At 35.3% G+C, this 72,089-nt stretch overlaps 3 protein-coding genes and 2 long non-coding RNA genes across 6 annotated transcripts; 4 read left to right on the top strand and 1 right to left on the bottom strand.

The window, feature by feature from the left end:
- The first annotated feature begins 17,686 nt into the window (after positions 1-17,686).
- On the top strand, positions 17,687-20,830 carry LOC112275700 (uncharacterized). The gene is made up of 2 exons (XR_016500355.1): positions 17,687-19,497; positions 19,660-20,830. It is a non-coding gene; the product is annotated as an uncharacterized LOC112275700 (long non-coding RNA).
- A 2,246-nt stretch (positions 20,831-23,076) lies between these two features.
- Positions 23,077-25,113, top strand: LOC112275525 (uncharacterized). Its single transcript, XM_024505947.3, has 2 exons — positions 23,077-24,425; positions 24,600-25,113. The coding sequence occupies exons 1-2, from the start codon at positions 24,105-24,107 to the stop codon at positions 24,798-24,800; spliced, it is 522 nt and encodes a 173-aa protein (XP_024361715.1). The 5' UTR covers positions 23,077-24,104; the 3' UTR covers positions 24,801-25,113.
- Positions 25,114-29,967: 4,854 nt separating this feature from the next.
- LOC112275651 (arginine-specific demethylase JMJ22) lies at positions 29,968-33,322 on the bottom strand. Of its 2 annotated transcripts, none has more exons than XM_024506195.3 (5): positions 33,017-33,322; positions 32,480-32,647; positions 31,739-32,235; positions 30,777-31,558; positions 29,968-30,528 (listed from the first exon to the last, which is right to left on the bottom strand). In XM_024506195.3, the coding sequence occupies exons 1-5, from the start codon at positions 33,072-33,074 to the stop codon at positions 30,282-30,284; spliced, it is 1,752 nt and encodes a 583-aa protein (XP_024361963.1). In that variant the 5' UTR covers positions 33,075-33,322; the 3' UTR covers positions 29,968-30,281. The 2 variants fall into 2 exon arrangements, with proteins under 2 accessions (XP_024361963.1, XP_090102517.1); XM_090246391.1 differs by having other exon boundaries at positions 31,739-32,256; positions 33,017-33,219.
- Positions 33,323-33,449: 127 nt separating this feature from the next.
- LOC141044815 (uncharacterized) lies at positions 33,450-36,652 on the top strand. Its single transcript, XR_012216548.2, has 5 exons — positions 33,450-33,975; positions 34,331-34,611; positions 34,848-34,950; positions 35,223-35,375; positions 35,502-36,652. It is a non-coding gene; the product is annotated as an uncharacterized LOC141044815 (long non-coding RNA).
- A 428-nt stretch (positions 36,653-37,080) lies between these two features.
- LOC112275650 (uncharacterized) lies at positions 37,081-41,070 on the top strand. The gene is made up of 5 exons (XM_024506193.3): positions 37,081-38,690; positions 39,083-39,210; positions 39,360-39,585; positions 39,771-39,898; positions 40,039-41,070. The coding sequence occupies exons 1-5, from the start codon at positions 37,433-37,435 to the stop codon at positions 40,837-40,839; spliced, it is 2,541 nt and encodes an 846-aa protein (XP_024361961.1). The 5' UTR covers positions 37,081-37,432; the 3' UTR covers positions 40,840-41,070.
- Positions 41,071-72,089: the final 31,019 nt, after the last annotated feature.

The raw sequence follows: 72,089 nt of genomic DNA on the forward strand, positions 1-72,089 counted from the left end.
TTTAAGACTTACATGTCTTAGAATACTTCTATGCAAGCAAAAATATTTATTATATAGAGAAATTATTTTATATAAATAATAAATTTTAAATTTATTGTTTTGATGATGTATTTTGAAATTTTATATATTTTTATTGTAAAAATTATTTTATAAAAAATATTAAATTTTTTCGTAGCTTTTATTGTAAATTTTTAATATATATATAGAAGAACTTTGACATGGATTGAAAATGCTTAGATAAAAAATTCTTTAAATTATTAAGTTATAATTATTAGATAAATTATTTTACAAAACTAATTTAATGATTAATTTTATTTAAAAAATAAATATTAAAAATGGCATTGATACATTATCTTAATAATTATATTTGAAACTAACCAATTTATTCTTTTACAAAAACTATTAATTTTTTTTTTGTAGTTTTATGTTTAATTTAATAATACCTAATATACCTATATATATAAATAAAATATTGTAACAAAAAAATTATTAAAAAAATATATATTCTATGTTAATTTATGTTGTACTCATATTACATTTAAATTTTAATAATACTTATTTTTTTATAATATTTTTAGATGAAATAGAAAAAAGATTAAAATATATACATGTATTTTATTTAAGGATTTTTTTGTCATTGTTCATACTATACTAAGAACCTTTAGGTTTTTAATTTTAATATTGTTGTCACTTAATATTAATTTATATATTTTTTAAAAATATATTTTTATATTATTGTTATTTATTTATGATTAAATAATAATTTTTATTTTTTAATTTTTTTTAATATTATTTAGATCAAAACCCCAATATAAACTTATAAATTAGAAGTTTTTGATTACATATAATATCTAAAAATATTTAGAACTTACATGCTAAAACAAATAATAATAATAATGTATTCATTAAGATGCGCTATTTCTTATTATATAGATGCTAGAGCTTTATATTTAAATCTTATATAGCTTACTTAAAGTACTTCATCTAGCATACAGTTTAAAAATACTAATAAAAATATTCAATTTAGATATGTGTTGTTACTATATTTATTTAAAAAAAAAAAAAAAATTAATAAATTTCAAAAAATTACATAATTTTATAAAATTAAAATTCACCTTCAACACAGAAATTTGGAAATTTTTATAATTATTCTATTAAATAAATCTTTATCTTTTGTAAAATAAAGACAAATTTTAAAAATTGTGAGTATACATATTGACTTTGTTTTCTTCATTTAAATACAAATCTTGAGAAATTTTTAATATACATGACAAAGATGATGATTAATAAGTTTTGAAAAGAATTAGATAATAATGGAAAAGAAAAATAGAAGAATTTTATAATAGCCACAAAATATGAAATACAACTAACTTGTAATAAAAAAAAGTGGAAAAAATATCCTAAATAAATAATCAATTGAAAGAAACTAATTGAATATCACAACCAAATTGGTAAAGACAATCTTCATTTTTTTTTTGTTCTTATAATTATAACTAGAATTCTACCTTAATCACATTATTTAATTCTAAAAACATAAAAAAGATCAAGTCATGTATCACAAAAGAATATATTTGATATAAGATAAAAGAAGATAAAAGTATATTTAGAAGACTCAAGAATAATTTATTTCATAATTTTTAATTTTAAAATAATTATTGCATTAAATAAAAAAGATCTTAGTTTGGAATTTATATTTGAATTTTTTAGATTGTAAAATACTTTTAAGAGATTTATTTTAGCCATAAAAAAATTGAAGAGAAATTTGAATAGCCATATAGGCCAATAAAATTGATATGAGGATCTAATCTTTAGTAAAGAAGACTTTATAATATTCTATGAAAAAGATATCATTTATCTAGTATATTTTTACTTCTTTCTAGTTATTTCTAATTTTTTTTGAAGAATATCGATTTCTAAAAAAAACTATTTTATATTAAAAATAAATAAATTTGATGTAATATTTTTTACTAAATATATTTATTATTTAGTAAAGAAATTGGTTTTTTAATCTATAATAAAGCTTAAATTATTTTATTATAGATATTAAAACCAAAGCTTTGATTGATATTTTAAAGAAAACTATATCTGTAAAATTATGTTAATAAGGATAATTTTAATAAAATTTATTTTAATAAGAATGTTATTTCAACAACCTAAACATCCTTAAAAATACAAGAAGTCTTCTTTGCTTAAAGAAATACATCGATTCTTATATTTACCAAAGTTTTATGTATTTTAATATATATATATATATATATATATATATATATATATATATCTATATATTAATCTATAAAAGAAATAGAATTATCTATAAGTTTATAAAAGACTTTTTATATTTTAAAATATACTTATAATTATAGTTTGTTCCATATCTATATATATATATATATATATATATATCACAATCTATCAAAGGATATAAATCTTGAAGAGAATTAAATTTCAATATATTCTTGAGGCACTCAAAAAGACTAGAAAAATCACTAAAAGTTGATATAATATTAAACTAGAATGATTATTACCAAAGACTAGAAGACTATGAAGACTTGAAACATAACAATGGACCAAAAAGGCATTGACAAGAATGAAGAAGGCTTTACTCTTGCTTCTATATATACTCTTTACTAGGAGCTATGTAGTGATGTCTTTAAGGACCTCCAAAATATGTTGACTTTGTAAGATACATATATTAACTTGTAAGATAAGTTTTTTATATTTCTGTGACATAATTAGCTTGTTTTGTAAGCTATCAATACGTATCTAACTTGTTGATCAATTTTTTAACTCATCAATCAATTATAAACACATGTAAAATCAAAACAACATCTATGAAGCTTCTAAAAAGCTTTTCTAAAAACTATTATGAAATCAATTTATTTTTATTTATTTCTATTTAATCATATAAATAAATATTAGAGTAAATATATATGCTTCTGATATTATTTCTCCTTCTACGGACAAGTTCTATGAGGAGCAGTCATTATATGTTGAAAAAATCTAAGATGCGGCAAATTATGTTTGCCACATACTATAATCTTTGTTTTCTTTGAAGATGGTTGATAGGTCTTTTCAGCCATTAATAATGTCTTATATCAAAGCAAAAATACTACTCTATTATTTGATTATTATTCAGCCTTTTATAATTCATTTCAAATAAAACATTTGAAATACCATCAAGAGTCGTTTCTACTTCTAATAAAATCACCAAACATCGAGAATCTCTTCCAAAGTCATGATACCAAATATGTTACATCTCACTATCTTTCCTCAATTTAATTTCTTTTAAAGCAAAGATCTGCTATTCTTTATCTTAGTTTTGATAAATTTTATTGATGAAAAGCATCAATCTTTTTTATTGCATTTGCATGATTTTTTGTTGGTTCTCATGTATATTTATTAATATCATATCTCTACCAATGAATAAAATATTCTAATCTATTTTAATGTTTTCTTGAATTTAAAACTTCTTCTATCTCAAATTCTTGATTATTATCTACTTTTATAAGAGAAGGTGGCATTTGTCTTATTCTTTAGATATTCACTGTCTTATATGGCTTAAGAAGAGATACGTGGAATACAATATGGATCTTCATAGACTTTAGTAGATGTAATTAATAAACAAGAAGATTGACTTATTCACAAATAAGAAAAGGTCAAAGCCTACGATACTCCAACTTATTACAAAAATGACTAATTTTGATATTATGACAAAGTAGCCATATCTTATCATCTTTATTGAATTGTGGTTGTTCCTTGCAATAGGAATCTGTATTGATGTTTTTTTGTTTTTGAGCTTCTTTTAATTTTCCTTTCATTGTTGCATGTAGCTCTGACAAATAATTTGCCATAATTTTTGCTGCACGATTATTAACTTTTAAAAAATAAAATATAAAGTCATGAATGATAACCATAATTGATAAAAAAAAATTGTTTATTGAATAGAAAAATATATCAAATTATTGTATATAAACTCTGCTAATGGTAAAAGAGTTGTCCAATCAACTTGATGATAATTGATAGTAAACCTCAAATATTACTCCAAAAATTGATTCATCTATTTTATCTATCCATCAATTTGAAGATAAAAATTCAAAGAAAGCTTCATAACTACCTTCAAAATCTTAAAAAGGATTCTTCAAAATCTTGAGACAAACTAGGTCCTTCTTTTTAATATAATATCTTTGAATAATCCATGATATCAATAAATATTGTTAAAAATAAACTTAGCTATTTTTTCACTTATGATACACTTTGTACATGGTACAAAAAATTCCATCTTGGTAAATCAATCTACTATCATAAATATAAAATTATGCAAACTTGAGACTAAAAGACTTGTGATGAAATCCATAGAAATGAAAGATCATAATTGTTCTAGAATTGATAATAGCTAAAAAAGTCCATAAATTTGATGATAAGGAATTTTTGATCTTGAACAAATATCACATGGTTTTATAAAGTCTTTAATTGCCTTTCAGATTTGAGGCCACCAAAAATTTCTTAATATTAATCCCAAAGTCTTATTGTATCCAAAATTTTTAACTACTAGAAATCACACTTTTCCTTCTAAAATATATAATCATTCTTCAAAATAGAGTAGATTATTCTTAAACTTGAACTCGAAAGTATGATGAGATTTAGAAGAATTGTTCTTGATATCATGAACAAGTGAATCAAAGGACATACTTGATTGAATTTCCTTATTAAAGGTTGAATTAACAATCAATGTTGTTTTTATTGCTCAAAGATGAAAATGCTCCAAATTTGAGAAAATCATTCTTTGTTGATCAAAAACTACATCTCTTTCTTTTGGTATAAGATAAAAATGTTGTTGTATTATAACACGACTATATGGTGAAAGATAAAAATGTTTTCGTATTGTAACACGACTATATGGTGAAAGATAATAATATGGATCTTATTATAGAAGAGCCAAGTTAAAAGAAAAAAGTAGAAAAATATGGATAAAAGATAGGAAGGTAGTAAAACTATTAATAGTAATGCTGCCCTTTTAGAAAAAATAGCTTCTACTTACTTTATAAGGCCAAAAATAAGGCAAAATAAGATAGATTGAAAAAATAAATGATATAGACATCTTTAAGAAGAAGTTAAGAGTAAATTCTAGAAAACATTACCTAGAAAAACTAGATATTGATACCCAAGGAGGGCCAGTTATCAACTTGGGTGGAAATCAGACCCTGAGACACAAAACCGAGTACCTACGACAACTTAGGGACTCTTTTGCAAATCGAAGAGTAGTGTTAGAGAGAAAACTTAATAGGATTTTAATGAGCATTGGTTTTGGGTGATTTGGATCTATATTGACTTTGTAAGAGCTTTGCAAAGTCAAGGTTTGTTTTGGATGACTTGGATTTTGTGAAATAAAATAGGGTTTATATTTTGGGTGATTTCAAGATTTTTGTAATAGATCTATGGGTGAAATTTTGTAAGTGAATGGTTATAGTTGTGTTCAATATGTGTTGTGAATTTGAACTCGATCTCATAGATGAATTGAAGGTTATTGAGGTTTAAATGAGTTAAGATCTCAGAAAGTAGAACTTTAGATCCAATAAGGATTTTTAAGATTTCTTGCAATCTACTAGTTGAATTAGAATGAAATTTGTGTGAGAGGATATAAGACTTATTTTTCTATATGTATGAGAATTTTGAGATCAATCTAACAATGAAAAGGAGAGATATCAGCTTTGGAAGATTGGCATTAAGATTGGAGAAGGAGGCGAGTCAATACTTGAGCACATTTTTGAGATTATTGTCTATTTGGTAATTTCGAACCTTTTCAAAAAAATTGTACTTTTTTTTAACTTAGTTTTTAAGAAAAGTGCAAAATTTGAGTTAAGATTAATGGTTCAATCTTTAGTTATTGAGGTTTAATTCTATTGCTGAAATTACTAAGGTTCGGTTAGGATTTGATTTAGGATTAGGGTTTGATTAGGGTTTGGCACATCTTTGACTATTCTTAAAATCTTCTAATCTATGATAGTTAGAATCTTCTTAAGATCTCTTGTCAAATTATCATTTGAAATAATGTATCCTAAGAATTCAACTTGAATAGTGTGAAATACATATGTTTTTTTTTATCTTGGCATATAATCCTACATCTCTTAGTTTTTGTAACATACAACAAATATAAAATTCATACTCTTTTATATTCTTAAAATAAATTAAAATATTATCTAAATAACAGATGATAAAATCATCAAGAAACTCACAAAAAATATTATTTATTATATTTTAAAAAATAATTAATACATTCATGAGTCCAAAAGGTATGAAATTATATTCAAAATATCCATACCTGGTTGAAAATATAGTTTTTCATTCATCTCTTTATTTAATGGATACTAGATTATATGCTCCTTATAGATCTATTTTTGTATAGATCTTTACTTGATTCAATTGATGAAGAAGTCATGAAATCAAAAGTAGAAGATAGTTAGTCTTAATAGTGATCTTATTGAATTCTTGATAATCCATACACATTTAAAAATATCCATCTTTTTTCTTCACAAATAAGATAGAGGCTTTTATTGAAAATTTAAAATAAAACATAAAATTCTTAGCCAAATTTTCTTCAATGTATTCTTTACGTACAGCCAACTTATTCTATGATAGGCTATAGATTGGTCCAAATGGTGGTTAAGCTCTTTCTTGAAGATTGATGGAATTATTATAAGGATAATACTTTGAAAGTATATCTGCATTTTTCTTTTTGAAGAAGTTTTGATAATCTTGGTATTGGCTTAAAATGCCACTTCAAATCTTTTTTTCCATCAACAATAGATGTGGCATATATAACAAAAATTGATTCTTTTTTTGCAACATGCATGAAAATTCTCGCACCTATTAATAAAGATTTGGATATATTGATCTTATGGATTTTTATTTGCCTAGCTGAATCTTAGGCTAAACTATGGAAAGAATCAAAATTGTGAGAAATCCATTCTATTTGAGGATTATATCTTTTTAATCTTAATAATCCTAAAATAATTGGATTAAAAAGAGATCTAATCACATTGAATATTACTAAACTATTATAACCACTAGTTGCTACTTTTGCAAGAATAATTTTATGTATAACATGTCTAAAAGATAATAAATGACTATCTATTATTTCTACAAATTTGATTTTCTTAACTAAAGATATATCTTATATTTTGACAAAGTTTTTTTCTATAAAATAGGATGAGGCTCTTGAATCTAATAAGAATAAGACTTTGTAAGTTTTTAGTCCTAAATAAATTTCTATTGTAAAATAAGGTAAAAGATTTTAGAAAAAAATAAGATTTTTACTAGAAGTTGCATAAGATTCTAGTTGCAAGGTCTCTATTGTAGCTATAAAGACTTGTTTTCTAATACATTGTTGTCTTTGGAAATCATACTCCTCATTTTGTGATTTCATTACTTTTGTTGATAATATTGATTAATGTGCTTGGATTCTTCTCAATATAAACATAGATCTTTTTCATGATGACAAGTCTTTTCTTGCTCAGTAAGAAGTTTAAAATGTACCATATCAATTTGTATTAATTTCAACCTTGATGAATAAGTTTTTAAAAACTTAGGAGTTTCCATCATTACTTGACTTATTTATTTCTAGCCAAATCTTTATTCTTCACACCTTTTAAATAACTAATTTTTGCATGTAATGGCTTAAGTAATAAATTATTTTAAATTTTTTGTTTTAGGCATTTACAATAACAAATCTTTGAAGTTGTTCTTCAATCCATATCAAAATTGATTGATAAAGGCTTTGTCATTCCAATCTATATTACAAGTGAGGTTTTAGAATTTAGCAACAAATATGGTGGTTAATTGTGATCCTTGTTATAAAAATAAAAACTTGGTATTTTTTACTCTATCTTGATCACTTTTTCTAAATTTGGCTATAAATATTTTTAGGAATAAATTCAAATCATAAAGAATTCATGAATCTTTTTCTATTGAAGGTGCAAATCAAAAGAAAGTACTTCTAGATAGAAGTGTATCTATGAATCCAACTAGAGTAAATCCATCAAGGTATTAGAAGAAATGCAACCTTAAATAGAACTTGACTTGTTACAAAAATTCTTGAAATTTTGATCTTGATCCATCAAACTTCTGAGGCATACTAATCCTTGTCTCCCTTATACTTATAGAAGCAAAACTTCCTGGATATGATTATGAGATTGATTTACTTGCTTCTTTCAATTGTACACTTTTTGATGCATACTTTGAACTTCTTGCATATGCATAGGATTAGTGTTTCTTTGGTTGACACTGGTGATGCATGAAATTTATATCCTAAGAGTGTTGACAAGTTTATAAAGATCTATAATAGTTGCAAAAATATTCTCACTTCTGTCAAATATAACATTTATAATTTTTTCTCATATTTCAAAGAACCTAAAAAATATATAAGTCAAATTATAAGAGGGTAATTTGCAACCTCTAATGTCAAATTAAAATTTCCAAAAAAAAAATAATGTGCTTTTTTTATTAAAAAAAAAAATCAACATCAGAAAGCTAAATAATTTAATTAAAGGTGAAAAATCCGTAACCTTCAAAACACAACAATAGAAGTAGGATAATCCACTCACTTCTAAAATAAGATAAGAATAATGAGTTAGGACTCTTCTCAAATTGCCAAGGATATAAATATCAAAAAACTAAAATGTCAATAATTTATTGCACCACTCAAAAAGATTAAAAAAAAATCACTTACACATGATATAATATTAAACTAAAATGACTATTGTCGCGGACAAAAAAACTAAAAAGTTTTGAAACAAGACTAAAGACTAAAAAAGCATTGAAAAGAATAAAGAAAGCTTCACTCTTGCTTCTATATATAATTTTTATTAGGAAATATGTGGCAATATCCTCAAGGACTTTCAAAATCCATTGTCTTAACAAGACACATATCTTAACTTGTAAGACGAGTTTTTTGTAACATGGTATAAATATGATAATTATATGGATAATTAGAAGCATGGAAGTTTCTAGATTTAGGTTAGTGGACCAGATAGAACCCACTGCAGAACATTCTAAAAAAGATTTAGAGCGGTTATTTGGATGGAGTCCACCATAGAACCTTACAAGAAAAGAGGTGATTATCTAGGTGGAGCCTACCATAGAACTTTCTAAAAAGAATTTAAAGAAGCTAACTAGATAGGTTCCACTACCTAAGAACATTCTACAAATTCTAAGGTAGTAAAAAAAGGCATAAATAGAATTGGTCAGGGCCTTTTAAGGCATCAAACATTCAAAGATGTAATTTGGATTGTACAGACGATCGATGCTATAGATTGAAAAAATCGAGGAGCATGATCTGTAGCACAAAGTCCTATACCATTGTCATCTTACAACATGACTATATGGTAAAAATATAAATCGAAAAGATTTATTAATATTTAGTCATCTTGGATGTTAGAAACAGTGGCCAATTCCAGTGCCAATATTCAAGGGCCAGTTAATGTCATCTCATTGTAAGCTATACCACCGAACATGACAACAACATGTGCTCCACCAACATCATTGAATCAAGTACCCTACGTACCAATGGTGTCGTATTGCAACACGATTATATGATAAAAATATAAATAGAAAAGATTTATTAATATTTAGTCATCTTGGATGTTAGAAACAATGGCCAATTCCAATGCCAATATTCAGAGGCCAGTTAAGGTCATTCCATTTGCAAATCATACCACCAAACATGACAACAGCATATGCTCTATTGGCGTCATCGAATCGAGTACCTTCCGTACCAACGGGACGACAAGGATCATTTTCTAATCCTACATGGAACAAACCTAATAGGTATATACGAATAGAGACACCCAATATGCTTGATGGAGGTGCAAGAAGACCACTTCGTTGTTTCTATTGTAGATAGATTGGTCATTATGCTAGTGAATGTCCCAATCCCAAAGCCAGTGATAATTACGTGCCAGTGTGTGGAAATAGCAAGCAATCGGGCCATACTTATCAGTAATGTAATGCTCCATTCAATTTCAATAATCGGGATCATCAAATCTAAAGCCACAGAAAAATTGAGGAGATAAATTAAGGTCCTCAAGATTCTCTGATAAATCGGGTGGAATGAGTTCGAGCCATTCTTACCAGGAGTCGACAAAAGAAAAAAAGATCAATTCAATATTCGGGTGAGTCTGATGTGAAGGGCCAATTTGACTTAATTACGAGGACATCCAATCCAAATCCTGGTATGGGCCTCTTATCCAGTATGAGACTTGACTTGGTTGGGCAATCCAATGAGATCTCGAATACGAAGGCTTCGGTTCCATTTCAAGCTGTTTCGTTCTCTATGCAATTTTGGAGAAACATCCTTTCCGTGGAAAGATCCTCTTAGAGGCGAGAATTCCATGGAAGCGGGTCTGCTGTTCTAATTTGGAGTCCAGGGCGGAAGAATAGGAGACATCACGGAGTTAAATAAAAAGAAAGGAAAAGGAAGGGGACATTTGGAGATCAAGATTTTGGGGTCGAAGAGCTAGCTTCAAGCTCCTTTGAAAGGTATAGAATTAGGTTTCATAGGATATGGGAGGACTTTGCAATCGTTGCTCAAAGTTAGTATTTATATTGGTGAATTGGATTTTTGCAATAAATTAAAGGCTAGTACTCTCGACTGTTTTGCAAAATTGAAGAGACATGTATGGTTGAAATTTTAGAGGTTTCCAGATGGTTGAGTATACTAAGTGCATGCAAAAATTTGTGTTAATCTTACAGTACGGATAGAGGATATTTGATCATCAGTATAAAGAGGTAACAGAAGTTGGCATATTGGAGTTGTTTAGGATTTTTGTAATATCTGAGACCTATCAATAGGAATAAGATGAATTTTGACACAATAAGTCGAGGACTTAAAGGCGGAGCTGTACACAAAGTTTGAATGAGAATTAATAGTCAGAAAAGAAAAAATTGCAAGTTAAAGTTCGTCATGAAACTTCTAGGCGACGGTCAAGGGACTTCAGCGTGGATTTACGACGTTCTTGCAATTTGTAAGTTGGATTGGATTAAACTTCTTGAGCATTTAGAAGTCTTGTAAAGACACTAGTGGTAGAAGTCTCACAACAATCAGACAGTCAGATTGATAATTACAGCTTGCCGAGGCTCGCTGTCTAGAGTTAGGATTTACAAAAAATAAAAATAAATAAATAAATAAATAAATTAGAAATAAAAATAAGAAATAATAAAAGAATATTTACTTATAATATCTAAAAACTATTAAAAATAGTATTTTAAGTACTTTGTATTGAGATTAAGCTTTTATATTGAAATCCAAAATAGTTTGTGTTTAGATGGTTGAAACCCACTAGACTACTTGGATACTTGCAAAACATCATTTTATCTTCCACAGCCAAACTCCCGGTGCATTTTCAAGCTAGATAGCATGTAATACGACAAAAGTGGTGAACTCGATGTAAAACGCTTGAGGTCGGAGGTATTGGGATTCTTTTATTTTTATTTTTATTTTATGGAGAACAAGAATAAAAATTTTGAAGGAGCTTCAAGTGGAGCTTCTTCTAAAGGACAAGGTATGTATATAGATCTGTCTATTGCTAGTATGTTTCAAGCCTTATCATTATCTATACAGCAACAATAAAGCAATGATCACAAAGAAGCTTTAGCAACCAAAGCATTGCAAGCACTGGTCAATAAAATTGATCAATTTGATAGAAGGGATATTTCAAGGTATTTAAGATATTATGTTCAAGAAATGGAATTAAATTGGATTTTTGAGAAGAAGATGGTTGAATTATTTGAACTTGCTATGATACCGGAAATAAGAGAGCATATTACATCAATTATGGAGCATTATGGAAATTCATCTGAGATTTTTTTACATACATTAAAAGACGAATATTTCTTGGAGGACATTGATTGTGTTACTAAGAAACTATTTTTAGAATAGATTGATTGGCCTAATAATAATTTATAAGCAACAGAACTACTAAGGGAATTTGAGAGGTAGTATTTTTCAATTATCGAAGGTAGAAAAATTGACATTAGAGCCAAACGAGGGTGAATTATTTCTTTAAGCTGCTCATGGAGAGTTATAAGGGAAATTGGAGTTGCTTCTTGAAGACAAAGAAGAAGATGAAGGATTGACAACAAAGTGGAAAAATATTGAAAATGCGGTGGGTTTGCTTGCAAAAAGAGAAAGGAAGAAAGATAGGAGTAATATTCCAAAAGTAGTACAAGCACTTAAAATTCTAATACATACAACACGACCAACAATGTCTACTATTCAACCTTTAATATCTTTATCGAAGAAAGGAGATATGGGAATTGAAGAAATTATATGTAGAATGCGAGATCTTCAAATCAAATTGACAAGACTTGAAGAAAATACTTCTACAAACAATTTGAAGAATATTTCAAAATAAGGGTATGTACAAAGATGTATCTGGTGTGATGACGTTTCACATACTAGGAAGGATTGCAGTGAATTTGATAATATGGTGCAGCAAGGAGGTATTTACTGAAAAGCTAAAAAGATTGCATTAAAGGATACAGAGGATCTCCTTCAAACCAATTTTGGCAAAAGAGATATGAGAGCATTGATTCAAGATTATTTAATAGAACATGGAATAGCAACACGAGAGAGTGCAAGTTATGGTGCTAGAGTAGATGATGACTATGGTGGAAGTATAGAAACTAGTGAATTTTGGGCTTTTGCCATTTCTATAATACAAAAAGAAAAAATACCTCGGGAAGCATCATTAAGGATTGCAGCTATAATACGAGGTGCAACAGATTGGGAAGATCTTGTTGAGTCTCTTTCCATTCATGTATATATTGCTAATAGCCAACATGAAGCTTTGATGGAAGACATGAGACGAGAAAATTTTGATGATAAAAGAGAAGGAAATTCTTCTAAGAGATAAAATGGAGGAGACAAAGCTTGTGAGGCGGCTTCACAAGAATTACCTATAAAGGATACTTCAGCATCATTGGAAGAAAAAACAAAGGAGACAAAAGATAAGGATAAATCAATTGCTTATAAGCTACTTTCTATTTTGAAGTGGCAACAAATTTAAAAGGGGTACTGGAAGAACATATATTAAATGCTAAGGTAGAATTCACATTGAAAGAAATTTTGGAAATTACAAAGAAGGAGTTTCATGATATTATCATTGACGGCATTAAGCAAAAGAGGTAACTAATGGGCAAAGCTGGAATGAATCATGCTATTGATGCAAGGTCATATAAAGATGAAGAAGAAGTTGATAATGGTTACAAGTAATGAACAAATGAAAAGAATGGATATAACCAACGAGTACGTTTCGAAGATTATAGTGATAAGAAAATGGAAGCTTTAAGCCATTATACTCAGAAACATTGGGCAAAGGCAACTACGAAAGTATTGGTGAAAGTATGAGATATAGAAGAACCAATTGTTGCTTTAGTTAACCATGGTTCTGAAATAAATCTTATGTCTAAGGATCTTTATAAGAAGTGGAAATGGCCAATTGATATGGAAAATAGATGGGCAATACGAGGAGCTAATAATACACGAGGTGAATTATATGGAACTTATCAAGATGTCAAAATTTGGATTGGAGATGTTGCGACAGAAAAACATTTTTTTGTTCAAGATACAACATCTTATCCATTAATTTTAGGACAATCTTATATTATGGCAACACGGATGGAAACAAAAGTACTTGATGATGGTTCTGCTTATGCAAGGATACGTAGTGAAGATGGAAGGAAAACTATACAATTTCTAACAGTACCTCCTAATCATGAACGGAATCGAGATAGGTTGAGGGAGAAACCATTGCCAAAGGTTGTTGAAGGATTTAAGAATTTTGAGGAAGTACCACTATAAAGCGGAATTATGGAGGTACAAAAGAGGAGGTACTCTCATGAGATGAAGGTGCCTTTGATGCGAGTTTTATTGGTATTTTTGAAAATAGAAATATTATGTATAAGAAAGTTGATGATTTAAAAAAAAAAAAAAAAATTATATATTATTGAAAGGGAATTACACAAGTTAGAGACATTAGAAGATGATGAGAGGATTTTAGGTATTTATGAAGAAAATAGATTGAATGATTCTTTGGAATTAATTACATCTATTGGATTAGGAGATAATGATAAGATTGTGGAAATTCATTTGAGGGAGGTTTATACTATACTTGAATCTTTTCAAGCACCAGAAGTTATTATAGAGAAAAATTATAAAACAGTAGATAAAAAAGTAAAACCTGTTGCTAAACCTTTACCAGAAGATTTTAAAGAGCAAATAGAAGAAGCATCAAAAGAAGAGAGTTTAAGAGATCCAAAGAAGATTGAACATTTGTTTACAAAAGAGACTTTTGAAGAATTGAAGATTGGATGTGATGGTTCTTTATTTCCAATAGAAATTGAATATTTTAAAAAAATGCTTGCAAAACAAGTTAAATCATTTGCCTTTGGATCTCATGAATTAGGATGTGTAGATCCTAATGTTGTTGCTCCTATAGTTATCTTTATGGTACCTCATGTGCCTTGGAACTTAAGGCCAATTTCCATGCCAAGAACACATTTACCTAAATTGGTAGAATTATTGAAAGAAAAGATGCATATAAAAATTTTGGAGCCTTCTTTTGCTCTTTATTCTAGTCGTTGATTTATGGTGTGGTATGGCATGATTTGCTATCTGGGAATATACTGGGTATCTTGATGTAGAGATTGTAGCTTAAACCTTTATATGAATCTTGTATTAGCCTCCCAAAACACCTTTATTTTGCATAAAACTCAAAATATAACAAAACGCCATCAAAACATATTTTTTTTGCGAAGGATTTTCTTGTCTCGAAGTTTAGAAAATCATAATTCTTGATCTAACTATTCAGATTGTTTCAAATTTATAAGATAGGTAGTATTTATCCTTAACTTTTATCACAAAAAAAAACCAACTGCAAATTCACTCCCGATCTTATGGCATCTAAGGAACCCTAGCAGATGCTCTAAACCCTAATTTACAAGCACTCGAACACTATTTTCTTAATATCTCAAGAACCCAATACTCAAATGTCATAAAACTTATGCATAAAGTTTACTTACATGAAATTACATATTTTTTTGAATTTTGATCTAAGACCTTGTTAAATTGCTTAAATAGCTCAAGAGACAACCACTAGCAAAACGGGTTACTTACTACCATTAGATTAGATGCACTGATTTCAAAATCCAATAACTCTTTTAGTTTAACTTAGAATCCAGTAAGCAATGTGTCAAAAGTTTAGCCGCAAAAGTGCTCCCTCCAAACGCGGTCGCAGATCCTCAATTGTTATCCGTACGCATGCGTTATGCCAAAAAGAGTGATAGTAGCTCCCAAATCAATACCTTAACTTTGAGTGCTTGTATCTCCTTCATATAAACTCCAAACCATACAAAACTTGTACCAAAACCATAGCCAAAAATCTAAACCTTCTGACCCTAGCCTTCAAAATTTGAATGGTGCCGAAAATCTAACCCTAATTCCTAATATGGCATCGGACAGCCTCCTCAAAGCCCATTGGTCATGATTTTTGACCAATAGGAATGGAGATTTTCATCATTCATCTCCATTCATCTATATTGGTGCCCTAATTACTCCTTTTGCTACCAAAACCCTTCTTCAATCTTTTTTCTTATAAAGTTTACATAATTTATGTTCTAAACACCAAATAAAATAACCAAAAGAAGTTTTCAAAGGTCACTAATTTCTAACAAAGGTGATTCTAAATATTTAGAAGTTACTATGAACCAAAATCAATCTTAAAAGCCACAATAAAAAAGAAATTAAAGTTAAACAAATTCTATAGTAATCTTTTCAAACAACCTCTTTTTAAGGTAATAATCAAATTATATTCTACAACCAACTAAAATCAACTAACATAGCTCTTATCATGTAACTTAACAAATTATATATTAAGTATATAATTACATTATTTTCATATAATAGATGAACCACAACACGACAATAGTACCTAAGAAAAATGGATCGTTACGTTTTATTCAAGATATGCAACCAATGAATGCAGTAACTATAAGAAATGTAGGTATAGGACTTTTAGTAGACGAGTTTGCAGAAGCATTTGCAAGAAGGGCAATATATTCAATGGATGATTTATTTTCGGGTTATGATCAATTTCAACTTGCACATGGGAGTAGAGATCTAACAAGAATGAGAACGCCACTTGGATTGCTTAAAATGTGAACTCTCTCAGAAGGTGCTACTAACTCAGTTGCACATATGATGAATGGGATGAACAAGGTACTAAGAGACTTCATTTCTGAAAAAACTATGCCTTTTTTAGATTATGTTCCTACCAAAGGATATAAAGAAGGAAAAAAAAGATGAAACTTTAGATGAGAAAGGGTGTCGCAAATATGTTGTTGATTATATACAAGTTTGTGTAAAGATTTTAACTCGACTTGAAGATGTTCATCTTACACTTTAAAGAGTAAAATCTACATTTGGAGTACAGGAAGTTCTTATTGTTGGGCATTTGTGTGGGTTTTATGGGAGAAAGCCAGATCCAAGCTAAGTTGATGCAATTGGAAGGATGAAGGATTCATGTGACTCTTTAACAGAAGTACGCAGGTTTTTAGGAGCTTGTGTATTTTATCTTATATGGATTCCTCATTATGCTCATGTAGCGGATCCTTTGTATGAATTATTATGTAAGGATTATCGATTTAAATGGGAAAGAAACTTGCTACTTTCTACATCAATCCAAATCTGTAAACTAGTACTTTGGTGCCTTGGACCTTTCTGCATTTTTGCAGTGATTTCTGATATTGCATATCGCCTCGAGCTTTCGCCACATATTTGGGTCCATTTAGTCTTCTATATTTTGCAATTGAAGGAATTTCATACCGAGCTAAAGCACTTTCCAAATTGACACCAACGAACACCACCACCAGTTGTAGTTGATGATCAACAAGAATATAAAGTGGACAATGTTTTGGAACATCGTTACTTTTGTCGTGGTAGTGAATGTCCACAACTTCAATTCAAAGTTCTTTGGAAAGGTTATTCTATTCACGATGTAACGTAGGAACTTATACAAAATCTCACCCATTGCCAAGAGATAATTTGGAGATTCCATCAAGAGTAAAACGAGGACATTCTGTATTAGTGGAAGAAGATTAACTATATAAAGGTATAGATAAAGATAATTATATAGATAATTAGAACTATGGAAGTTTCTAGAATTGAAGTTAGGTTAATGGACTAGGTAGGATCTATCGTAGAACATTCTAGAAATGATTTAGGACAGTTATATAAGTGGAGCCTATCATAGAACCATCTAGAAGAAAGCTTAAGGCGATTATTCAGATGAAGCCCATTATAGAATCTTCTAAAAAAAGAATTTAAAGTGGCTATTTAGATAGGGCCTACCACCTAGGAACATTCTAGAAAGTCTAGGGTAGTAGGAGAAGGTATAAATAGGACTGGCCAGGGCCTTTTGGGGCATTTGGTTAGGTATGTCTTTGGAGTCTTTTTCTTAGTAAAGTTTGGTTCTATATCTTTTTGTTTTGTTTTTGTTTGCTCAGTTTTGTCTTTCATGTTTTATTCTGATTAGTTTCATTCAATTTTTTTCTAATATGTTTTGTCTTATTTTGTAAGAAGGCCTTATATTCTTGTAGATCGGAAGGATCTTAGATTTTTGAGATAGTTTAGTCCTATTTCATTTTCTATATATATGCAGCATCATTAGCTTGCTTTGCAAGTTACCAATACGTGGTTAACTTGTTGACGAAGTTTCTAACATATCAATTAATCACAAATACAAATAAAGTCAAAACAACATCTTGTCACGGACATACATATAATTACCTATATGAATAGATAAAAGTATGTAAAAGTAGGTTAATTGTGTAATATCTTCTAGAGAAGCTTCTTAGAAGCTTCATAGATGCTGCTTTGACTTTATAGGAGTCTATAGTTGACTTTTAGGTTAGAAACTTGGTCAACAAGTTAGCCATGTGCCACGCATGTTGGAAGCTTAAAGAACAAGCTAACTACGTGGTCTATCCATAGAAAACTTGCCTTGCAAGCAAAGGCATGTGGCCTAGAAAGTCAACATATATTGGAGGTCTTATAGAACATCGCCACGTGGCTTCTAGTTAGATAGTATATATAGAGGCAAGAGTGAAGCCCTCTTCACTCTTGTCAACTCCTTTCTTGCTTCTAGTCTAGTTTCAAGGGTCTCTAGTTTTCTTGTATTTTGGCAATAGCCATTCCAGTTTCTTTCTTAATATACATATTTCTATTTTGTCCTATTTCTTTTTGAGAAAAGTCTCACTTACTCTTTAGCTTTCATCGAGTTCTTGTCCCTGACACATCTATAAAACTTCTAATAAGCTTCATTAAAAAATATTATGAAATAAATCTACTTTTATTTACTTCTAAATCATATAAATAAATATTAGAGTAAATATGTATGTTAGTGATACCACATCATATTACCTTAAATTAGGTAATAAAACACCTATACTATATACTAATAAAACAAACCTTTAATCTATAGCATAATACTTTATTATAACCTTACATGAATAATAACCTAATAGATTCACCAAAATAAAATAAAATAAAATAAAAAACCCAAAAAATCATGAAGAAATTGATATAAAAAATAACACAAACAAACCTTGCAAACATAAACAAGAGAATACACAATTGAAACAGAATCCATTGCAATTGATAAGAAAGAGAAACAAGCATTGCTCAATCTCAGTCAGTGGGTCCATATAGATAGTCAATCACCTCCATCACATATGTTACTCCTTTGATATAGATTGATTAGTTTAATCAGCATCTCTATGTGGAGTGTTGATAACACTTTCTTTACTCACCTTTTTGTGTGAGCATCTTCTTCAGTTCACAAAGCACCCTCATGCTAGTTTGTCGAACAAGCTCAAAAGCTCTTGGCATTAAATCAGTGATATTACTGAACTATGTCGAAAGATGAACTTTTCGGACTCTGCTAATCGAGGGGCTATTGATCAGGTAGATGCCTCATGTGCCAGTGGACAGAAACATGCCCATTGAGAAACTTCACTTCTCCCTAAATTATGTCGTCGCTAGCTGCTCTATCATTTTCTCGTGTTGTGTAACTCTACCTTGCGTGTATAGTGGGCTAGGTATATAATATATGTGTGTGTGGGTGTGTTTGTGGGGGGGCGGTGTATGTGTGTATGCTTTTGGTTGCGGGATGACACGAAAACACGCAACTTGCGCCATCAGTGTTGACCAAATCGAACCAATGTTGTCAAAGCTCCAGAATCAGTACACTGTTGAGATTGGGTGCACGTTGCAGCATCTCCTCGTTTCCACCGGACTCTACGTCGGCACTTTCAGATAATTTCTATCGGTTTCCTTGTCACGTAGATGAATGGCTGTGCAGAGGGTCCCACAGCTGCGAATTCCCAGATTGAGAAGCTTTCAATTTGAGTATCCACTTGCTGGAACTTGTCCCTAAACTCCAGAAGGTTAGCGACAATTTCGAAAGAAAGAATCGTTTATCATTCAGTCTCGAAGATTCCCACTTGAAAGTCTCCGTCATCTCCCAATAGAAATATATTTCATGGTCATTTAGCCGTGAAAGAAATCGAAGGCTGTGTTGCTATTACTGAAATAGTGTTGTTTTTCAGGCAAGTATCTCCACCAAAGTGTTTGTCACTTGCCATGCTTGAATTTCTAGGTTATGGATGATGGATTTTGCTATGAAATGGAGGCTGGTTTGCGGCATGGGCAGTTTCGCACCAGAGCTTTCGAGAAGCCTGGCGCTGCAGGGCCGGTCTAGGAATCGCACGCAGAGGGGGAGTGCTTGCAATCGTGTGTACGCTGTGGATTCCGCGCAGTCGATGCTGAACACTAACCCTCAACAGAAGTTAGATACTCGAAATGCAAGTTCGCCATGAAAACTCATTCACCATTGAGGTTTACGAATCACTAGCGTGGGATATGCTGCAAAGGAACTTAATTCGACAGTGAGGTTCGTTAGCCCGAACCGTAGATCCATTGCAGTAAAATGACGTTTGTTGAGCATCAGCACTGATGATGTTTGCGAATCAACCATAATTTTTCTCATCGGGTGATAAATGTGCCAATCTAGCTGTTCGTATGGTAATTGGATTGCAGTCGATGGGCGACGCACTTTTGCAATACTATCGCACCAGATAACAGTCTGAAGCCTCTCAAAACAACTTGGGCCTGCATTGCAATAAAAGAGAAACTTGCTTTGGAGATTCCTCATGCAGCAGCTGACAGAATCAAGTCAAACAGGGGGATACGACCGATAATGCCACCTCTTACCCACGGGCCAAGCTGATTTTTTTTCCCGTACTCTTTATCCCTCTCACAATGTTTAACACGAGGATCCAGAAGTAGACGTCGCAAGCCTATTGATGGATCGAAGCAGATGGGGGTGCAACCATACTTAGAAGATTCCTGAATTTATTAGAACATTCTGTAGGAGAATTCGCTTGCTTGAGGGTCACATTCATGAGCTCAGTTTCCGATCCTCCCACCGTGGGTCGTATTATCAACCTTAGGCTTCTGAATTAGCAACAATCTAACTCACCAGTTAGAATAAATGCATCACCCTTCACCACATGCTTGTACGTCACCTTGTAGTTTGGAGCTTGCCAGATGGTGTAACCCTAACCCTAAGCTCGAGGTTACATATTTTCACGAGTGTGTGGACAATACTCTTGGTGCAGAATTTGCATTCAGGTATGATTCAACAAACTTGTTACAGCTGATCTTATGCTTCATGAGATTCTGTCACAAAGTAATACAAAATTTTACACTCACGACAAAGCCATTGTCTCTAACAACACACAGTTTGCTAAACGTGCTTTAAAACCAAGCTATTCTCTCTGTCTTACTCTCATGATGCGGATAAGTAGGGTGGATTGTTCTTCACGGTGTCGTGTAATACAGACTTCTGGATATCCATCAAGGTTGTTTTGTTTTACCATATTTGTGTCAGAAATCAAAACGCTGACCTACGGCTGACCCAATGCTGACCCAATAACCAAAACCTGGACACCCAGAAGTCTGTATTACACGACATAAGACTACTAACTGCACAAGTTCTGACACGCACACACACACACAAACACAAGTATTGGTTTCATGGTGAGAAACAACCGGGATGCACTGAATACTCAGTGCAACAATGTGTGAGCTAGGCACCATTCTCTTCTTCCTTTCTTTCTTTCTCTCCTCCTTTCATTTCCTTTCCTTCTAGTCATTTTTCTTTTCCTTCTTTGCGTTTTTTTTCCAAGTGGTCCTCGTGCTCTGTGAAACGCCAACCAAATGTTGGTTAAAAGCTCAGTGCATTTGCCAGGGTTGAAGGGAGGGAAATGAGAAAGGACAGTTTGTTTAGAGTGATGGGAAATCAGGTGGTGTTTCTGGAATAAGTTGTTGAGGAGTGTGCCATAAACTCTCACATTTAACCTCTTCAGGTGTCCTTCCCATGATAATATCATGGGAATCTCTGAGATAATTATATTGGGTGCTCTTAAAGGGGGGCCTGAGCTCCCTCCCCTTCCCCTTCCCCAGTACTGAAGCCAAAGCCAAAACCAAAACCATCCTGCATTAAATGGCTTTTATAAGATCTCTAACTCTTGCTTTAATTTTTCTGTCCTCGCAACGCCACTGCATGATGGCAGCTGTACCATTACCCTCTTTACTCCGAAACCAACCTTTGAAATATATCGATATATATATATATATATATATCTGTATTTGTAAGTAAGTGTATGTGTACGCACTTATATTCAGACTGCCAGATTCATCCCATGCAAGTCTAATTTCTGGAACGATCATTCTCAAAAAAAAATGAAGGAAAAAAAAGAGATGAAAAGAACCTTCTAATGTTGACTTTAAAGACGCTGCCAGGAAGGAAAGCTACAGAAAGTGAGAAGACAAGCAGAAAATTCCGGTTTTTTTTTTCAAGCATTAATAATAAGAATAGTTATAAGACACAATTGATTTTAAGACTCAGGTGGAGATTTCCTTGGGAGTCTAAGCGAGTTGAATGATAGAGGAGGAGCTTCAACGCTGTCAGCGGATACAAACCCACCTCTGATTCTTTCAGGCTGTGGTCCCCCTGCTATCCAGAATTTTGAACTTGTCTTTTAAAAAAAACATTAATATTCTTATAATCGCCTCAAACCCTAATCCATCCAGGTTCTGGGAACTTGATGCACAAAAACCAATAAAATCGAAAAGGCCTCTGGAAAAGCGAAAATGAAAACCGTGATCAGTCCTCTACAATTAGCTTGGATGAATGCCGTCGAACAATCCAAAGGCAATTATTCCATTTTATTCTTTTATATGTTTCGCCTTTTAATAGAATGATGCCAACCAGATCATTGTCGAAGGCTGTGCAGTGTGGTGCTTTTGAGGGCAGTTTTACTGTGTTGTAAGATTGGTTAGAATCAACCTCAGGTAAAGAAAACGAACGAACGTGTTCATATATATACACACACACACATATATACTAAAAACAGAATGTCTCTCATTGTTGTCTCTAAAAACATCCTCTGGAATCAGTAATGCATCATTTGAATGACAAAAAAGACGTAACTGTATGAAGTGTTTCACGATGAGATGAAATACTGCTCGACGCTATTGTCAAATCTCCATTCTTAAAACTGTCTTTTCCACAAAACTCCACCCATGCTCTCAATCAACAATCCAAGTCTCGGCAGAGCATCGATGCGACGAAAACCAACACACAAAATCATCGGAAAGGATGAGAGAAGATCGGAATGAGCAGGTTTGCATGGACGAAGAAGTCTCTGCGGGTTGAGAGGCACCGCTGCGCAAATCCACATTCCAAGGTAGCATTCTACGCAAAAAATTTCTAGCACTAGAAAAGTCAAACGATTCTGCCTCAAATCACCAAACACTGCAAAGCTTCGAGAACCAGTCAAATGGAATGGAGGGGACTGGGGGCGGAGGGATCGATAGCAAACGCCGAAGCTGGGGTGAAGCTGCTTGACGCTGCAGTGAAAACTCCTTTGAATTCTTATCCTCACGCTGCTGCTGCACATCCAGCTCCCCACTTCTGCCTTTGGTCGGCGACGCATCGCGCCGTCCGTTGCAGCGATGCGGCTCCGTCGCCATCCCTCAGTGTAGGCGGCTGCTGCCACCTGCGTCGTCCTGAGACGGATGCATTGACGCCCTTTTACCCGAAGCCAAATTTACCCACTTGATTGTAGAACGGCACTTGCGGTAAACCTGTCCACACAGCCCCCCCAGCGCCGCCCCTTCAACACTCACAATGTGTTGCCTCAAAGCGTGTTGATATTCGCCCAAGGTTCAGTAATTCTCGTGGTGTCCGGGTAGGTGTCCTCTATTTTTGCATTGCTCATCGAGGCTTCTACCAATTGCTCTGTGTCTGTCGGCAGTCGCAGTGGTTGAGTCTCTGAGTCTGAGCGACAATTGTGGGGCTTGATGACCTGTGTTGCGCGTTGAAGTGGAACAATCGTTGTTGGTTGTTGGTTGTTGTCGTACAGCTTCGAAGCAGAGAAGTGCTGTGGGGACATTGTCGCGGTGTTTTTGGGGGTGATCGGTGATGTTGCTGTGTTGAGGACGTGTTGTTGTTCCGAGCGTTGAGCTTAGAGTGCTTGCGCAGTTCGCGTCTGTGAATTTTGAGTATACTTTATTGAGAAGTCCACATAGCTTGCCGCACTGGCTGTTGTCGCTTTGGGAAGGTTTGGACTCCGAATAGTGCTCTGCGTCGTGAGATCACCTGTGTACAGTCTCCTCATACAGCTTCATCTTTTCGTTTTATGGTTTTCTTTCTGCTTCATGCCCCTCACTCCGCTATCACATCCCTGAGCTTCGGGTTGGCCATCGGCTAACTTCACTGCGACAACATTTTTCTGAACTGGTCCGTCGTGAATCGAGGATTACAGAGCACTAGATTTTCTATGTGTTGTTAATTTGTCACGGTAGCACAAAGAATTTGTTTGACAGAGGGTTTATTGCAATCTCTCCCCGTTAATGCCAAGTTTTGCTTGGGGATATTCTAGCGAAATCAACACGCTTTGAGGGCTTGAGCAGCGCTTGTCCTACAATGGCGAGATGGCTGGTGGGAACCGCACACGGTGCCATATTCGAGCAGGGTAATCAAGTCACTGCGCTGTTATCAATGGTCATCGTCTTTTTCGTCTGCTTGACGATGGTAGTGGGCTTGTGCGCTGCGCACGGCAACCCTCAAGTGCTTAACCGAGACTCGGAGCCCGAAGTCGAACATGCGGTCGAGACCAGTAAAGGTAGTCAGCGTTTCGGCCCCTTTGAAATCAAGTCCAAGCTGGGATCCTTCCGAAAATCGTCCTTCCGAAATCCCACCAGCTTTCGACACTCGGGCTCCTTCAGAATTGATTGCAAGTCTCAGGTAACCATAAAATCCACGCACCTCACACACTCCTCACAGGCAAAGCTTCCAAAACCACCGTTTCGATGCACAACCATGCCGTTTAGGGCATGGCCTCGCAGATTTCTCCAGAAACAATCCAATTCTTCACATTCTGCTCACGTTTTACATCCTGTGCAATTGTTGTCCGATCAGGTGGATGTGGTGGACGCCTTTCAGGGAGGTCACACAGTGGAGGAAGATCCGAATGCAGAGCCCGCGGTGTGGCAAAGATCGATCCTGCGCGGTGAGCGTTGCGCTCCTCTCGCATTCTCGGGACTCATTTTATACGACGACAAGGGCAATCCCTTGAACCCGGACTTGGTGAACAACTCAAGATCGATAGCGTCGCGCTAACTAGCAAATTCATGTTTTTATCGGTTCTACCGGCCGTCTTTGTGCACATATAAGACTGGCGACTCCTTCGCTGAGATTCGGAGCTCAATCATGCAACACGAGCGATAAATTTGACCGATGTAGCGTTTGAACCCACAAAGTAGAGGTTAGAGAATCAAATAGAGCCTTTTGTAGCACCGCACGTGCGACTCCAAGGTTGTGGCACAATTCCATGAAGACTGACACACTGCTGCGAATACAACGATCGTAGATTGTATATCTGTGTATCTGTACGCTGACATAATTGCCAAAGTGACGGGGTTTTTTTCGTTGATATGAGAGGGACAAGTTGGATCGATGATTGGTAGTTTGGCAGAACCATGTCACAAACCAACTGAATGCCGGGATGAACGGATTTGCTATTGAAAGTTCATTGCTGAGAGTACCAGAAAGTGTGAGATTCTGCGACGATTGCATTGTTTTCGAGTGTCCATGCATAAAGAGCTGATTCTTTCCACCCATGCATAAAGAGCTGATTCTTTCCACCTTTAAAGAGCGTAGGAATGGGGAGGATATTCTCTTTCAGTGCTGCCCAGCTTTACTCTATGTGCTAGCAGTAGCAGACAAAACTGACCCACTCCTCGCAACCCCAAACTGCTGTTTTGGCAGTGAGGTACATTAACAGCTTCACAATAGGAGAACACCCATCTTTTAGTTTCAAGTCCACCACATTCCCTTGCCAGTCAGAAGCTGCGAACAAAGACGGCTGCTCCTGGCGCTGTGATTAGCTCCAGTTTCATGGTTTCGGCTACGCTGCTCCGATGCAAATGTTTCCACTTCTGCACCACCGCTTAGCCGATGCGTCCTCCTCATGTGCGTAACAAGTTTTTGCTTCTTACTTTCATTGCTTAATCGAGTGCTGGAACTGCTCCGAGCTTCGTCAAGAATGTTGCACATAGCTTCTATGTCTGCATGCAATGCCGATCATGGTTGGCATGCCTAAAAAAAAACATTACATCCTTAATTTGTTGTTGATGTATTGTATCTGAATTGGATGATGACTTAGAGTGTGTGTGAGTGTCTCTCACATGAACTTGAATGTTTGTGAACTGTTTACGATGAGTGTTGAATTGTAAGACGTATCAAACTCTTCGTTTAAGATAGGCACTTTATTTGTTGGTGTGAAATAAGAAAATTTCAACATACTCATTGCAAAAAAGTACCTTCAGTATGTATATATACATACATGAGAATTTTTCTGTACATAAATTGTGTGTTTATTGGGGTTGAGTGCATGCATATTATGTAAACTAGGCGTTACGTACTTTGTAGAGGGTTGGTACAATATTTGTATATTTTATCCGACAAGAAGTTCTGGGTTTTTTCAGTTACTATGTAAATAGTTTGGAGTGGATGTGAGTAACAAATGTTACTCATTTGTACGTAATTTTTTTTGACAAGTCAATAATAATTTAACACTTTTCATTGCTGACATGAATTGAAATAAGTGTTTTGTTACATTTCCAATAAACAGAGGATTTTTTTATAGTAATTGACAATATCTCTTTGCCATTGAAATTGTTGAAATGGATGGCATAACAATATCATAACACTTGCATCAAAGCATATATTTTCTCTCACTAACTAACTAACTAACTATATATATATAGAATAACCCACAAAAAACAAAAAACACTAATGAATAATAGCAATAAAAAAATACAATCTTTTTGTTTTACTATTCAAAAGATTAATTTCACAAAGATTTCCAAAAATAAAAAGAATTAAAAGTTTTAGATAATATAGAGCCATAGACTATAGATACATAAGAAGATATTAAAATTTGGTATAATAGTTGTAAATATAATCAAAATTATAATTTAAGAAATATTATTTAAAATTAAAACTATTTATTTTTGTAGATGATTGTATACAAGTGATATCCACATAGTAAGAAAAAACTATCTACTTTATATATATATATTTTTCAATTTAAAATATATTGATTTTATTAAAGAACATACTTCATAAATCTAAATTTATCCACCCATCCTAACCAACATAAAAAAAAATGACATCTAGATTCATTTCTCCATTATTGGGTTCAAAACCAATAAAAACCAACCACATTCATTATGATTACCATATTCTTCATCATAGGTAGGTTGATTTAGTAAAAACCTCAGTCTATTTAACATTTCTCTATATTAATTATTTTATTTAAATACTATTTTGAAAGATGCAAGCCAAATTATTTATTTGTTCTATTGGTATTTTATTTCTATTTTTATTTTTATAAATTTATGTCTCTATATTTCTATATATCTATATATATCTATATATCTATATATATCTATATCTATATATATATATATATCTATATACACATACTATTTTATATCTTTTCAAAAAAAATTAACACAAATCTGATGATATCATAAAAATTAAAATAAAATTCTTGTAGAGACTCTTTATAATGATTTAACTAAATTAAATATTAGAGGGGTTGGCTTTTATTCTTTTAAATTCAAAAATAATAAAAATAATATTAATTGGAAGTTGGAATAAAATGTATAAATCACCAATAAATAACTATGCACAATAAAATAATACATAGAACAGCAAGTAGATATTAACACAATAGTGATATGTTTTAAAATTAGACATTTGAAAATATTATAAGTCTAGAGAGATTTTAAATATCTTCAAATATTAATGAAGTGATATAAAAAAATCTTCAAAAAAATGAACAGGTTAAAAAAGAATAAAAGAATAAAGAAAAATACTAAAAATAATATAAGTATAATTGTTTTGGTTGTACGATTTATTATTGAGGTGGTTTAAAAATTCCTCGGATATTTAGTATTGTACAATACTAAAGATAAGGCACAATAGTTGTTATTTACTATAAGATATAATTAGTTGTTTCATTTATTTCATGCGTGTATTAAAATATTTTATTGTAATTATTACACTTAGTTTATCATGATTACAATCTTTGTTTAAATATAAAATGAATCATAATTTTTTTATAGATGTTTATTATTTTATAACTTGGTTTTTTAAAATAGTAGTTTGTCAATCAGGTTTTAATTGAAAAATAATTTTCAGATAAATTGAATATTACAAACATGAATTAAATTTGTAAAGATGAATTATTTTAAAAAACCTATAACCTAAATTTGAATTACATTGCAAATGATAAAAAATTCCACAATAACTTTTGCAATTAAATTAATAAATCAAACATACTTGAATTTTATTGTAAGAGATAAGTGTCAATTTAAAATATATATATATATATATATATATATATATATCATAAATTTTACATTTGCACTAAGTATAAATCATAACTTACCAAAAAGAAATGTATATATATATATATATATATACATATCCATATCCATATAGAGAATATTAAAATAAACCACAATTCCTTTTATTTTTCTTGTGACATCTCAAGAGATCATATAGCATGACTATATGAAACAATAGAATTCAACTTAAGTTTTTTTGAATTATAAATATTTAAAATCTAAAAATCAGAACATAAACACATATGTTTTGAATTCAAGACCAATAAATAAAAACTTAAAAATTGAAAAATAAATAAGATTTTGATTAAAGATGAGAATCTATCATATTAAAAATATACTATTTTACATTTATATTTGATAAAATAATTATCCATTGTAACAATTTTTATTTAAAGTTTATTTAATTTTTTTTTTACCACTTTTGAAATTTTTTACTGAATAATCAAACAATATAACTACATGCTATATATATAATAAAATACATAATTAAAAAATATTTAAAAAAAAACTCCAACGTACCAAACTCAATAGAAACTAGAGGTTGGTTAAGACCAATTATGTGACAGTGTACTACAAAAGTGGCTATCATATTATTAAGCACAACCACCTCTCGATATCAGCCATCTTATCAACCTCCTTCCGAAGCAAATACCCCCTCTCACCGACAACGTCAAAAAACATGATCTGGTGTGCGCTTCCTCGTTCCGGTCCACCTAAATCTGCAACTATTTGAGCATCTTTGCCTGCAAGTTTCAGAGCCTGCTTTTGCTTTCCAAGCTGAATTTGCAATTGGTGCAGGAGGAGAGAAGGTATTGGTAGTGACCCAGTTGTTGGCACAAAAAGGCTTGACCCATCTGCAAACGACGCATGCACCTGCATGTGGCTTAGAAAACAAGATTGTGTCGCTAAAATAATAATATGCGTAAGTGTGCAGAGTGCAATGAATCTACTGCTGTCCCAGCAAGGATGAGACAGAAGAAGATGACGGTGCTCCTATGTAAAGCCTGTACAACAGTGGTGGAAGAAACGACGGCGAGGTCGATGATTTGGAACTAAAGTTTCCTTTCGGAGGTTGGAGATGGTGTCAAGGGGGGAGGAGAGCCGTTATCTCACATCCACAGGAGATCTATGTTGTGTCCCTGTTCACCACCACATTCAATTGTCCATCATCCTTTTCTGTAATATCTCCGGAGCAATCACATACTCAGTGAGCAGTAATGTTTGACTATGTGCTCGAGTGCGATTCCTTTTGCATTTCGTAGACCAGAAGATTGCTTTCGGAAAAGAATTTGGACGTAACGAGTTGTGGTTGCATGTCTTTCCAAGGTGATTTTGGAGTTGAGTGGGTGTGTTTTTAGTTGTGTATTGATGAGGTCGTTGACAAGTCTCGGAATTTGTAGAGAAAATTAAACCTTACTTTGGGGTGCTCTGGACTGGTTAACATTCGGGGAGAATCAGAAATTGTAGAGGAAGAAATGAAATGGATTGGATTCTGTTCTATTTCAGATAAAATAACTGTATGCTGGAAGCTGAAGGGGATCTAGACAGAAAAAGCTTCGTAAATTGGATCAGTTTAGATTGGGCTACTGATTAGAGAACCCCTAACAGGAAGATGTAATTGAAGAAACTGAACAGCGAACCCTGGTCATTGATGATCTTGATAAAGACGAATATTTTGTAGGCTTTTCTACCAACGGACGAGACATCAAAAGCTGCCTTAAATCACTGTACAGGGTGAAAAACAACGTTCAGCTGATTGGAAAAATTCAAGTAGAACTCTTCATCGTAGATGAATGAATTGTGGGGAGTAATCGTCTGAACTGTCGAGCTCTGCATGGAGATAGCAAAACTAGACAAGTGAAACAAAATGCAAAAGGAAAAAGTAAATCGTAATGAGCAAAGCGAACAGAATTGGGTGTACACGACAGAATGTTTTCACATGATCTAGAGCTGACAAAGCTCTAAACGGTGACTATCTTATCTCTACATGTCAATTCGATGCTTAAAACTGTAACCAGTCGCAAAGAGAAGGTTTATATTGAACTTTAATCAGTGCAGCAGCCCTAACTAATGAACCTGACGTGCAACGAAAAAAATGAACATCCAGTACACCAAGTGCACTATTTTTCATTGGAAAAATAGACAACAACGTAAGAAGTGAGCGAAGCATAGAAAGGTGGATTCAGAAGCCAAATTTGAATCCTCCAGTCATTGAATCAGCAGCATTGTCCCATATTGAGACCTTAGCCCTACGGTGGGCGGCCTCTCGTGCTTCGGTCTTCTCCTTTATAGCCTCTACTGACCCAGGGTACAAAGACTCGTATCTGGATCGGAACTTCTCGTACAAATTAACTCGGTCTTTTGTTCCTGAAACCAAATGCTGAGAATTTGGCCTGCTCAGAAATTCCAGCACATTTAAGATGTTGCTCCTGTAATACGTCCACACACTCAAATTAGAGTTTAAAATGGGAGAATAAAACCTACCGAAGCAATCATGGCATAAATATCGTGTAGATATGCTCGAAAAGCTGATAGAAATTGGGTAAAAACGACTCGAGAAGAATTTAAGGTCCATATGCTTGCATATGTTATCAGCAAAACATCACCGCGAATAACACTACATGCTTCGGACTGCATAAGAAATTAGAAATTATAAGCACGTTATAACACCCCATACCTGCTTACAAAATTTTGGGTGATCGCAATGGATTCCTCCAGATTAATCACAATGTGCCACCATCCACGTGGCACAAACACAACTTCCCCTTCTCGACATATACACTCAATTGGCCTTTCGGCCCGCTTCTTGGTCTCGCCATAAAAGTTCATGAACCACTCTGTGATGGAAACTGGGGTAGCCACGTCAGCTCCATCAGGACTTGGAAACACACCTGGAGGCACAACCTCAGGCGGATACATTACCCATTTTTTTGCACCACGTACAACAGCATTCCATGCGGAAGTACTGTTGGGGTCGATGTGAAATGAGGAGCCAGACCTCGCAGGACCTGCAATCAGCCACCGATAATCTGGCCTCTCCTCACCAAGAATGCGAAACAGATCCTCTCTGAAGTATATTGGAACGTCGTAGTCTGCAGCTAGCTGTGGAACTTTCTCAGCAAATTTGGAGTCAAATATGTATAGAGGACGCTCCTCTTCCACAAGATCTGCGTACTTGTAGTAATCACTGAGCTTCAGGTGGATGGGACCAGCAGCAAAATCAACATCTCCAGCGTGCTTCAAAAGATACTCACGGTCCCACTTTTTAAGTGCTGGCCAGGATTCCATAACACCACGAAGGAGGACGGGCTTGTTCTGTTCCTCAAAGTCTCTAATAAAGTCTTCCACGGACAAATTCTCACGCCTCTCAATGTTGTCGGCACTTAACCACTCGGGCTTAATCTCTAGGTTAGCACACAGCCAGCTCTGGAAAAGATAGTCCGAGTAAAAATCCTTAACCTGGTTAAGAATGTGAACATGATCATCAGTACAAAACTTCTAACACTCTAAGAAAACAACAAACTTTTAATATTTGAAACTGCTTGCACACAAATAAGGAAAATATCCCTGAGAAAAGGTATTGCGCTATACGGAATTTTTGTTTTCGAGAGAAAGGCTAGTTAAAGAATCGCCGTGTACCTTCAAGGGGAGGTGAAGCTTTCCGACATTTAGCGCATGAGATGCCAAATATGTTGTCTTCCAACATCCTTTAAATGCCAGTTCTCCTTTATAACTATCCAACACCAAGTTCCGCCATAATGAATCCTGGTGTGCGAACACATAGAAAGCTCTGCTGACAAGAGCTAGACGAGCTAAATCCCGCCCATCCAAGTTGCCCAAAATATCACAAATTATTTCATCACTCAGCACTTGCAATGTTCCCAAACCAGTGTCCCTCACATTGCAGCCCTGAGTACTTAGAAGAAGGTTCCCTAATGGTTGAATGCCATAGCTGTGGGAACCCCTTTGTAGACCGTATTGGTTTTCCTGGCCTTCGTCCTCATCACCTCTATGTTCGATGTCCACTTGAGCACCTTTTCCATTTGGTAAAGAGTCTTTGTTAGGGGGTTTGCCCCGTTTTCTCTTTCGCCTTGACTTCGATTCAGCCAGATCTTGCACGCGTTCACATTCAACCTCTGAACAACACATCTCCTTGACTGTGAGCTCAATTAGTGCGTCATAATGGCACATAAACGAACCCAAAGAAGGCCATAATCGAGAAGAGCACCAATTAGTTTATAGCCATGAGTTCCATCGGCGACAAAATTTGCACAAGCAAGCTCAAGATAGTGTGCTTCTACAATTCGCATTGAACAATTCATTCAAATACTGAAATTCAATAAGGATTATTTATCTCGCCAGAGAAGAAAACCTCATCACCTGCGACCGGAACTCGTTTCAACTCAGCAGGAACTCCTGCCCTTGCCTGCTTTTCCAGATTTGCAGCTTGCCTTTTAAGTTTCTTTTTCCCTTTTTTACCGGCCACACACAATTCCTTGACTTCGCTAACACTAACAGATGGATTCTCTTCAGCAATGCGATGTGGCGCTGTAAAATAACAACGCCAGAGAACTCGTCATGCTAGATTGAAACAGTAAGGAGTACTAACCCTACCCTTCAACAGTAAGGTTCAAATGCAAGATTAACCCACCAGCAGCTTAAACCCTAAACCCCGTCTCAAGCTGTTGCAACATTCGCAACGCCGCAGCGCAAAGATAACAACACCTAGTGACCAAGTACGCACATAAACCAGTAACATCCTGCTCATACCCTCTCGTCGCTATGCAGAACACTCTCCTTAAAACCCTAAATAAACACAACCGAGTGTAAAATTGTTGGAAAACAGAGACAAAGAGCACCGCAGCTACAGCGATGATTAGGTGCAAACCCCAAGTGCAATGCTGTTCAAAAACTTACGATGATCCACCGCACGGTATTTTAGTTTGAACTTGGTAGCTGTCTTAGTTTTCGTCATTGCTTGTGTGCAATCAGATGGGCTCCAGATGCTACCCCTAACTCTCCGATACTGTCGCACAATGCATACAACATGCACCTGCAAACTCTCGAAATGCTGTGGCGGTCAAATCATTCTATAGTCATGAAAAAAGCTCTCAAAAATCTCAGATCCCTAACCGAATTCTTTGAGGGGCTCATGATGGACCAAATTTATCCAGAGGGGTTGGGAGTGAGTATAAAATTTCCCGAAAAATGGCCGATGATCGAGCTTCCCCAAAGGATCAACGATCAACAAGTAGCATGAAAATGCCGATGGGACGAATGAGAAAAGTGGTTCATCCACATTCCCAAGCTTTTGGCGTGGGACTAGTCTGCGAGAGCCATTGACTTGAATTGCAAACAAAGATTTCGAACACATTGGACCCGTCAACATTCAGTGCAACTCATTTCACGTCAATCTCATGAAATCCTCTCTCATATCTAAAACAATCAAGCATTCGTGGTAGCATTGGGCTAATATTACATTGGTACGGTGGTCTTACCTATGGGTCGATGACGATTTTGGGGCTCTTCCTTAGTTTGGGGAGTCATGAGTGTCGGAGAACAGTGGATCGTTGAGGAGGAATTAATCTCACAACGGTGAGTTTGTGAGTTAGTTGTTGGTGACAGTATCGGCATTGCCACCACCACCACTATCACCACCATGGCTGCAGCTCTAGAACCCGGGAGCAACCCCAGCGGTGCTTTGAATTGTGTTGCGTGTGGTGCGAAAGGATGTATGGATGCTAGGCTAGGGTTTCCTCCCCAGAGTGTCAGGGTGAGGAGCTAGTTGAAAGTTCGCGATGGCAGTTCTTGTCATGTCTGCAGCCCCCTGTTCAACAGATTCAGTGGCGAACAGGTTGTGCCTTTGCTCAATCAAGGTATGAAAGCCTCGCTCACCTCCTTGTGTTGCTTTACTTTGTCGAGACTTGTGTTTATGCCGAAATTTTAATAGCAATTGGACTAGCAAGATGTGTGTGTGTGTGTGTGTGTGTGTGTTTGTGTGTGAGCAGATGGGTAAATAGAATGAGATATTAAAGTGATTGGATGCTCTTCTTGCCAGATATCATAGATGGGTCTAGTACATTATTGTTAAAAGTCCATACGACTAGATTGTGGACATGTTCTTTATGACGGCAGCAACGATGAGCCGAGAAGGTTGTGGAATCTTACAGATTAGTGGATGGTTGCTTTTGGTCGAGCTGAGACTCATTATGAATGTGTTTTGATTATCAGGTGTAAGAAGCCAGAGTCGCATGAGAAAATTAGGCACGATGCAGGCGATTTTGCGGACGAATTCAGAAGAGGCCGATTATTTCTGTTGAAGTTTGAAGGAATCATGAAAGCCCACTTGAAACTGTGGATTCGGGATTCGGGATTCGGAAAAAAAAAGTTTCGAAGAAGGATGGGATGTGGATTAAATCTGGTCTCCAATCTGCTACGTTGAAGAAGATTCCTCAGTCTCACCAAAAAGGCGTGACCAACATGATGGCGAACGATATTGTTTTCATGAAGAAGTATACATGCGTGGGACCTTCCTTTAGTAAAAACACTGGAGAGAATGTTGCTTTGAGGATCATAGAAGACGAGATTGCTGTATCATTGGGCCCTGCATTTTGGCCACGACCTTAATATCCTGATTTTTCGTGTTCATGTACCCATCTTGGAGTGTTTGATTTTATACTTAAATTTAAATAGAATCTGTATGGATTTTATTTATCTTCGCTGAGAAACCGTTTCCTACGATTTGCAGATCTGCGAGGCAAGGATCTTTTGGCTGATGATTTGAAGACGCTTGAGAGCTATTCGATCTCTATACAGGGTGTATTTTAGGGTTTCAAAGATACCCCTACAAAGTGAGTACATCCCTGATCAAGTTTCACCTTACTTCTACGGTCGTTCGCATATTCTTTTTTTATTTCGTTTTCTTGAGGTACATGGCGTCACATAAATTCACTTGTATAGTAATGTAAAAAGGGAATCATTTACTTTTGTTATGACTTGCATTGTGGTTTCTAGCATTTGTGCGCCCCGAGAAGTATGTTCATCTTCATCAGAACCAAAGTTAGGGTTCTCTTGTGGCAAAGTTGTAGGATTGATGAAATGTACTGTCTTGGCGCTGCGTTAGGTTCAGTAACATTGAAACATATTATACGAATGGCTACTATGAAGAGAAACTTTCTAAGTTAAATCTCAGAGAAAGATAAGCTTGAAGTTACACCACTGACAGCTGCATCCTTGAAATAAGCCTTGATTGGGCTCGGCACCACTTGTGTCAAAGGTATTTATTTGTTTTCTTTAGATGTATTTACATGTTTTTCTCTTATTTTACTGCATAAACTGCGGTTTGAAATGGTTCAGTTACATGAATATGAGCACTTACACTATTGTTTTAACTTGAATGCAGTTGCACAGTCTCTCTCTACGAGACCCGACTTGGGACAGAAACTGAGTTCGGAGTTTGGCATTCAATGTTCATAGCTGATGAGAATTTATTAGATATAGATGATTTATCTTATGAATATATTTGAATATCAGATGATAATGTATACTAGTAGTAGGATGCATAATCTCAAATAGGAGTGATTTCATTCTAGCCTGTCAACGGGTGGATCAATACCATTTATGCTCTGGTAACATATGAGCTCAAAGCTGAATCTGCTGCATCGAAAGTACTGGGAGGCATAGACAATCCTGAATTAAGCGCCAGCAGCTTTGCAGGGTTATTTTCAAGGCAAGGCGTTGGAAATCGCCGTGTTATTTACTGGGCAGACGCACGAGACCTAGCGTCTGTGCTCAATTCTGCTGGAGCTGCCAAATTTCGACGAAACCTTGCATAGAGTATTGGCGAGGTCTTGTTCAGCATACTGAAAGGGAAACATAATGGTTCAAGGGGCGAGACCAAGGCTGAGGCAGCTCTGCAACCCAAGACAATGGTCACGTTCGAGAGGCCATCAAATGTTAACCTTGAGAAGCGTCATGAAGGCAATCTAACCACTTGTCCTGGGGGCATTTGTTTCCCGTCGGGGTTCTCACTTGCAAGGTCAGTTGGCTCTTTGTGAAGCTCATAGAAGTGATTCGGAGAAATTGCAATAAAACGTCTGCAAACCCATTCATTTCTTGGAAATGACATACAGAGGATCCGGTAAACTATTTCAAGCTGGTCACGATTTAAATGAACCACGTCTCAGTTCATCTACTCTGGTCTTTATAATCTTTTGTTTCTACATTTCAGTTTGTTGATGAAGACCAAGTAGAGGGAACGTCTTGTAGGTTTAATTACTTAGATACCATGATATGAAACAATTTGGTCATGTGCACCTCAGTGCGTGCATATTTAGAATCGGTGTAGGTTCTGACTCCGGTGTTACCTGGTTGAGAGTGATAGTTAATTGTTGATGGTTATCTCCATCGAAGAAAGACGCTGTTTTTTCATGCATTGCTATTCGGATCTCTGCGAACTAATTTCTGAGATTTTAAGATGTGATCCATGTTTTGGAGTCATGTACTGGTGCTCTTTTCTTATGTCAAACGCTTTGGGACTTTACGGATTGATAATCCAAGCCTTGCTTACAATGTTTAATTTATACACAATTTGCTTGCGCTGCATTAAACTCCCGAGTTGCTGTAGCTGCAAAATGGAACCGTATCTACAGAGATTTTTTTAATTTTTTTTGTACTTAACTGCTGGTGCTTGCGCCTGTCCAGAATTTTGTTGAGCAGTGTGTTATTTGTTGCGCTAATCGCAAGTATTTTGACCCACATTGGATCATGGATCTGATTAGGCATGTGCTAGAACAGCATTGAAAGCACAATGGAAACAGTGAATCAATTCTTCCAAAAAAGAAAAAAAAGAAAACAACCAATCTTTTTTTTTGTGGGATTGAGTCCATGAAAGAGTGGTTGACCCAAGTAATGAAGATGAAGTTCGGGCACAGTGTACACGTATAAAGTATCGGTTGGATTGGATCGTTCATCCAACCTCATCCTGAAACACCACCATCACCAATGCCCCTGTCACTCATCTTGTTGCACTTTGCAGCCAAGTTGTGAGGGTTTTGCAGGGTTTTTGGAGTTTTGGAGGCTACTGCTGCTAAATCTCTATAGCACCCCTAATTTTTCTCACGCTCGCTGTCACGTATTTCCTTGAAGTTGGGTTTCTGCTAATTGCCAACAAAAGAGGTTCAGTTTGGCACGAGATTAGCAGCAGCAGCAGCCCCTCTAAGGAGTATTCGTTGATTTAGTGTAGCTTTGATTCGTTGCAATGTCGCTTCCAATTCCAGAAGCCCCATGTTTTTTGAATTTGCAGCAGTAAAGAGAGAGTGGAGGTAAGCAGAGATGGCCATGAGGCTAGGTGTTACGCCGACACTGCACTTATCGTGCAGGCTTCGGCTGCTTCGTTTAGAGTCTTCGCGTCAATTCTCAACCTCTTGTCCTTTGCTCGTTCGCCTGCCAATCTGGAGGCGAAATTTTCACTTCCCTTCCCATTCTAGTGTTCCTCGCATTGGGCTCTGGCGCCGTTCAATCGTAGCTATCTCCTCAGGGCCATTCGGAGAAGGAGAGGATACGACTGATGCGGGGAAGGCAAAGAGCAGGAGGAGTGTAGCGTATGACTTGTCGAGTGGATTTTTACAAACGCGCAGGCAAACTGAGAAGATCGCATTAAGAAATTTGGCACAGGATGATGATGTCGAGGATTGGGAGAAACCTGACGACGATTATTTGGCAAATTCCGATAAGTTTGTGCAAAATCGAAGAGATGACTCACGTAGAGAAAGTTTGAGGTACAGGCAAGATAATAATAGGAACAGCAAGAGAAACATTCTTTCATCATCTGAGGAAGACGACGTCGATGGGAACTATAGCTTGAATAGCTCGCAACCTCGGAGCAGGGGAATTAGGTCAACACGGGAGGAGGGTTATGACGAGGATTCAGATGAGGAATTCGGCAATTGGACGGGTTCCAAAGAACCCAGTCAAAACTTCAAGAAGTCTAGCCTATATAAGAAATCAGCGCCGCCTTCTGACGATGATGTGAAGCCTCAGCAAGGCACTGGGTCAATTAGGTATTCTCCGCTTCCCCCCTCATCGGGAGCTGCTAGCAAACCCGCCAGATCCTCAGGTCGCAAGCTACCTCGGTCCAATCCGAATCCCTCTTTATCTTCTTCTACCATTGAATTGTCTAAGGTTGAATCCGATGTCAACAATTCATCAGGGGGTACAGATTTTATCCCACCTGTTATCAAACCCGAACTTCCCTACCAGTACAGTTATACCGAAACACCCAAAGTTGCGCCAGTAGGGTTTAGGGAGCCAGTGTACTCCCCATTCGGACCTGAAGGGGTGAACAGGCCGTGGACAGGACGACCACCTCTTGCGAAGAGCAAAAAGAAGCCACGAGAGTTTGATTCATTCAATCCGCCACCGATTGGTAGAAAGGGCGTCAAGCCTGTTCAAGCACCTGGGCCATACCCAGAGGGCCAAGGGCCGAAGCTGGGGCGATCGAGGGAGGAGATCTTAGGAGCACCTCTTACCAGCGCCGAGGTGAGGGAGCTTGTGACCAAGGCTCGAAAAGAACCTCGACAGATCAATTTAGGTAAATATTTTTGCAATCAGCTGCATTTTTCTTGAGTTTTGAAGTCTTCTATGATAAGGTTGTATTAGGTTTCAACTTCCAGTGACTTTTTCGCTATTTGAAGCGTTTGTCTGTAAGGTGTAGGTTTTGAACTGAGAATTCTAGTTGGTGTGCACCTCTTTTTCTTCTTCTTCTTCTATAAATACCTCTCGTCAATTTTGTAGAACGACCTCCTCGTCCTTGGCATTCCTTGGATGGGATATTGCACTTGTTTGTAACATAAAGATCTTGTTATTGTCTTGACTCTACCTTATGGTTTGGTATCACTCCAGCTCTCATTTGGGAGCTGGCTGTTTTGTGGACTACTCTATGCAACAGCAAATCTGATCCTAGTCTGTTTTGTTGATATGAAGGAAGGGATGGCTTGACGCACAACATGCTAAATCTTGTGCATGAGCATTGGAAACGCCGCCGCGTTTGTAAAGTAAAGTGCAAAGGTGTCCCAACCGTGGACATGGATAATGTCTGCCGCGTGCTTGAGGTCTGGATACTTTGTTTTCTCTCCCTCGTAGGACGCATTATTAGTTTGTATGGTTATTAGCTTTTGCGTATTTGAGCATATTATGTCTGATCTGCAACCCATTTCTGCCAATGACAATTGTTGAACTGATCCAGTGATTTCATGTGCAGGAAAAAACTGGTGGCAAGATTATTCTTCGACAAGGGGGTGCAGTATATTTATTTCGTGGACGCAATTATAACTATAAGACTCGGCCTGTAATTCCGCTTATGTTGTGGAAGCCACCCGCACCTATATATCCTAAACTCATAGAAAAAGCACCTGCAGGTTTGACTATCGAAGAGGCTAATAATCTTCGGAAGCTGGGACGGGAACTCCCGCCCGTTTGTCATTTGGGTGAGGATTTTTTGAACTATCAATTTTTGGTCTTTCTCTTTACAGTTGCTAGCTTCAAAATTTCTGCGTTAAGAAATTTCTCACTGAGAACAACACTTCGCATTTGTTGCATTGTACGTTGAAAATTCTGGTTTGATGTTGCTTTTCGCTCGAGGATTCTGACAACCTTATGTCTTGGTTGGTAGGAAAAAATGGAGTATATGTTAATCTTGTTCGGGATGTGCGAAACGCCTTCAAAGTGGATGACCTGGTTAAAGTGGACTGCAAGAACATGAATCCCAGTGATTATAAGAAAATCGGTGCTAAACTTAAGGTAATCCTTGATTAATTTATTAGTTTATGAATTGCCTTCGTATGTGTCAATCGTTTCCCTGTCTACTTTTTGTATATCTATTATTTGTTCTTGCAACTCTGGTAGTCATTCACAGTTCCTTTGTTGTTTCACTTGAGTAGGATCTGGTGCCATGTGTACTCCTCTCTTTCGAACGTGAAAGCATCTTGATGTGGCGAGGACCCGAATCGCTAACTGAGAGCTCAAATAGCGTTCAAGGAGATAGCTCGGGTGAAGCTCAACCAGATTTTAATCAAGAGTTACCTGAAGACGGTCAAGAGCTGCTGGGAAAGACATTGCTGAACGAAGGAAGTCAAATATTGGACTTTTCTTCAAATGAAGATGAGGAGCTTGCTATGTACGAAACAGACACAGACACAGACGAAGACCAAAGCTTGGAAGCAGCCTACGATTCGGACATAGATGAATCAAGTATTGATGTAGATCAATCCTTTGAAGCAGAGTACGAGCACGACGATGAACATGGCTATGAATCATTAGGTGGAAACGTCCGTGTAGAGATGGATCCAGAAGTGGAAAAAGCAGTTAGGGAATTTGAGTCATTATATCAAGGAGCATTAGACTCGGAGCAAGCTTTGGTATTAGAGGAGAGTGAGCTGGACCCTGACACTTTACTTCAAGTGGTGAAAAGTCGTTTCGGTGGTGCTTTCGGCGCTCCAGCCAAATACAGAAGCAAAAGAAACAGAAACGAAGTTGTAGGTAGGAAGGCATTGCTTAGGGCTTCACAAACACAAACACAGGATTCTTCAGCGCAAGACGATGATGATAAAGGAGGTCCTGAGGAAGCAAGTAAAAAGCCACTGAAGGGTCTGAGGTTGGATCCTGCAGTGCTGGATAGGGTGCCCAAGGATCCTTCTGGGTTGTTGCAAGTTGATGAATTAGCCAAACTCTTGGCTCCATAGGTGAATTCTTAGCATAGCATGGGATTCTTTGCACTCTTGGATCACTGTATTCATATTTACTAATCTTCGTGGAGAGGGTTTAACATGGCGTGTTTCAAAGCTCGATCAGAGATTAGAATTTTTACTTAGGACTCTAGTGTTATTTGAGGATTTTGGGTCATTGTTCAACATATTATCACAGTGATTTTAACTTTGATACATGTAAAATTCGCTTGCCATGCAAACTTAAAATGATGAACATGGAACTATCCTGCTTTAACATAATAAAATTGCGTGATGGCATTTATGAAGTTCCACATTTATTGCAAAGGAACTTTGTAGTGTTCATAGATGTCAGTGCATGAATGATTCATGAATTCGGTTTATGAAATGATATCAAACCTTGAATAATTATCCTCAATCTTAAACATGAGTAATCTGTTGCAAGACAACGGCATTGCAGTACACTGAGAGGTGGATTCAAATCATGTACAATTCTGATTTTAGAATTCATGAATAATTTATGTCTCAAATAACATATGCATTTTAAGATGATGAATAGTATTTAAATTAAAAAATATCATAATAATTTAAAATTATTTCCTTTGATTGAAATTTGTGTAAATTCTAGCAAGATCTTGTTTAAGTAATGTATGTTTTGCAAAGAGTACAAAGAATAAAAGAAACTAGAAAAAGAAAATAGAAAAGAGTTTTGTAGTCCAATTTCTTCTAGAGAGCTTTTGTTGCTAGGACTCGAACTCAGGTCGCTTAAGTGAGAGCTGAGTATCCTAATCTTAAAGTCCCTTCCAAGGTTAAAAAACAAAGCACCTAAGTGAGGTACAAAAAAGTGCGAGGCATGATGTTATTGCTTAAATGCCTAGTAATAGGGCTAGTGACTATAAGAGGATATATCAGACATTTAATCCTATAACAAATTTAATATGGGTAGGCTAGTGCCATGTGAGATGAAGATTGAAATCTTGTATTTGCCATTTAGTAGCATGATTGATTCAAATGACTAATTAAGAAATCAAATTTATTCAATGACATTACTATATATTGTGAATTTACCTCCAAGGACTTATTCGTAATTGAGTTTGGTCATCGGAGATAGCGAGTGCTTAAGTTAAAATATCTTCATCTATTTACCATCTAATCATAGAAGTTTGTACTTTGGAAGTGTTGTCCTACAGTACCATAAATCTCTAGTGCAACAAGACTACTACTAAAATGAGGGTTGTTTCTTGTACTTTCAACTAATTGGTGAAGATCCTCTGGCCTGTAGGATGTTGCATCAAATTGTCATTGGCACTCCTCTTAGATCTATTATTGACAATATCTAGTACGGGATATATCTAGTGATTGTAATCTTCTTTCTTTTTCTACTTCCACGAGTATTATATTGATATCTTGTGCTATTTGATGATTTATTAATTGGACTTTTTATACATATTGTTGGCTCTTTGGTGGTTTTATTCTTATTTTAATCTTTCTTATTCACGTTCTTATCTCTTTTAGTTGACTTCATGTTTATAAATTGGATCAAGATTATGTGGTATAGAACTTTTGATGATATAAGGGCTTGATAGTTGGAGTTATTCCCTCATGTCTTGCTTTACCTCTTTGAAGAGCTTATTAATTTCAAGTAAAATATCATGACTATTTTTTGTCTTTGAGGTTCTTCTAGTGTCAAAATTAGGAGGCATTGGTATATTTAATTGAGGTAGTATTTTTGCCAATGCTTGTGGTAGGAAAGATTTTGGAGGAAGCCAATTCCAACATAGAGGGTTTCTTTGTATTGCAAATACATCTTGGTCTATCCACACTATTTGAAAAAGAGTTATCATGTTGCTTAATTTCTCAGCCATGTGCCTGTACTTGAAGATGCTATGCCAGATTTTAGAACTTATGTGAATAATTCTTTTTCATGTATAAAATAGAACCTTGCCTAGTAAGAAGGTGTTTCTTGATATCTCTGTTTCACACTTCTAGATTCAAATATTCTACTTCATACTCACCTTTAAGAAGTCTTAGGGTGTTTCAATATTGACTTGTACTTTGTTTTTAAAGCCTAAAAGAAAGGTTCATGATATGATGTCTGTGCTTGGATTGTTCATGAGCTCAAATTTGACCTTGTGCTAAAAACTATATAAATCAGGCAAGCTAAAGTGAGTTCTAAGGATAGATAGTTGTCGCTATGCTTGTGATGCATATTTATATTTGAACAATGCATGTTTTGTAGTTTTAATCTCTCTATTTCAACATAATCTATAAGTGCTTGTGCCTATTTCCCTCAACCTCCATTCTCCTATAGGAAGGCCCCCTGTTATATATAACCACTCCATTGCAGCTATTTTTCAAAGAATCTAGGATTGCCATAGTTATCTAATGAAGGCTTTATGCTATTTCAAGGTGTATCTATCAACTATCAATTCTTGTGGACTTCTCATAAGGTTGTTTGTTTTGAGTAAATTCACTTTGTAGCCATGTTTAGTTATATATTGGAATTTTTTTTTCATGTAATGCATTTAATTTGGTCTATATGCATTCTTTTGGATCCTATCCTAACTGATTCAGACGAACTTTCTCAAAAAGCCAAAGTCTTGCTGCCTTCATGAGATCAGAAGAATTGAATTCCAAACATGATCTCTCTTATATAATGTATAGATTACTTATATAAGGTGTAGTGTTTCTTCTGGTAGGATGTCAATACCTTCAAATTTTGGGATTAGTTTCTCTATTGAGAGCATGTTATATTTTTGATTGTCCCATTCCATAGTTCTATAATTAAAGAGATGATAGATAGATGTTAAATTTGTGGTCTCAAATATAATTCAGTTCCCTGTTTTGATTAGAATGAAATTAAAGAGGGTCTAAGATATTGCTCTTAACAGTAATGTCCATTGTGAGCTTACTAATGAAGATCATATTATTGACTTTATGAAGGCCACTATATGCCATGTACCGAAGGATTGAAAGAAAACATCTTGGATCTAAAATATATTCTTGTTTGCTCAAATAGAGAAGCTTGAGGTGGATTCAATACCAACAGATAAGCCATTTGTCTACATAATTAATTGATTATCTAACAAGGGCTGTTTAAATATTTCAGTAGTCTTTTTATAAGGTTTTTTCTTCAGCCCTGATTTGATAGAAGTCCAAGCTTGAAAGATGGATCTTCAAAGAAGTTAACTATGTGGAGAAGTGTAATCCACTTTTATCTAGTAGACATGTTAGGGCCACCTCACAACTCTTATTGGCTTAGTTCTATCAAGATGGTAATAAATAAAGGCCTTCCAAGGTTCATAACTCGGTTTCACGTTCTTTATCACCAATTTGGTCAAGAAGACTTATGCTTGAAGACATAGATCAAGTATCTTTACTCTTCCTAAGTCTGTCATCTAAGTAGACCAACTGATCTTAATTCTAATAGTATTTTCTTTCTTTGCTTCTTAGGTATAGTTACAGTATAGAGTTCATATTTGTTTAAATGTGGCATTAAATATAGTTGAGCAAGAGTAAAAATAATATTTAATTGTTAGAATTGATTGATTTTTTGTCATGATTCTACTTGCTAGGGAGAGTCCTTGATTCTCTTATGAATTATTCTACTAATTAATTCTTGGATAATCTTGTTTGTTGTGTCTTCTATAGGTGATATGAATCTTATTGGAAATTCTAAATATCTCATAGGAGATCCTCCTGGAAGCCAATTCAAACCTAAATTTTTTATCCACTACCATATTTTGTGTTAAGATGAGATCCAAATACCTACAAAAATTTTCTAATTAATTTTGGTACTACTAGCCTTATAGTAAGTTGTTCGTATCTTCATGGTTGCATCAAAGTTGTCTTCATTTTCTTAGATATAGAGTGCCAAGTCATGTGCATACATCTAATTGTTAATAAAGCATCTACCTGAGAGTTTGAATCCTACTAAAGATCTATTGGAATCTTTTAATATATGTCCTATAACATCTTCGACAATTAGATAAAGATATGGAGCTAGAAGATAGTCTTGCCTCACTAACCTTTGAAGAAAAAACTATTTCTCATAGGTGCCATTTAGTATAACATAAGCAGAGGCTTCTTTATAAAATGATATAATGAGGTCGATCCAATCTTGAAGAAATCCCATGTGTAGTATTACTTGTTGGAAGAAAGTCTAGCTAATTCTATCATATTATAACAGGACATCGATAGGATATTTTTATTATTTGCATATAGAGACATGTAGTTGGAGTTGTTTTTGGAAAGTTTCTAGAATTGAGATAAGGATGGTGGTTTATATGAAATCTACCATAGAATCTTTTAAAAAAGCTTAGGGCAATTACCATAGTAGGATCTACCTCTAAAATCTTTTAAAAGAGTGGTTATCTTGGTAGAATCTATCATTAGAGATATTCTAAAAAGTTCCAGGGATAGTTGAATAAAATATAAATAAGACTAATTGAAGCCATTTGAGCATTTGGTTAAGTATGGCTTTAGATTCTTTCTCTTAGTAAAATTTGGTTTCTTTTTTTTTTGTTCTATTTTGTTTGATTCTATTTTCTTTTACTTAGTACTATCTTTCATGTTCCATTCTATTTAATTACTTTTAGTTTTATTCTAGTGTACTTGGTCTTACAATATATTACAATCTTTGTTGTTATGAAATTCGTAAGGTTTTAGACCTTAGAGAATCCAATCTTGTTTCATTGATATTAGAATGAATATTAGTCTGTTCTTTGGTAGTATATTAATAGCCATTGTTTAGTTAAAAATCAATTCTTTTGATCACATTTGATATTATTTTGGAACTTCAATGAGCTACTTTAAGAAGTCAATTGGAAGGTTACAATAGTAAAGTTCAGCAAAGAATTTGTATCATGGGAGATATGGTAGAGCAATTTCAAAAAGAGACTTAGATATAACTTCTCTTAAGCCACATAGCTATTCTATAAGGGTAAATAAAAGATTCTAAGATAAGAGAGTTGACATCTACTAGGCTGAAATTGAACAAGACCAATATATACTCGGGGACCTTAAGATAAGAAGATGTATGCAAATGGCTCTTTAGCATATAATAGTACCTTCAATTATCTATTGCAAATACCAGCAAAGGGATTACATATGCCTCTAGTTATTTGAAAGGTGTATCAACTATTTGATGGTGATATCAAACTCAAAGCTATAGAACTCAAGGCAGATTTTGTCACTAAGAAGAATTAGAGACCAAACTAAGTAGTCAATTTTGGTCCATTAATGTAAGAAAGTTATGACACAATTAGTTGGTTAATCTTATACAATCCAAATGAGTACAAGATTATTTCTTTTGATTCAAGTCCTATGTCTCCAAATAGACAATGTTTCGAAGAAAGAGATGGATCGATTTGTATAAGGATTGAAACCTATGGTTCAGCAAGAGGTGGAATTAAGGGATCTACAAACATTTGAGGAGGCAGTTAAGATTATAGAGAGGGTCGATCTACAGATTTCAAAAATTATGGAATATAACCTATAGTGTGGGGTCTTATGCTACTAGCCAATACTATGGCGTAACAACCAACATTAATAGAAATTGATGCTTTGCAAGGACCATTGATAGAATAGAGCCAACAAATATTAGTACAAAGGAATTGTGTTTTTATTGTTGAGAGCCAGACCATTAGATTAGAGATTTTCCAAACATCAAAGTTGAAGCATCAATAAATCATGATGGGTTCACAATCTCAAAGGCCACCAAGTTGATGAAGAAGTAGAGCAAGAAAATGGGACTCCCCAATAAAGGCATTGAGGTCCAATATTGAAGATAATTGTTGTTTCTTAGAGACAAATGACATAGCCTCAAACAACTATCAAAATGATCAATTGGTGTGTCTAATGGATCAATTAAGAGAACAACCATATTGAGTACTTATAGACTACGGCTCTATAAAAATTACATCTTAACAGTAATTATCAATTGCATTGGGATTAAAACAAAGGCGATTAAAGAAAGGAGTATATATTTAGCAAATGACCAAGAGAACATGTTGAGCAAGACAAGTGAAGAAATTTTTTTGAGACTAAGTCACACCTATGCCTTGAGAGAAAAGTTTAGAGTAACAAAGCTTAGATATGATATTATTTTTGGTATGCCATGGCTAGAGATGAAAAATAAATAAGTGGATTAGCTAGCAAGGACAATCTTTTTCAAAGATGAAGGATGTACAATGACTCTTTGTGCCTATGTATTGAGTGGAATAATAAAATAATTTGTGACTAAAAATAAATTTATAAGAATGACCTTTATGAAGAAACAAGTATGGCATAAGCAATTAATATATGTGGTAGTTTCAAATCTTGCGTTCCGTCAAGGACATATACTAAGAAGTTGTAGAAGATTGTAGAAAGTTCTAAAGAAGCTTTGTAGTTTGTGGAAGCTGCTTGAGAAGATTCCTAGCTCGTGGAAGCTACTTAAGAAGATTTCTAGCTTGTGGAAGCTACTTGAGAAGCTTTATAGATTATGGAAGTTGCTTGAGAAGCTTTCTAACTTGTAGTATATATAGGAGCTGAGACTAAAGAGATCCTCAATCTCGACAACACACCTCTTGGAGCTCTATGTTAGGGACATAGTCCTTAGACCTTTCTAGAGACAAGTTTCTAGAACCTTCTAGAAAGAAGTCTCTAGAAACTTCCAGAAGATTCCTTGAATATTCTCTTAGAATATTCTTCAAAGATTTCCTAAAGATTCTTTGAAGATTCCCTAAAGATTCCCTTAGAAGGCTCTAGAAGATTCTTAGGAATATTCTAGTAGATTCTAGGAAGTTACTTGAGAAGCTTCCTAGCTCTTGGGTAGTTGCTCGAGAAGCTTCATAGTTTTTGGGAAGCTTCTTGATGCGCTTCCTTAGAACCATAGGCCAGTAGTATATATAGGAGTCGAGGCTGAAGAGTTCTTCAATCTCGACAACACATCTCTTGGAGTTCTAGCTCACCTTTTTGGTGTTGTTCTTGTACTCATCTGTTTAATCTAGTTCTGCCACTTCTTCTTGAACTTCTTGTTAGATTTCAAGTCTGTATTTTGTGTCCGTGACAGTTTGTCGAGACTACCTTTATCTTAATATCAGAGCTGAATCCTTCTTGTTTGAGAGCGGATTACCCCTCTTCTTGAAGGTATTCTAGCGCTTTAGGGATTGCGGATTACCTTCCTCTAAACTGATATTTTCTCAATCACAATATCAGAGCTTAGTTCTTTAAGGCAGAGAGTGGACTACTCCTTTCCTTGGAGATACTTGAGCGTTCTAAGGGTTGCGGATTACCCTCTCTTGGACTGATATTAATTCCTTCTTTTTGTTTAGCATAGCTAGTAGAAAAGACTGTTAACATCGATTTCAAAGCTTTGCCTTCTTGATAGAGTGCGGATTACCCCTCTTCTCGAAAGCATTGAGGCATTTTTAGAGGTTGCGGATTACCCTCATCTAAAACTGAAATCGTTTAGTGTTTTTTTTTTTCCTTTCTCCGAGTAGGTTTTAGTGACAGGTAGTGCTACAATTTTCTCCAAGAGACTTAGCAATTTCTTCTTCTCTCAAAATTTTAATCTATCTATTCTCTAAATATGAAAATAGACTAGGTCATAGACAGTGCATCTCCATAAGTAGACAATAGAGTGGCAACTCTTGCAAATCTTCAAGCTCTTATGAATAGTGTACGAAAGGAGATTGCATTTCTTCGCAATCCAAGTAAAGAACCTCAAATTGATCTAGTGACCGAAGAAGCTAGACGCGAAATTTATAGCCTATAACAAGAGATTATTCGACTGAGAGAAGCAAGACATGTGTCACATACGACCCCTATAGATACTTCAAGGATTAGTACGAAAGAACCAAAAGCGAGTATGCTAGACAAGTTTGATGGAACAAGAGCCAACTTTCGAGGTTTTGTGCAACAAGTACGGCTTTACCTATGCCTATACCCTTCTCGTTATCCGAATGGATTTACCCAGGTTGCTTTCATAGGTACTCTTCTATCAGGAAATGCTCGCTCTTGGTTTGCTCCACTATTGGAGAAGGATTCTCTAATATTGTACGACCTAGAGGCTTTCATAGAGAGACTTACTGCTGCGTTTGGAGATAGCGATCGAGAAAGAGTGGCTGAAAGAAAGATACAAAATCTACAACAAGGATCACGTTCTGCTGCAATCTATGCTGCAGAATTTCAACAGCTTACATGTGATCTTGATTGGAATGATAAGGCGTTCATGACACGATTTTGATATGGACTGAGATATGATGTCAAGAACTTATTGATCACCATGCCTAAGGCGAATACTTTAGAAGAACTTATATCTCAGGCAATTATTTGTGACAACTGCCTCTTTGAATTACGACAAGAAAGACGATCAGGCTGGAGAAATGATGGAGCATTTGCTACATTTTCAAAAGGTCCAGAGAATCACTCCACAGATCCTGAACCCATGCAAATTGATGCGGTACGTTTCAAACCCCTCACAGCTAAGGAAAGGAAGCGACGGTTTGAACAAAACTTGTGTTTATATTGCGGAGAAGCGGGCCATAAAGCTGTAGATTGTCGAAAGAAACAGAAGCCTCAAACAACAAGACTCAGGAGTACAAGCATGCAGGAAAACAAGGATGCCCAGCCACAATACGGACCGTGCGGCTAGACATCTCAACATCCAAAATTAATCAAGGTCCCTTTCTCTCAGCTCAACCTTCAGATTGTTTTATGGTACCTTTACATCTGGATATTCAAGAACTACAAGTCGATGCTTTATTAGACTCGGGTGCATCCGCTTGCTTTATAGATGAAGAGTTTGCCAAGCTTCACAATATTTCTCTTGTAAAGAAACTTAAGCCTGTCCATGTAGAAGTCATAGATGGACGACCATTGTCTTCGGGCAATGTTATCCATGAAACTAAACCATTGAAGGTACGTCTTGAAAACCATGAGAGCAATATTGTGTTTAATGTTATCAAGACCCCTTCATGTCCTATCATTTTGGGACTATCTTGGCTTGATAGATATAATCCATTAATAGATTGGAAGTTGCGGAAAGTGACATTTCCAATAAACTCCTTGAAGGTGGAATCTGCCAAGACAATGTCTAGAAACAAATCCTTGTTTATAGGTGCAAGGGCTTTCATGAAGGAAGCCAAGCAAAATACACCTCTTGTCATCTTCGCAACTTCGACTCGAGAAGATGCAACTCCGACTTTGGTTATTCCAAAGCAGTATGAAGAATTCAAAGATGTCTTTGAAAAGAAGAATGCTGATATGCTGCCAGAGCATCGACCCTATGACTGTGCCATTGAATTGCAAGAAGGAGCACAACCACCTTTTGGACCAATCTATAATTTGTCGCAGACGGAGTTGACTGAGTTGCGGAAGTACATTGACGAGAATCTAGCCAAGAACTTCATCCGTCATTCGAAGTCGCCAGCTGGGGCACCAATCTTATTTGTGAAGAAGAAAGATGGCTCACTATGGATGTGCGTGGACTATCGAGGTCTCAATAAGGTGACAAAAAAGAATCGCTACCCACTGCCTTTGATCTCTGGTCTTCTAGAACAACTTGGGCGTGCAAGGAACTTTACAAAGATTGACCTAAGGGGAGCTTACAACCTTGTGCGAATCAAAGAAGGAGATGAATGGAAGACAGCTTTTCGAATAAGGTATGGCCATTTTGAATACAATGTCATGCCATTTGGTCTTACTAATGCTCTAGCGATCTTTCAACACATGATGAATGACATCTTTCGAGAGCATCTAGACGATTTTGTTGTCATCTATCTAGATGATATTTTGATATTTTCTAAGAACGAGGAAGAACATGAGAAGCACGTTCGTCTGGTACTCAAAAAACTACGGGAGCGAGGACTCTATGCCAAATTGGAGAAGTGCTTATTTCACCAAACTGAGATGGAGTTTTTGGGATTCATCGCGATTACAGAAGGATTGAAGATGGATCCAAAGAAGGTGGAAGCAATCATGTCTTGGGAAGTTCCGAAGACGGTTAGGGACGTACAATGTTTTCTTGGATTTGCTAACTACTATCGGATCTTCATCAAGAATTATTCTCAAGTTGCTGCCCCCCTCACTCGGTTAACGTGCAAGGACAAGCTCGAATGGGGACCTATCGCAGAAAAAGCATTCCAAGATTTGAAGATGGTATTTACTACAGCTCCAATCTTGATACATCCGGACTTTACAAAGGCCTTTTATTTGGAGACAGATGCTTCGGATTTTGCTTTGATAGCTGTACTTTCACAGATGGGCGTAGATGAGAAGCTCCATCCAGTTGCGTTCTATTCTCGAAAATTCTCTGCTGCTGAGATCAACTATGAGATCCACGATAAGGAACTCCTTGCTATAGTAGATTCTTTCCAAGAGTGGCGCCACTTTCTCGAAGGAACTGCACATCCAGTGACCGTATATACGGATCACAAGAATTTGGAGTATTTTATGTCGGCTCGGGTTTTGAATCGGCGTCAAGCTCGGTGGAGTATGTCGCTATCCAGGTTCGACTTTGTTATTACTTATTGGCCTGGGAAGCAACAAGGGTTGTCCGATGCATTATCAAGGAGATCATATCTTGCGCCAAAGGTTGGAGATGCAGCATTTGATCAACAGTGCACGACATTGTTGAAGCCAGAGAAATTTCGACTCAACGCAGCTATTGTACCAATTGATGCTGACTTCCTCGACCAGGTATGGGCCGCAACCATTGAAGATTCTCTAGCCCTTGATATCAAGCAACATGCTAGTGATGATAAATTCAAGATGGAAGGAGATCTAGTATATTTCGAAGAGCGGTTGTATATCCCAAAAGGGCCAACACGACTCCGAGTTCTTCAATCTCGTCATGACTTTCCAGCTGTGGGACATTTTGGATTCAATAAGACCTTGGAACTTATTTCTCGCGATTTCTGGTGGCCTCAAATGTGGAAGGATGTGAAAGAATTTGTTGTATCTTGTGACATTTGTTCAAGATCCAAAAACCCTCGACATCGGCCTTATGGACTTCTACAGCCATTGCCTATTCCGCGCCGACCATGGTCTTCGGTTTCCATGGACTTTATTACGGATCTACCACCATCGAATTCATTTGACAGCATTTTTGTTGTTGTAGATCGGCTTACAAAGATGGCACATTTTATCCCTTGCAAGAAGACATCGTCAAGCGAAGACACAACAAGACTCTTTCTTGATAATGTGTATCGATATCATAGTCTACCAGATGATATCGTATCAGATTGAGGAACCCAGTTTGTGTCAAAGTTTTGAAAATCTCTTTTTGAGATATTGAAGGTGGATATCAAGCTTTCTTTAGCATTTCATCCTCAAACGGACGGCCAAACAGAACGAGTGAATCAAGTTTTAGAGCAATATTTACGTTGCACCATCAACTATCAACAAGATGATTGGGTCGCATATCTACCGCTAGCCGAGTTCGCATATAACAACATCCTTCATGCGTCAACTCAACAAACGCCATTCTTTTCCAATTATGGATACCATCCGAAGCTTGACTTATGGAGTTCGTCAACGATTAACAATTCGGCAGTTGAAGGATTGGTGAAGGAGCTTTCGCAACTTCAAACTATATTGAAGCTTCAATTGTAAACTGTCCAAGAATCTTACAAGGCATCCGCGGACAAATTTCGGAATCAGGAACCTAAATTCACGATTGGAGACAAAGTTTGGCTGCTTCGACGAAATATTAAGACCAAGCGGCCATGTGACAAATTGGACTATCGGAGATTGGGACCATTTGTTATCCAGAAGCAGATCAATCCTATAGCGTATCGTTTGGAGTTACCAGCTACTATGAAGGTACATCCTGTCTTTCATGTTTCTTTGTTGGAGCCTTATCGAGAATCGTCTTTTCCTGGAAGAGTACAATGTCCACCACCTAGCATAGAAATAGAGAACCACGAAGAATACGAGGTAGAAAAGGTCCTGGATTCACGGCAAAGACGGGGTAAATTAGAATACTTTGTGCATTGGAGCGGTTACGATATTAATGAACGAACATGGGAGTCGGCCAAAAATCTCGCGAATGCGCCGCAAAAGGTACAGGAGTTTCATCAACGATATCCTGAGAAACCCAAGCCGGTTCGACGATAGCTTCTTACTGAAGCTTGCTCATCCAGAAAACAGAAAAGAGGAGAGAGCGCCACCAAAATCTATAGTTGATGTAGTCATTCTCTCCAAGATAGCGTAGAACTTTGTTAGTAGCCCAAGTTTGTTCTTATTGTTTTAGCCTCTGAATATGGATAGCCAAGATACTACACTTGTCATGTCATCTCAAGCAACTAGCTCACGAAGACGACCGCGAGATGAAGAACCGCCTGCACCACGACGACGTCGAAGGATTCCGAGCAACAGATCGCTGGTGATTGTATTTGAGGTCGAGCCTGCCTACAATGGTCAGCCAAAAGGAGTGTTTGCAGGACAATTTCACAATGAAGACACGGAGGTTCATGCTTGGTCAGAAGTTGAAGGCGTGGGCCACTACCGTTGGCTTCAAGGACCATTGTATCACTTGCCTCGTGAACAACAATTGGAGTTCATAGCAGAGGTTATGCGACAAATCTTCATTTTCTTGCGTTGATATTGACTGACGATAACATTGCTTCTCAGAGACCTCGAAGCTAAAGGAGGAGGTGATGTTAGGGACATAGTCCTTAGACCTTTCTAGAGACAAGTTTCTAGAACCTTCTAGAAAGAAGTCTCTAGAAACTTCCAAAAGATTCCTTGAATATTCTCTTAGAATATTCTTTAAAGATTTCCTAAAGATTCTTTGAAGATTCCCTAAAGATTCCCTTAGAAGGCTCTAGAAGATTCTTAGGAATATTCTAGTAGATTCTAGGAAGTTACTTGAGAAGCTTCCTAGCTCTTGGATAGTTGTTCGAGAAGCTTCATAGTTCTTGGGAAGCTTCTTGATGCGCTTCCTTAGAACCATAGGCCAGTAGTATATATAGGAGTCGAGGTTGAAGAGTTCTTCAGTCTCTACAACACATCTCTTGGAGTTCTAGCTCACCTTTCTGGTGTTGTTCTTGTACTCATCTATTTAATCTAGTTCTGCCACTTCTTCTTGAACTTCTTGTTAGATTTCAAGTCTGTATTTTGTGTCCGTGACACTCTAACTCACCTCTCTAGTATTGTTCTTGTACTCATTTGATTAATCTAATTCTTGCCAATTCTTCTTGAGCTTCTTGTTTCTAATCAGTATTCTAAATTTATGATAGTTTATCGAAACTCCACTCATCTTTCATATCAGAGTTAGTTCTTTCTTATTAGAGTGGAGATTATTCCTTTGCTTGAAAGTGCTGATATTTTAGAGGTTACGGATTACCCTCCTCTAAACTGATAATTTTTCTATTATAATATTTAGTATTAACTTTCTTGGAGAGAGTGGATTATCCCTCTTCTTGAAGATTTTAAGACATTTTAGAGATTGTGGAATATCCTCCTATAAACCAATACTACTTTCTTGTAGAGTCATTTCTTTCCTTTTCTTAGAATGGCCGGACGTCAAGATATTAGTATAATTGAAAGTTCGGAGTCCAAGTTGGACGCCATTATGAATGCTCTTGCTACATTATTACAGAGAACTATAGAGATTGAAGGAATCATTGCAAGACTTCATGAGGAGTATCTGAGATGGCACAATCGAGGATTCACCAACTTCAAGCTTCAATACCAAGAGAAGCAACTTTGCCTCTAGTTCAATAAGAACTGTTGGTTTTACTACAAAAAGAGCCCCAAATTAGCCTCCCCAACAAGTTCGATGGTACGCATTCTAAGATTTGAGGTTTTGACAATCAAATTAGATTGATAACAACTTTATAGCCCGAATGCTATCTGACGGAGGAGTCACATGTTGGACTGGTTGGAGCTTTGTTCATGGGGCAAGCTCTATCATGATTTGCTCCTTTGTTTGAGAAATGGTCGTCAAATTTGAACAACTTTGAAACTTTTTTGGAAGCATTTGCAGAAGCATTTGGCAAACATGATAAGGTGCGATGGGCTACAACAAAGATCCGGTCACTACGATAAGGAACATGCTTTGCATCAATCTATCCATCAAATTTTAGACAATTAGCATGCAACAGTAATTGGGACGAGGAAGCATTGACGAGTCAATTTTATTGAGGCTTGAGAGACGACGTGAAGGATTTGTTATTATCTCTTTGTGATCCACGAATGCTCAACAAAGCCATTAGCCAGGCTGTGAAGTACAATAATCGCTTGTTTCAACATCACCAAGACCAACGCTTAAGACAACATATGACTCACCACACTCCAATTATGTCAACAAGTAGTCTGAATTCACATTCAGAGATGGAAGATATACAAATTCATGCGGTACATGTCAAATTCCTAACTCTAGAAGAAAAAAAGCAGCGTATGGAAGAAGGACTATGCTTATATTGGGGTGAAGAAGGCTACAAAGCTAGAAACTGCTCCAAGAAGCAAAATCGATACATTGTCAAGACCAGAGGCATGTTTGTTCAAGAAAATGATGATGCCCAGCCACAAAAGGATCGTGCGGCTAGATAATTGAATACCACAATAACAATCAGGTTCCTCTCTTTTTACTTAGCCTGTCCATTGCTTTACCATTCTTCTATCTTTAGGCCCTTAGAAACTAAAAATCTTAGCATTATTAGATTCAAAAGCATCTGCTTATTTTTTAGATGAAGAATTTGCTAAGCGTCACGAGATTCCTCTAGTACAAAAATCTAAACCAGTTCACATAGAAGTAATAGATGGACGACCTTTATTGTCTGGTAGTATCACATATGAATCAAAACCTATAGAAGTGATGTTTAAAGACCATAGTAGTTATATTATTTTTAATATTAATAGAATCCCATCAAATCCTACTATTCTTGGTCTTTCTTGGTTAGAAATGCATAACCCATGCATAGATTGGAGATTACAAAAGATGACATTTCCTATAGAACATTCTGAGAGTAAGCCTCTTAGAAGATCTCGAATCAAAAAATCCTTAATTATTGGAGCAAAAGCGTTTGTAACATCGTCCAAAGAAGGTACATCATTTGTCATTTATGTGACTTCAACTAGCAAAGAGAAGATTTTGACAACAAGTATACTAGAGCAATATAAGAATTTCGAAGACATGTTTCAAAAAAAAAATGCCGACATGCTACTGAAGCATCGACCATATGATTGTGCCATAGACTTACAGGAAGGAGCACAACCACTTTTTCGTCCAATCTATAATTTGTTGCAGATGGAGTTAGCAGAGTTACGAAAGTATATTGACAAGAATCTAGCCAAGAACTTCATTTGTCATTCGAAGTCACCAACTGGAGCACCAATCTTATTTGTGAAGAAAAAAGATGGCTTTTTGTGGATGTGCGTAGATTATCGAGGTTTCAATAAGGTGACAAAGAAGAATCGTTATCCATTATCTTTGATATCAGGTCTTTTAGAATAACTTGGGCATGCAAAGATCTTTACAAAGATTGATCTAAAGAGAGCTTACAACCTCGTGTAAATCAAAGAAGGAAATGAAAGGAGGACAACTTTCCGTACAAGATATGGCCATTTTCAATATAATGTCATGTCTTTTGGTCTTACCAATGCTCCGGTGGTCTTTCAATACATGATGAATGACATCTTTCGGGAGCACCTTGACGATTTTGTTGTCATCTATCTAGATGATATTTTGATATTTTCCAAAAACATAGAAGAGCATGAGAAATACGTTCGTTTGGTCCTTGAAAAATTCCACGAGCGAGGACTTTATGCCAAATTGGAGAAGTGCTTATTTAACCAAACTAAGATGGAATTTTTGGAATTCATTACAACTACGAAAGGTTTAAAGATGGACCCTAAGAAGGTGGAAGAAATTGTATCATGGGAAGTTCCAAAGACGATTAGAGATGTACAATGCTTTCTTGGCTTTGCTAACTTCTATCGGATCTTCATCAAGAATTATTCTCAAGTTGTTGCTCCGCTCACTCGGTTGACATGTAAATACAAGTTCAAATAGGGACCTCTAGCAGAAAAAGTATTTTAAGATCTTAAGATGGCATTTACTATGGCTCCAATCTTGGTACATCGAGACTTTCAAAGGCCTTCAATTTGGAGACCAATGCTTCGTATTTTGCTATGGGAGCTGTACTTTTGCAGATAGGCATAGACGAGAAGTTTTATCTGGTTGCATTCTACTCTCAAAAGTTTTTTGCTGTCGAGATTAACTATAAGATCCATGATAAAGAACTTCTTGCAATAGTGGATTCTTTCCAAGAATGGCGTCACTTTCTTGAAGGAGTTGCACATCAAATAATCGTTGTCGTATTACGTGGTATCTAGCTTGAAAATACACCAGGCATTTGGTTGTGGAAGATAAAATAATATTTTATAAGTATCCAAGTAGTCTAGTGGGTTTCAACTATCTAAACACAAAATATTTTGGATTTCAATATAAAAGCTTAATCCTAATACAAAGTGCTTAGAATACTTTCTTTAATAGGTTGTGGATATTATAAGCACAGATTTTTTTGTTATTTTTTATTTATTATTTCTATTTTATTTATTTATTTATTTATATTTATTTTTTAAAATCTTAATCCTAGACAATAAGCCTCGGTAAGTTGTAATTCTCAATCTGACCATCCAATTGTTGTGAGACTTCTACTAGTAGTATCTTCACAAGTCTTCTAAATGCTCAAGAAGTTCAATCCAATCTAACTTACAGATTACAAGAAAATACCGTAAATCTACGCTAAAGTCCCTTGACCGCCGCCTAGAAAGTTGATGACAAACTTTAACTTGTAATTTCTCCTTCTCTGACTATTAATTCTCATTCAAACTTTGTTAGCAGCTCTGTCTTTGAGTCCTCAACTTACCATGTCAAAATTCACCTTATTCCAGTCAATAGATCTTAGATATTATAAAAATCCTAAACAACTTCAATATGCCAACTTTCGATACCTCTTTATATTAATAATCAAATATCCTCTATCCGTACCGTAAGATTAACACAAATTTTTGCATGCTCTTAATATACTCAACCATCTAGACACCTCTAAAATTTCAACCATATATGTCTCTCTGATTTCACAAAATAGTCAAGAGTACTAGCCTTTACTTTATTGCAAAAATCCAATTCACCAATACAAACACTGACTTTGAGCAATGATTGCAAAGTTCTCCCAAACCCTATGAAACTCAATTCTACACCTTTCGAAGGAGCTTGAAGCTAGCTCTCCGACCTCAAAATCTCAATCTCTAAATATCCTCTTCCTTTTCATCTCCTTTTCTTTAACTCTGTGAGATCCTCTATTCTTCCGCCTTGGACTCTGAATTGGAACAGTAGACCCGCTTCCATGGAATTCTCGCCTCTAAGAAGATCTTTCCACGGAAAGGATGTTTCTCCAAAATGACATAGAAAACGGAACAGCTTGAAATGGAACTGAAGCCTCCGTATTTGGGACCTCATTGCGTTGCTCAACCGAGCCAGGTCTCATATTGAGTAAGAAGCCTATACCAAGACCTGAATTGGATGTCCGCGTAATTGGGTCAAATTGGCCCTTCACATCAAACTCACCCAAATATTGAATTGGTCCTTTCTCCTTTTGTCCACTCTTGGTAAGAATGGCTTAGACTTATTTGACCTGATTTATTAGAGAATCTTGAGGACTTCAATTTATCCCCTCAATTTTTTCCTGGCTTTAGATTTACTGATCTCGATTATTGAAATTGAACGGAGCATTACATTGCTGATAAGTATGTCCCGATTGCTTGCTATTCCCACACACTGGTACGTAATTATCACTAGCTCTGGGATTGGGATATTTACTAACATAATGATAAATCTATCTACAATGGAAACAACGAAGTGGTCTTCTTGCACCTCCATCAAGCATATTAGGTGTCTTTATTGGTATATACCTATTAGGCTTGTTCCATGTAGGGTTAGAAAATATTCCTGGTCGTCCTATTGGTAGAGAGTGTATTTGGTTCAATGACGCCGGTGGAGCATACGCTATTGTCATGTTCAGTGGTAGAGCTTGCAATGGAGTGATATTAATTGGCCCCTGAATATTGGCATTGGAATTGGCCACTATTTCCAACATCCAAGATGACTATATATTAATAAATCTTTTCCATTTATATTTTTACCATATATTCATGTTGCAATACGACATCCACCCCCTCTGAACTTGTGCATCCTTCGCTATGCACCAAATAACATAGTTTTTGTTTGATTTATTATATGTTCTCTAAGTCTTCGTCCAAATCTTCTTCATCACTTTTGCTATCCAAGTCAATTTCATCTTCCTGTTAAGGAATATCTATGTCTTCACCAAGGTCTTCTATATTTATTTCTATGTATCTTTGTTTATATATTTTTACTCGCTTCCTTGCAATTGGTATTATTAACCTTGTTCCATCTAACTCTCGTAATGAGTAAGTTGCATTATCATAAATAATTGTTACCACATACGATCCAAACCATTGCTTAAAAAACTTCCTTAAAGTACTATGTTGATTGTCCAAGCTACTATCATAGACCAAAATCCAATCACCTTCTTCAATTGCTTTAGGCCTCAATCAATGCTGCTTATCAAATCGTGCCTTATTTTGTAACCTTGAACTTTTTAACCTTTCTAATGCTATTTATACATCTTTCGATCTTTGCTCTAATTATTGAATTCTAATAGCTAGAAGTTCTTCTCTTGTTAATCTATCTTCCCATGGTAGCACACTCCAAGTAGGTACTTTTTCTTCAATTGGCATAATTGGTTTTTGACCTGTCATAAGCTCAATAGGCATATATCCCATTACTGAGCTATGAATTGTTCGATCAGCCGATAATGCAAATAACAAAAGTTGTTGCCATTCTCTAACCTTTCCATTACAAGCTTTAACTAATGCTTTCACAATCGGTGGATGATCACACTCACTTTTTGTATTTTCTTCAGGATTATAAGCAGTAGTCAGTGATAGTTTAATTCCACATCTTTCAAAGAATTCACGAGCTTCTTGTGCACTTAATTCTCTACGATTTTTAGTGATTTTTCCTACACATCCGTAGCGGCAAATAACATCTTCAAGCAAAACTCGACAAATTCCTACCATAGATTTTGTTCTCAATGCTCTTCCTTCTACTTGATTTGATAAATCTTCACGAGCTAAGACCAAATATCTCATTTGCCATAACCCGATTGGCATAATAACCAAATCAACAACCCATTTAAAATGAATAGCTAGAGGATATGTAAGATGAAGACTATCTCGATGTCATATATTAGAATATGGTTGACAAATTTTACATGACTCTACAAATAAGAGCACATCTCTATATATATTTTTCTACCAATATCATTCCTTAAGCTTAGCAAAAGTAGCCCAAATTCCTCTATGTCTTGCCCATAAACTATCATGAAATCCCTTTAATAATTTTTTTTCTCTTCCTTATTGCCTATCACTCTTTGTAGCATTCCAATTCCTTTCTTTGGTCTCTTCCATAAGAATCCTTCTTGAAGCAAAAATCTATATGTTTTTTTTCTTATTTGTTTAAATTTTTTTATAGACCAATTTTTTTGCTTAGTCAAAGTATTCAAGTAATGACCAATATCCAATAATTCTCCTTCATAAAATTCTTCAAGAAATAACTTCTCTTCTTTGTTAAAATTTGATACTGAATAGAATTTTGATCCAACATCATCAATGTCTTCAACTATTTTGTCTTCTCTTTCATATCTTGTTCTAGATAGCATGTCTGCTAGTAAATTATCTTTTCCAGTAACATGTTTAAATTTCGGAGTTAATGACTTAATATAAGCAATCCATCTTAAGATTGCAATATCTGGCAATGAAAAATTAGTAATCATTCCAAGTAATGGCAAGCAATCCATTTCAATTACTAGTTCTACACCAATCTAATAATCCCTTTCAGCTTTCATAGCCGAAACAATCTCCCAAAGTTCTCTTTTGACTTGTAAATATGCACGTTGACGAGTATTTAAAACTTTAGCTCCAAATTGAACTATAAATCTATTTCCACTTGAATCATCTTAACCCACAGCCCATCCAATAGTATTAGGACTAATATCCATAGTAAGAATTACTTGTCTATTACAGTCACCAATATCACCTTTAGCTTTTGTATTACTTCAGTATTGCTTCAATATGCTTTCTTTTCTATTTAAATCATTAATTCTTACGTAATAATTCATATAATGAATCCACTACATGAGCATAATAAGGAATCCATATAAGATAAAATATACAAGCTCCTAAAAACCTACGTACTTCTATTAAAGAGTCACATGAATCCTTCATCCTTCCAATTGAATCAACTTTGCTTGGATTTGGCTTTCTCCCATAAAACCCAAACAAATACTCAACAATAAGAACTTCTTGCACTCCAAATGTAGATTTTGCTCCTGAAAGTGTAAGATGAACCTCTTCAAGTCGAGTTAAAATCTTTTCATAATCTTATATATCATCAACAACATATTTGCGACATCCCTTCTAATCTAAAATTTCATCTTTTTCTCTTTTTTTACATCCTTTGATAGGAACATCATCTAAAAAAGGCATAGTTTTTTCAGGAATGAAGTCTCTTAGTACCTTGTTCATCCCATTCATCATATGTGCAACTGAGTTAGTAGCACTTTGTAGCAGAGTATACATTTTAAGCAATCCAAGTAGCATTCTCATTATTGTTAGATCTCTACTCCCATGCGCAAGTTAAAATTGATCATAACCTGAATATAAATCACCCATTGAATAAATTGCCCTTCCCACAAATGCTTCTGCAAACTCGTCTACTAAAGGTCCTATACCTGTATTTCTTATAGTTACTGCATTCATTGGCTACATATCTTGAATAAAACATAACGATTGATTTTTTTTAGGCAGCGTAAATCAACGACTAGAATATGGAGCAAAAAAAGGCTCCAAAATTTTCATTTGCATCTTTTCTTTCAATAATTCCACCAATTTAGGTAAATGTGTCCTCGGCACGGAAATTGGCCTTAAGTTCCAAGGCACATGAGGTACTATAAAGATAACCATAGGAGCAACAACATTAGGATCTACACATCCTATTTCATGAGACCCAAAGACAAATAATTTACCTCGTTTTGCAAGCATTTTTTTAAAATATTCAATTTCTGTTGGAAATAAAGAACCATCACATCTAATCTTTAATTCTTTAAAAGTCTCCTTTATAAATTGATTTCCAATCTTCTTTGGATTTCTTAAACTCTCTTCTTTTTATGCTTCTTCTATTTATTCCTTAGAATCTTCTGATAAAGGACTGGCAACAAGTTTTACCTTTTTACCTATTGTTTTATATTTTGTCTCTACAATAACTTCTGGTGCTTGAAAAGATTCAAGTATAGAATAAACCTCCCTCAAATGAATTTCCACAATCTTATCATTATCTCCTAATCCAATAGATGCAATTAATTCCAAAGAATCCTTCAATCCATTTTCTTCATAAATACCTAAAATCTTCTCATCATCTTTTAATGTTCCTAACTTTCGTAATTGCTTTTCAATACTATATAATCTTTTTCTTTCTTTTTTTTTTAAAATCATTAACTTTCTTATACTTAATATTTCTATTCTCAAAAATACCAATAAAACTCGCATCAAAGACACCTTCATCTTACGAGAGTACTTCTTCTTTTGTACTTCCATAATTCCACTTTATACTGGTACTTCCCCTAAATCCTTAAATCCTTCAACAAACCTTGGTAATGGTTTCTTCCTAAACCTATCTCGATTTCATTCATGCTTAGGAGATACTGTCAGAAATTATACAACTTTCTTTCTATCTTCACTACGTACCCTTGCATAAGTAAAACCATTGTCAAGTACTTTTGTTTTTATTCGTGTTGCCATAATATAAGTTTTTTTTAAAATCAATGGATAAGATATTTTATCTTGTACAAAGAAATGCCGTTTTGTCACAACATCTTCAATCCAAATTTTGACATCTGGACAAGCTCCATATAATTCACCTTATGTGTTATTAGCTGCTCGTATTGCCCATCCATATTTCATATCAATTCGCCATTTTTTCTTATTATAAAGATCTTTAGACATAAGATTTATTTTAGAACCATGGTCAACTAAAGCAACAATTGGTTCTTCTATATTTCCTACTTTCACCAATACTTCAATAGTTGCCTTTGTCCAATGTTTCCGAATATGATGGCTTGAAGCTTCCATTTCCTTATCACTAAAATATTCAAAATATACTCGTTGATTATATCCATTCTTTTTATTTGTTGATTGCTTATAACCATTATCAACCTCTTCTTCATCTTTGTATAATCCTGCATCAATAGCATGACTCATTCAAGCTTTGCCCATTAATTATCTCTTTTGCTTAATACTGTCAATGATAACATCAGAAAACTCCTTCTTTGCAATTTCCAAAATCTCTTTCAATGTGAATTCCACCTTAGCATTTAATATACGTTCTTCCAGCATCCCTTTTAAATTTGTTGTCACTTCAATATCAGAAAGTAGCTTATAAGCAATTGATTTAATCTTATCTTTTCTTTTCTTTGTTTGTTCTTCCAATGATGTTGAAGTATCCTTTATAGGCAATTCTTATGAAACCGCCTCATGAGCCTCGTTTCCTTGAGTCTGCCTCTTAGAAGAATTTCCTTCTCTTATATCATCAAAATTTCCTCATCTCTTTTCTTCCATCAAAGCTTCATGTTGGTTCTTAACAATATATACATAAATTGAAAGAGACTCAAGAAGATCTTTCCAACCTGTTGTACCTCGTATTATAGTTGGAGTCCTTAATAATGCTTCCCGAGGCATTTTTTCTTTTTGTATTGTGAAAATGACAGAAGCCCAAAATTCACTAGTTTCTATACTTCCACCAAAGTCATCATCTACTCTAGCACCATAACTTGCATTTTCTTGTGATGCTACTCCATGTTCTGTTAAACAATCTTGAATCAATACTCTCATACCTCTTTTTCCAAAATTGGTTTGAAGGAGATCCTCTGTATCTTTTAATACAATCTTTCCATCTTTCTAGTAAATAACTCCTTACTGCACCATATTATTAAATTCATTGCAATCCTTCCTAGCATGTGAAATGTCATCACACTAGATACATCTTTGTACATACCTTTGTTTTGAAACATTCTTCAAATTATTTGTAGAAGTATTTTCTTCAAATCTTGTCAATTTGATTTGAAGATCTCGCATTCTATATATAATTTCTTCAATCTCCATCTCTCCTTTCTTCAATAAAGTTGTTGAAGGTTGAACAGTAGATATTGTTGGTCGTGTTGTATATACTAGAATTTTAAGTGCTTGTACTGCTTTTGGAATATTACTCCTATCCTTCCTCCTTTCTCTTTTTACAAGCAAATCCATCGTATTTTCAATATTTTTCCACTTTGTTGTCAATCCTTCATCTTCTTCTTTGTCTTCAAGAAGTAACTCTAATTTCTCTTGTAACTCTCCATCAGTTGCTTGAAGAAATAATTCAACCTTGTTCGGTTCTAATGTCAATTTTTCTACCTTCGATAATTGAGAATACTGCCTCTCAAATTCCCTTAGTAGCTCTGTTGCTTACAAATTCTTATTAGGCCACTCAATCTATTCTATAAATAGTTTCTTAGTAACACAATTAGTATCCTCCAAGAAATATTTATCTTTTAATGCATGTAAAAAAATCTCCCATGAATTTCCATATTGTTCCATAATTGATGTAATATGCTCTCTTATTTTTGGTATCATGGCAAGTCCAAATATTTCAACCATCTTCTTTTCAGAAACTCGATTTAATTCTATTTCCTAAATATACCATCTTAAATACCTTGAAATATCCCTTCCATCAAATTGATCAATTCTATTGACCACTACTTGTAATGCTTTGGTTGCTAAAGCTTCTTTGCAATCATTGCTTTGCTGTTACTGCATAGATAATGATAAGGCTTGAAACATATTAGCAACGGACGGATCCATATACATACCTTGTCCTTTAGAAGAAGCTCTACTTGAAGTTGCTTCAAAATTTTTATTCTCGTTCTCTATAAAATAAAAATAAAAATAAAAAAATCCCAATACCTCCCACCTCAAGCGTTTCACGTCAGGTTCACTACTTATGTTGTATTACATGCTATCTAGCTTGAGAATGCACCGAGCGTTTGGTTGTGGAAGATAAAATGATGTTTTGTAAGTATCCAAGTAGTCTAATGGGTTTCAATTATCTAAATACAAACTATTTTGGATTTCAATATAAAAGCTTAATTCCAATACAAAGTACTTAGAACATTATTTTTAATAGCTTTTGAATATTATAAGCACAACTTCTTTTATTATTTATTATTTATTATTTTTATTTATTTAATTAATTAATTTATTTATTTATTTATATTTATTTATTTAGTTTTATTTATTTATTTAGTTTTATTTATTTATTTAGTTTTATTTATTTTTTTAAATCCTAACCCTAGACAACGAGCCTTAGCAAGCTATAATTCTCAATTTGACCATCCAATTGTTGTGAGACTTCTACTACTAGTGTCTTCACAAGTCTTCTAAATGCTCAAGAAGTTCAATCCAATCCAACTTATAGATTACAAGAAAACATCGTAAATCCACACTGAAGTCCCTTGACCATCGCCTAGAAGGTTGATGAGGAACTTTCACTTACAATTTTTCCTTTTCTAACCATTAATTCTCATTCAAACTTTGTGTGCAGCTCTGCCTTTGAGTCCTCAACTTACCATGTCAAAATTCACCTTATCCCAGTTGATAGATCTTAGATATTACAAAAATCCTAAACAACTTCAATATGCCAACTTTCGATACCTCTTTATACTTATGATCAAATATCCTTTATTTGTACCGTAAGATTAACAAAAAAAATTGCATGCTCTTAGTATACTCAACCATCTAAACACGTCTAAAATTTCAACTACATATGTCTCTCTAATTTCACAAAACAGTCAAGAGTACTAGCCTTTATTTTATTGCAAAAACCCAATTCACCAATACAAACACTGACTTTGAGCAACGATTGCAAAGTCCTCTCAAATCCTATGAAATTCAATTCTATACCTTTCGAAGGAGCTTGAAGCTAGCTCTCCAACTTCAAAATCTTAATCTCCAAATGTCTTCTTCCTTTTCCTCTCCTTTCTTTTAACTCTGTGAGGTTTCCTATTCTTTTGCCTTAGATTCCGAATTGGAACAGCACACCCGCCTCCATGGAATTCCCATCTCTAAGAAGATCTTTCTATGGAAAGGACATTTCTTCAAAACGGCATAGAGAACGGAACAGCTTGAAATGAAACCAAAGCCTCCATATTCGGGACCTCATTGGATTGTCCAACCTAGTCAAGTCTCATATTGGGTAAGAGGCCCATACTAGGACTTGGATTGGATGTCCCCGTAATTGGGTCAAATTGACCCTTCATATCAAACTCACCCAAATATTGAATTGGTCCTTTCTTTTTTTGCCGACTCTTGATAAAAATGACTTGGACTTATTTGACCCGATTTATTGTAGAATCTTGAGGACCTCAATTTATCCCCTCAATTTTTTCCTGGCTTTGGATCTGCTGATTCTGATTATTGAAATTGAATGGAGCATTACATTGTTGATAAGTATGCCCCAATTGCTTGCTATTCCTATACATTGGTATGTAATTGTCACTGGCTCTAGGATTGAAACATTTACTAACATAATGACGAATCTATCTGCAATGGAAACAACGAAGTGGTCTTCTTGTACCTCCATCAGGCATATTGGGTGTCTCCATTGGTATATACCTACTAGGCTTGTTCCATATAGGGTTAAAAAATATTCCTAGTCGTCCTGTTGATAGGGAGTGTATTTGGTTCGATGACGCCGGTAGAGCATACGCTGTTCTCACGTTCAGTGGTACAGCTTGCAATAGGGTGACATTCACTAGCCTCTGAATATTGGCACTAGAATTGGCCACTGCTTCTAACATCCAAGATGACTAAATATTAATAAATCTTTTTCATTTCTATTTTCACCATATAGTCATGTTGCAATATGAAATTATATACACGGATCACAAGAATTTGGAGTACTTCATATCGGCTCAAGTTCTGAATTGTCGTCAAGCTCGATGAAATATGTTGCTATTCAGGTTTCACTTTGTTATTACTTATGGGCGTGGGAAGCAATAAGGACTATCCGATGCATTATTAAGGAGATTGTATTTAGTGCCAAAGGTTGGAGAAGCAGCGTTTGATCAATAGTGTACAATATTGTTGAAGTCAGAACAATTGAGGCTTTAATTTGCTATAGTACCAATTGATGCTGATTTCTTCAACCAGGTACGTACTATGACTATTGGAGATTTTGTAGCCCTCAATATCACGTAACATGTCAATAATGACAAGTTCAAGGTGGAAAGAGATCTTTTATACTTTGAGGAGTGGTTGTATATTCCAAAGGGACCAACATGACTCCAAGTTCTCCAATCTTGACACGACTTTTTAAGTGCGAGACATTTTGGATTTAATAAGACCTTAGAACTTATTTCTCAAGATTTGTGGTGGTTCCAAATGTTGAAAGATGTCAAAGATTTTTTCTTCTCCTATGACATTTGTTCAAGATCCAAGAATCCTTGACATCGTCCTTATAGTCTTCTTCAGCCATTTCTTATTCTACATTGTCCATAGTCTTTAGTTTCGATGGACTTCATTATGGACCTACCGCCATCGAATTCATTTGACAGTATCTTTGTTGTGGTCGATCGGCTTACAAAGATAGCACACTTTGTCTCTTGCAAGTAAATATCATCAACAAAGACAAAACAAGGCTCTTCTTTGATAATGTGTATTAATATCATGGTTTACCAGATGATATCGTGTCAGATCGAGGAACCCAATTCGTATCAAAGTTTTGGAGATCTTTCTTTGAGATATTGAAGGTGGATATCAAACTTTCTTTGGCTTTCTATTCTCAAACTGATGGCCAAATGGAAGGGTGTCGTACTGTAAATGCTTATAGTATGTAGAAATTAGTTAAAACATATTATATATTGATAAATCTAGATGTGTGTTAGAGTAGCTAGTAGATTAAATTAAAAAGAGTTGGTATAAGAAACTTTACTTTGTTTCTTTACATGTTTTGATTTTGACATTAAAAATATATATATATATATATATATATATAGGACCTAAATGTTTAGTATGAAGCCTTGGGAGAAGGTAGAAGCCTAAGGATGAAAATCTAAACTAATAGGAGGCTAATTGAGAGGGATAAAAGCAAGGCATGGTCGGATGAAGGCAAAGAATGGGAAACTTCATCCCTATTGGTCGAAGGCCATGCCCAATGGGCTTCAAGGAAGCTTCCCGAGGTCTTATTAGGGATTAGAGTTCCTCTTTTGAGAGCATTCAGAGATTAAAAGCTAGGGTTGTAAAGTCTAGGGTTTGGGGTACAATTTGTGTGCAAAAATTAGAGGATTTAGAGTTAGGGTGAAAAAGTTATAGCCGTTTGAAGTTAAGGTATTTATTGAAATCATACTGTTACTCTTTTGAGAGTACGAGGAGTTTTACAGTAGCTTTTGAAGATCGGAAGATGCGACTAGAACGGCGATTTTAAGGCTTACATTTTTCACTAAAAAATTATTGCCTTTAGAGTTCATGTGAAGGAGTTGTAAGGAGTTGAAGGCGGCACTTCTAAATCAAAGGCAGTAAGTAATTGGTTTTGTTTGTAGTAATGGTTGGAGCCATAACTTGAGTATTTAGATGAATTTTTGGCTCAAACTTTTGGAGAATGTAAATTTTTGTGTTAAGAAGCTATACATACAAATTTCGTGGCATTTGAGCTTATATTTTGTGAGATATGAAGAAAATTGCACGCGGATGTATAAAGACAAGGGTTTGAAGCAACCGTTAGGGTTTTCAAGATATCTCAAGATCTGCAACTAATTTGCGGTTGAAATTTGTTGTAGAAGTTAATAAGAATACATCAGTACCTCATGTAAAATTTGAGTTTGTTTGGACGGTCGTATTAGGAGACATGAGGTGTTGAATTTCGGGAAAATCTCGACATAAGAATAAACAAGGTTTTAGAAGATTTTATCATATTTTGGAAGTTGTGGCTTACTTGAGGATTGTGTATTTGGTGTAATTACTCAAAAAGAAAAAATTATATATAAACTTAGGGCTTCCCTTATTTTCAAGCTTGATTGAATAATTGGTGACAACCAGAAGCCCAACGTTTTCTTGAGGCAAACTCTCTCTACCCCGACAACGGGTGAATCAAACCTTAGAGTAGTATTTACGATGCTACATCAACTATCAGTAAGATGATTGGACTACATATCTATTGTTAGTCAAGTTTGCATATAACAACACCTTTGATGTGTCGACTCAATAAACACCATTCTTTTCCAACTATGGGTATCATTTAAAGCTTGATTTATTGAATCCGTCAACCAATAACAATCATGTAGCTGAAGGATTTGTAAAACAACTATCGGAGCTTCAAACTACATTGAAACTTCAATTGCAAACTGTCCAAGAAGCTTACAAGGCGTCTATAGATAAATTTTGGCATCAAGCACCTACTTTCAAAATTGGACATAAAATATGGCTGCTTCAACAAAATATCAAAAGCAAGTGGCCATGTGATATTGATTTGCTTCTGGATGACAACTATTTCAGAATTAGGCACTTACTTTCAAAATTGGAGATAAAGTATGGCTGCTTTAATAGAATATCAAAACAAAGCGGCCATATGATAAGTTGGACTACTGGATATTGGGACCATTTGTCATCCAGAAGCAAATCAATCCAATGGTGTACCATCTAGGATTACGGGCTGCTATGAAGGTACATCCAATCTTTCATGTTTCTTTGTTGGAGCCTTATTGAGAGTCGTCTTTTCCTGGAAGAGTGCAATGTTTGCCACCTAGTATTGAAATTGAGAACCATGAGGAATACGAGGTAGAAAAGGTACTAGATTTGCGATGTAAGTGGAAAAAATTGGAGTACCTAGTGCATTAGAGCGGCCATGATATCAATGAGCACACATAGGAACTAGCGGAAAATCTTATCAATGCGTTGCAAAAGGTACAGGAGTTTTATCCATACTATCCATAGAAATCTAAGCCCTTTCGACGAAAGTTTTTCATTGAAGTTCCTTCTCCTTGAAGCCTCGTAATCCTTGGTCTTACAAAGAAGGGAGAGAAGGAACCTCTAAAAGACATAGTTAGAGACTATAAATCTGTAATCTAAGTCCATTCTTCCATGTTTAGTGCTTGTATTTTTTTGGTGTGATATGGATAGCCAAGAGATAGATACCATACCAGTTATGTCTTCTCAACCGAGTATCTCATGAAGATGACCTTGAGATGAAGAACCGCCTATACTACGAAGACGATGGAGGATACCTAGTAACAAGTTGCTAGTGATTGTGTTTGAAGTAGAACCTGCCTATGGTGATCTTTCCAAAGGAGTGTTTGCAGGGCATTTTCACAATGAAGACACAAAAATTCATACCTGGTTAGAAATCAAAGGTATAGAACATTATCATTGGTTACAAAGACCAATGAACTACTTGCTGTGCAAACAACAATTAGAGTATATTGTAGACACTATGCGACAAATTTTTAACTTCTTATGTTGGTACTGACTCGCAATAGGAGTGCTTCTTGGAGACCTCGAAGCTGAAGGGGGGAGGGGAGAGGTGATGTCAAGGACATACACTAGGAAGTTGTAGAAGATTATAGAAGGTTCTAGAAAAGCTTCATAGATTGTAAAAGCTGCTTGAAAAGCTTTCTAACTTGTAATATATATAGGAGTTGAGACCAAAGGAATCCTCAGTCTCGACAAGACACCTCTTGGAGCTCTAGCTCACCTCTGTAGTGTTGTTCTTGTACTCATCTGATTAATCTAGTTCTTTCCAATTCTTCTTGAGCTTCTTGTTTCCAGTCAGTATTCCAAATTTGTGACACCTCAATGGTGAGAAAGATAGCCAAAGAAACAAAAGGGATAGAGCAACTCATACATGAATATTGGAATGTCTTTCCAACTGACTTATTTAGTAGCATGCTACTTCATCAAGGTATCTTCTTCCAAATAGAATTATTATTTGGGACTAAATCGACAAGTTGATGAATTTATCACCTAGCATCCAATGAATTTATAGAATTACAAAAGTCATTAGACAAACTCTTGGAGAAGGGCCTCATTTAAAAAAACACGTTATTATAGAGAATACTTATATTCATAGTATCTAAAAAAGATGGTGGACTTTGACTTTGCATTGATTATTAGAGCTTTTATAAAGAGATTGTTAAGAATGCATATCCACTTCGATATATAGATGATCTTCTTAATCGATTTTTGAAGTATAATTAAAATTAGAAAATTAGACCTTCAAAGTGATTATTAGTAGATCCCTATTGCCAAAGAAGATATAAAAAAGATGACATTTTGTACGTGCTATAGATATTTTAAGTGGCTTATATTATCTTATAGCCTTGCTAATACTCTAGCCTCTTTTGTAGGTCATATAAACAAATTATTTTGGGACCTTTTGGATAAGTATGTGGTGGTCTTCATTGATAATATTCTAGTCTATAGTAAAATCCATGAAGAACATAAACAATATCTAGGAGAAGTATTGTATCTGCTACATGATACTTACTTCTATTACAAGAAATCAAAGTATGAACTTTCGAAGTTAGAGGGCATCTTTTTGGAACATGTAGTGTCTTTTGAAGGCATGCACATTAAATTGGACAAGATGAAAGCAAAGAAGGATTGGCCAACCCTCAAAGATGCTTGTGAAATACGCTCATTTTTAGGTCTTGCTAGATATTATTGTCATTTTATTCAATGATTTGCACACATTATTACCACATTGACAAGCTTACTAGAAAAAAGATACCTTATGTGAATGGAAATTGGAACAAAAAAATGCCTTCAAGGAATTGAAAGATACATTGATTATTACTTCAATATTATAACCGTATAATTTCAACCTTCCATGTATACTTAACATTGATGCTTCTGACTTTTTTATTGACAGAGTTCTTCAACAAAACTTTGATAGGGGCCTTCAATTTATGGCATATAAATCACACAAATTTAAAAAGGTAGAGCATAATTATTCTATACATGATTGAGAGTAAGTAGCAATTGTACATCCCATAAAGATGTGATATTATTTGTTAGTGCATCAAGGTATAGATAAAATAATTATATAAATAATTAGAACCATAGAAGTTTCTAAAATTGAGATTAGGTTAGTAGATTAGGTAGGATCC

Source organism: Physcomitrium patens, chromosome 23 (assembly GCF_059467195.1).
Source record: "Physcomitrium patens ecotype Gransden chromosome 23, ASM5946719v1, whole genome shotgun sequence".
NCBI lineage: Eukaryota > Viridiplantae > Streptophyta > Bryopsida > Funariales > Funariaceae > Physcomitrium > Physcomitrium patens.

Bases quoted from the DNA above. Each gene is read 5' to 3' on its own strand.
- LOC112275525 (XM_024505947.3), top strand. From the start codon at position 24,105: ATGGCGAGATGGCTGGTGGGAACCGCACACGGTGCCATATTCGAGCAG. The intron at 24,426-24,599 runs GTAACCATAAAA...TTGTCCGATCAG, and splicing joins GAATTGATTGCAAGTCTCAG to GTGGATGTGGTGGACGCCTT.
- LOC112275651 (XM_090246391.1), bottom strand. From the start codon at position 33,074: ATGACGAAAACTAAGACAGCTACCAAGTTCAAACTAAAATACCGTGCG. The intron at 32,648-33,016 runs GTAAGTTTTTGA...GTTATTTTACAG, and splicing joins ATACCGTGCGGTGGATCATC to CGCCACATCGCATTGCTGAA. The intron at 32,257-32,479 runs GTGATGAGGTTT...TTGAGCTCACAG, and splicing joins GAAACGAGTTCCGGTCGCAG to TCAAGGAGATGTGTTGTTCA.
- LOC112275650 (XM_024506193.3), top strand. From the start codon at position 37,433: ATGGCCATGAGGCTAGGTGTTACGCCGACACTGCACTTATCGTGCAGG. The intron at 39,586-39,770 runs GTGAGGATTTTT...CTTGGTTGGTAG, and splicing joins CCCGCCCGTTTGTCATTTGG to GAAAAAATGGAGTATATGTT. The intron at 39,899-40,038 runs GTAATCCTTGAT...TCACTTGAGTAG, and splicing joins AAATCGGTGCTAAACTTAAG to GATCTGGTGCCATGTGTACT.